The sequence below is a fragment of the Podarcis tiliguerta genome (assembly GCF_965153285.1).
Source record: "Podarcis tiliguerta genome assembly, chromosome: 11".
NCBI classification, from domain to species: domain Eukaryota; kingdom Metazoa; phylum Chordata; class Lepidosauria; order Squamata; family Lacertidae; genus Podarcis; species Podarcis tiliguerta.
This window is the reverse complement of record NC_139544.1, coordinates 42,801,603-42,873,378: the sequence shown is the minus strand read 5'-3', so window position 1 is coordinate 42,873,378 and position 71,776 is coordinate 42,801,603. Positions and strand designations below refer to the sequence as shown.

At 45.1% G+C, this 71,776-nt stretch overlaps 1 protein-coding gene across 2 annotated transcripts; it reads left to right on the top strand.

Annotated features, from left to right (window-relative positions):
- Window positions 1–17,987: 17,987 nt before the first annotated feature.
- On the top strand, window positions 17,988–41,969 carry ISL1 (ISL LIM homeobox 1). 2 transcript variants are annotated; one of them, XM_083404555.1, is made up of 6 exons: window positions 17,988–18,454; window positions 19,700–19,889; window positions 24,487–24,746; window positions 29,848–30,131; window positions 33,407–33,574; window positions 40,488–41,969. In XM_083404555.1, the coding sequence occupies exons 1-6, from the start codon at window positions 18,427–18,429 to the stop codon at window positions 40,602–40,604; spliced, it is 1,047 nt and encodes a 348-aa protein (XP_083260681.1). In that variant the 5' UTR covers window positions 17,988–18,426; the 3' UTR covers window positions 40,605–41,969. The 2 variants fall into 2 exon arrangements, with proteins under 2 accessions (XP_083260681.1, XP_083260680.1); XM_083404554.1 differs by having other exon boundaries at window positions 29,845–30,131.
- Window positions 41,970–71,776: the final 29,807 nt, after the last annotated feature.

The following is a 71,776-nucleotide window of genomic DNA, read 5'->3' as shown; positions in this document are numbered from 1 at the left end:
AGCAGAAGGGAACATCTGAATAATGTTCTTAACAAACCGAGCACATTCTATGGCCCTTCACAGGAGCCTGTGACCCAAGCTTGCTCATTATCACCTCATCTCTGCTATGCACTCCCAACCCATTCATTTGAAGTGACCATTATCTGCAATGTGCTAACTACTCATTGTGTGAACTCCAGTCCCTGGCACCTCTAGGCCTTGTCTCTAACAATCCTATTCATGTCAAGTAGCTACTCCCATCGGCTCTTATCGGCTTGCCCCTGCCTTTATCAAGCCTATCAGTTTGGCCTAGCATCTAAGCTGACTGGCCAGGATGAACAGGGTGATCCTGCTCCACACATCAGGCAGCTCAGCTGATGAAGCATCCCAATATTACAACTCCTTGCAGTCTGATGTCAGAAGAGAAGACCTCCTTGGATGTCTGGCCTTATAAACTATTTTCATCCATGTTGGGGGAAATTCACCTGAGAATTAGGCTGCAATCCTCTGTTCACTTACCTGACAGTAAGTGCTGTTGAAAACTTCCACTTTTGTTTTTTTGTTTTTAAAGCAAGTATTTCTGTAATTATGAGGGAAGGTGCATGCACAGAGCTACCCATTTTGAAAGGAAGGACAAAAGAACAACCTTGCTGGATCACACCAAAGACCCATCGAGTCCAGGATTCTGTTTCCACTGTGGCCAACCACATGACTATAGGGAGCCTGAAAACAAGATCTGAATGCAACGTCACTCTTCTCACTCGTGATTCCCAGTACCTGGCATTCGGAAGAAATAGTACAAAACTGAAATTTCTCACATTTGGCACAATGACTAAGGGATTAAGCTACAATTGAGAAAATCTCTGGTTCAAATCTTGTCTCTGTCATGGGCTTAGTTGTTGAATGGTTTCTTTAAATGTAAAGGTGCATCATTGTTCCACCCAATGTGTATGTCTTTAAGGGGCCAGAGCAAAACATTGAGACCCAGCTTTACAGCTGTGAAATATAGCAGGTGCTGCTGAGTTGTATTGATTAAGCTGTGTCAGCCATTGGGTGTAGTATATAAGGAGCAGCACCTAGCTATCCCATCACCCTGGGAGTGGGTTGGTAGTTGGGTCATGTTTTGTTATTGTTGATGTATTTAGTGTATAAGGAGTTTTTGTTTTTGTTATTAAAACCTTGTTTAAGTTATTTTTGAGTCCCTTTTTAATGCATGATCTCCCCAGCAAGCTCTCTGCCGCAGTGGCGTAGCGTGGGTTGTCAGCACCCGGGGCAAGGCAAGTAATTTGCGCCCCCCCCCCCCGCTGCACTGTCCCTCCTCCAGATAGTCCCTCGCGCTCTCTCCGCACCGCACCGCACACCTGGCACCCTCACCTCCACAGTGGTCGGCGACCCGGCGGCTCGGATCAGATTCGCACAGCCAGCACTGCAGTGAGAGAGAGTGAGTGAGCCAGGTAGGGGCAGAGAGCTGCGAGTGCGAGCATGCCCCCCCCCCAGATGTTGCGCCCGGTGTGGCCAGGCCCCCCTGCACCCCCCACGCTACGCCACTGCTCTGCCGCGCTACTGAACTGCAAATAGCCAACATTAGTAAGTGGCCTTAATCAAGGCTCTCTCAGCACACAATATAACCTACCTGCCATTGTTCCATAAACTTAAAAATACCTCTCTCTCTCTCTCCACCGTCTCGCTCTCCCTCAGCCCCTCCCCCATCCAGTATGGGGAGGATAACAGTGACCTACCTTACAAGGTTGTTGTATGGATCACAACCAAGTTTGTGTGTGTGGAGTGCTCTGAACACTCACCAATGCAACATTAATGTCAAGGATTATTATTGTTTGAAATATTGTCCTTGTGTTCCTTTTGTTCTATATAAAACTGAGCAGGTTAGAATGCGTGCAAGTGAACAGCGGCTCCTGAATGAGACAGGAGGGGCAGAAGAGTGAGAAAAGAGATATTGTCATCAGTCTGTTGTTGCCTTGCCAACAATGAATCTCCACAATTTTCCACCACCTTAAAGTTACTGTAGTCTACCTTTTGTCTGTGAACATAATGATGGGGTTTTTTCTTCTTCTTTTTGAAAAAGAAGTCTCTTTGTAAAAGCCTGTAATTAATCAGTTAAGGAACTGATTAACTACACTGGTGTAATTTGCTAACAGTTACATACAGTACTTTGAAACTGAAGCATTAATTACACTGTACAATGAAGCAGGCAGTGATACGCATATCAGCTGGATTGTATATTAAAACGAATCTGTCTTATTCTTCTACTCATTGTTCATTACAGTCAGTCAAATATATTTTCAGCCCGACAGGTGCAGGGCAATTCTAACCATGCTCCTTCAGAATTAAGAGACCCTAACAACAATGGGGCTTACTTTCAGGTAAGTGTTCATGGGCTACCTTCTGAAGTTGTTGAACTGCAGCCCCATCATCTCTGACCATCATCCAAGCTGCATGAGGCTGATGGAAGTCCACACCCACAAACTTCTGGTCACCACTTTCCCTAAATTACAGCCCTAAATACTATTATTATTATTACTACTACTGCTGCTGCTACTACTACTACTACTACTACTACTACTACTACTAATTTCTTATTTATACCCCGACCATCTGGCTGGGTTTCTCCAGCCACTCTGGGTGGCTCCCAGCAGAATATTAAACAGAATAAAACTTCAAACATTAAGAACTTCCCTAAACAGGGCTGCCTTCAGATGTCTTCTAAAGTCAGATAGTTGTTTATTTCCTTGACATCTGGTGGGAAGACGTTCCTCGGGGTGTGTGCTACCACCGAGAAGGCCCTCTGCCTTCATAACCCAGCTGAGCTGAAATACTTGGATTTTAAAATATTCCTGCAACTAAAGATTACTTCAATAAGTCACCTATTTTTTCCCCTAAGTGTCAAAACCAGCTGATGATGCTGTTAAGTTGAAGCTCCTGTATTTCACCCAATTAGACAAATCTTCTCATTGTTGGTTTGAGCCTTACTCAATCATTCTAGATGGCAACCTTTGGGCATTCCTGGACTGAAACTCCATATGAAAGTCTAGTTGTTGAGGACGGTCTCAAACACTTTTCACTCTGGGTGCTTCTAGAGGAGGGATTAATTTGCAAACCGGTTGTTGAGATACCACAGACAGCTCACTGGCAAAAGGTTTGTGTTGTTGTTTACTCATCAGTTTTCTCCCCAAAGGGTAATTCTGCATTTTTGTTGTTTAGTGATCTATAGACCATTTCTATTCTGCTTAATATATAAAATAATATATAAAATAAAACAAAATATTGGAAAGATATACATTAAAACCAGCAACTCAAACTACTAAGAGCAGCAATAAAAAGTACTGAAATGCAATAAAGCAGAAGACAGAGTCCCGCTTCAACAATCAGAGAAAGCCTGGAGAACAAGGTGTGTCTTCAAAAGATAACTGAAGCAGGTAACTGGCAGCAACAATAGAGGCAGCATCATGCTATGCGTTGTTTTGGGTTTTTTAAATAACAGTTTATTAGTATTTTCCATATCAAAGAAAGACAAGCAAAGACACAATAAAAACACACAGCACAGGCAGCTATAAATTTAATTACAGCACACTTAAGAGTAGTCAACAGAAAATCTCCCACAAATATGCAATCTGCAGTGTTTATTCATTTGTGTGCTAAGTATAAACCAGGAGCAGCTGCTTAGTAGATACAGAGGACAACGATTTGAACCTTTAGCAATGAAGAGAATGAAAACTGTTGCTGAAGAATGAGGGTTTCTTTTCATCTTGTTTCTTCCCAAAAATTGAAACATGAGGATTGACTAAAGCTGGTTAAGTAGAGTGGCAAGGCGAAAAAATGGAAACAATTAAATGGAAAAGTAATACATTTTGTTTCGCAGAAAGGCTAGATGATTAAGGGGTTAAGACCATAGGGCTCTGTTCCTAGACCATGCCCCCTCCTGTCCAGGAGGGAGAAGTGAAGCTGATTCTCTTCTCTCCCTTTCTGTCATTCTCTTTTCGCCATGTAATCGACCAAGACAGATCTGTCTGAATTTGCTTCAAGTTTAGATTGCATGTTTGAAGCTATATGCTGTATTTTGCACCCAAGAGGAATCTGTCTGTGTTCTCCTTGCTGCTGCATGGAATAACACATGAACCAGACCTTTGGATTTAGTAAGTAAATCACTTTAAACTTACTTAACAATGTGTGGTCTGTTCATTGCTAGAGGTGTAGGTGGGCAAGTATTTTTAGGTAGACTAAACAGGATATGCAAAATGATTTTTTAATTTTTTTTTTTTTTTTGCTGAGGACCCTTTTCCACTAGAGAGAGTGCAAAGTCCTGTGATTTGAAACTAGATGTCCAGCCAATTCTTTGGTTAATACCCCACACATGGGTCAGATCTATTTTCCAACTCCCACACTTATGTTCCTGTGACATCACAGCAACTCAACCAATAGATACAGACAACTTCCAGCATAAAAGGCAACAGCTAGTCATGTGTGTTCACCTTCACTTTTTCTCAAATTCCTTGTGGTTTTTTTAATAGACATGTAATTAGGAAAATTACTATTGTTCCCAAGAAGCACCATATTATGGATGCTATAGCCATAACTTGATAAACATTTAGATATTCCTGTATATTTCCATCACAGTTAAAATCCTTTCCTAGTTTATATATGCCTGCCCATTTTAGATGACAGCCACACATAGGAGTCTACTTACATGTTTCTAATTAGCCACATGCCAGCCCTTCTTAATCAAAGTAAATCTCTCCTATGCACAGCTTCATTGTCTTATTTTAAACTTCTTTCCATTCTGTATCTTCTAATTGTTGCTGCTCTTCTATCTCATTTTTAGGTGTAACAGAACGAATGGGGCTGGCATTACAAAGAACTGTAATTAACATTTATGAAATATTTTTAAATTTGTAGATTTTCATTTTATTAAAGATATTGACCTGGATTGCCTGACCCCCTCTCAAATGGAATTTATGTCCTTAACTTGATCAGTTTTGGCTTGCATTAAGCATGTCTTCCAAAACTGCACATTTTTCGTAAGATACGGTTTGAAGCTATCAAGAGCTAAAGTTGAAAGTATGTAGCAGTGACGGCATAATGCTTTGGAATGTGGAAAATTCATTTTAAAAATGTGTGAAATGTGTGATGCTTTACGTTTCCTAAGGAAAATTCACATATGCATGTTCATTACTAGATGTGATTTCAGTACATTAAGACATGGCTTGTGAAACACACATTGCAGATCAAGTGCTTCTCATAGTTTAACAGCCAATGCGTTGTCAGACTGGATAAACCGAGGTTCAAATACCTACTCAGCTATGAAGGATGCTGGTTGACCTTGAGCCATTCACTCTCTATCAACATACCTTTTTTATATTCATTGTTAACAAAGGTGCATTTTGCATAATGCCAAGGTTGACTAGAGCCAAAGAGTAAACAACTAAAAGCCTGCAATCCCTGTTTATATTTTTATGTGTATTAGATCCCATATCAGTTCAGGGATGGCTAGTGATATGCTGAAACCTGTCCTGCAATTTCTCAAAAGATTTCTTGCCTTGGGAGGAGGAAAGAGGTTTATATAAGGTTGCCAGATTTTTTTTCAATGAATCCAGGGACACGTTAATTAATTAATTAAATACTACACATTTGGGATGTTGATGCTGCAGCGATGGCGGTGGCCGAGGGGCGGCCACCGCCTTGACCTCAACCACCATGTTTCCCCTTCCTCTGCAGCTTCTACCTCCTTTCTCCATGAGCCTGGGCAGCCCCTGAGTTGTTGGTTCTTCAGTGGTGGTGGTGGGGAAGCGGTGCGCGGTCGGTCAGGCATTGAAGGTGGAGAAGGAGGACCGAGAGCGGCGGCGGCAGTGAGGCTCAGGCAGCGCGATGCCTCCCTTCCCATCAGAGCAGCCCCAATCCCATTCCTACTTGCGTGCAAGCAGGAGGGGCAGGAATCCCTCAGCTGGGAAGGGAGGCTTCACACTGCCTTTCGGAGCAGCCCATCCCAACTCTTACATGCATGCAAGCAGGAGAGGGCGGGGATCCCTCAGCTGGGAAGGGAGGCTTCCCGTTGCCTAACTGAGAGATCCCTGCCCCCTCCTGCTTGCACACAAGCTCCGATAGGCAGCGTGAAGCCTCCCTTCCCAGCTGAGAGATCCCTGCCCTCTCCTGCTTGCACGCAAGTAAGAGTTGGGATGGGGCTGCTCCAAAAGCCAGTGTGGTGTAGTGGTTAAGAGGGGTAGTCTCGTAATCTGGGGAACCGGGTTCGCGTCTCCGCTCCTCCACATGCAGCTGCTGGGTGACCTTGGGCCAGTCACACTTCTCTGAAGTCTCTCAGCCTCCCTCACCTCAAAGAGTGTTTGTTGTGGGGGAGGAAGGGAAAGGAGAATGTTAGCCGCTTTGAGACTCCTTAAAGGGAGTGAAAGGCGGGATATCAAATCCAAACTCTTCTCTTCTTCTTCTTCTTCTTCTTCTTCTTCTTCTTCTTCTTCTTCTTCTTCCTGCTTGCACGCAAGTAGGAGTTGGGAGGCTGCTCTGATAGGCAGCATGTAGCCTCCCTTCACAGCTTAGTTGCTGGGGTCAAGGAAGGTGGAGGCAGCCTGGAAGCTGCATCTTAGAGCCCCTGCACCACCATCATATGGGGACTTGCGAGCAGCTCCTGAAGCCAGCCAGAGCCAACTGCTCCGGGCTGCTGAAATTGCTGCTGCTGCATTTCCCGGAGACATTAGATGAAATCCGGGGACATTCCTGGGATGGAATTTGTCCGGGGACTTATTCACAAATCCGGGGACTGTCCCTGGGAAACGGGGACGTCTGGTAACCCTAGGCTTATATTTTTGTCCCTTAAGCTTAGAAGTTAAGAATAGCTTCAGAATTTTGGTTACAGCACCTGCTGTGGCTGTAGAGGAGAGATATGTTTTGTTGCAGCTGGGGCAGGTGAAGGTGTCTAGTTGGGCTGCACCTGGTGCACCAAGGCATTTCTTCTCTCTGTGCTCCTCCCAGAGGTCATTTCTCCTCTTGGAGAGCTCTGAAACACTCGGCTCCTGCTTGGGGGCTACCCATTTGCTTCTGGTTGGCCTTTGTGAGAACAAGATGCAGGCCTTTGGTTTGATACAGAGGGGCTTTTTTATGTAGGGCAACAATCAGTCAATCAATCAATCAATCAATCAATCAATGCTGTTGCCTTTGGCGCTTTTTTTCTATCTCTAAAACCAACAATGCAATCCTGTGCAAGTTGAATCAGAACTAAATCCCATTGTGTTCAATGGCTTTTGCTCTCTTGAAAGTGTGCTTTGGACTGCAGGCTACAACTGTGTACAGCTATGTTAGAATGGCACCCTCATGTATTTGACTGAATTTACATCGATTTATGTTTAAATTTAATAAATGCATAACTTGGGGGGGGGTTAATAAAAAAATCTGCATGCAGATCAAATCAATAAAATACAAGGCAAATGCAATTTAAAGTATCTTTTAAAACATGCCGTTCATAATACTTAGAAGAAAGCCCCCACAAAAACCAGAATAAACTAATTGTATTGTATGCAAGTCACTGTCAGTTGGAGCCAAGCCAGCCCTGTTTTTTTCTCTTGGTCATCTTAGAACATGACAAAATGCTGGTAACAGAAATAAAGTTTATTTCTATCACCCTTTGAGGTGGGGGGGAGATAAAAAATATTTCAAATAATTATATGAGGGAATGTATGCCTCATTTCCCGCCGTGACATTATTGTATTCCATGCTCAAGAACAAACTTGATTTCTCCGCACCTATCCCCAGACGTCCAGCTGAATTCTCATAGTAGACCAGTTGAAGTTAATGGACCTAAATCAGGTATATCCATTAAATTTAATGACTTTGCTCTGAGGAGAACTTAGTTGGATACAGTCATATGTCTTTACTTGCCTTCTGACTGTTATGGACTACAACTCCCATCAACCCCTGGGACTTGTAGTCACATCAACTGCAGGGCACCTGGTTGGGGAATACAGTGGTACCTCTGGTTATGAACTTAATTCATTCCGGAGGTCCTTTCTTCACCTGAAACCGTTCTTAACCTGAGGTACCACTTTAGCTAATGGGGCCTCCTGCTGCCGCCACGCCGCCAGCGCGTGATTTCTGTTCTCATCCTGGGGCAAAGTTCTTAACCCGAGGTACTACTTCCAGGTTAGCCGAGTCTGTAACCCGAAGTGTTTGTAACCCGAGGTACCACTCTACTGATCTAGTCAGCCATTTGTTTCCATGCAGCTTGTACAGTCATCTTCATTAGTGGTCAATAGCAGTCGCCAGGCTAGGTGGTGCTGGCAATCGTGTCACTTTTCATGCATCCACCACAGTCACATATAAACGAAGCGGAAGCTTACTTCAAGAGTACCAGAAACAGATCAGCAAGGCTCATCATCACTGACTATTTTTCTACCTCCCCATACTCTACTTTCCCACAGTTTATTCCTCCAAATATTTATCTCTGTTCCTGAGAATTGTAATGGAGAAGAAGGAGATGAAGCAGAGAACTTGAGGGAGGTACCACAAGTTTAGGGGTTGGGAAGCATTTGGTGTTATTATGGCTGCAAACACACTTTACATTTAAAGCACATGGTTTATTCTAAAAGATCCCTGGTAACTGCAGTTTGCCCCTTGCAGAACTACAATTCCCAGCACCATTATCAAACTACAGTTCCCGGGGTTCCATTGGGGGGGTGCTATAAATGTATAGTGTGTATAGTGTGTACACAGTCTATAAAAATAAGCCCACCCCCTACACACAAACACACACACACACTTTACTTGTTCTTCGAGGAAGCATAACAGTTAATAGCTACTGCTTCTGCTTCTTTTGTTAAATGTGTCCTGTTCTATTTGAAATGGTTTTATTACTTGTTTTATTGTTGTAACAGTTTTATCTCTTTTTATAAGTGCATATTACAGCTTTGCAACTATGGTGAAGGGCAAGTAAGAAATTTTATAAATAAATAAACTTTGTCCTCCATGAAATTCTCTAATTGTTCTTTGAAACCATCAAGGCTGGTAGCAATCAGTACATCATGTATCAGCAACTTCTGTAAACCAAAACAACTTATTTTTTTCTGCCCATCTCCCACCAGTGGGTTTCACTGAATGGTCCTGGGTTCTAGCATTATGATAAAGGGGGTGGAATAAGTCTCTCTTTTCTTTCTCTGCTCCACCTGTCTCCAACTGGTGGGTTGGGATCCGCTAGTGAGTCACAGCTTGATCAAAAGTGGGTCACAACAGTGGCACTACATCCATGCAAATATATGGCAAAAGATTAAGAAAGGAGTCTTAATACAGGTTTGGATTAAATGTAGGTTCTGGGTCTGAAAAAGCTGAGCACTACTAGTCCAAACCATGCCTACTTTTATAATTCATATCTAAGGTATTAGGCACCATCAAATCCTGTTTGGCCCTCTGCTACCTGCCTTGCCGAAGGAAGAAGTTCATTGTTTTGATAGTACAGTGGTACCTTGGGTTAAGTACTTAATTCGTTCCAGAGGTCTGTTCTTAACCTGAAACTGTTCTTAACCTGAAGCACCACTTTAGCTAATGGGGCCTCCTGCTGCTGCTGCACCACCAGATCAAGATTTCTGTTCTCATCCTCAAGCAAAGTTCTTAACCCGAGGTACTATTTCTGGGTTAGCAGAGACTGTGACCTGAAGCGTATGTAACCTGAAGCGTATGTAACCCGAGGTACCACTGTAGTTTGACTGTTGTTTACCTACCCAGATATGGATAAAGGGGTGAGTTAGCACGCAGCAAGCAGCAATGTGAATTCAGGGTGTGTCTAAGCATACACAATTTTAGTAGTGACCCAGCTCCAAAAGTGCTTTCATCACATTTTTAGTTGATGCACAAGCTTCTCCTCTGAATTCTCTTCCGATTCTTCTCATTTGCAGCCAAAGGGACTGCAAATCCCTTTACACCTGGCATCTTACACCAGCTAATTCTCACATTAACACTCTCCTATCAAGTGCAAGCTTCCTGCCATTTAAATTACCCACAAGACCCACGAGTTAGTGCTGCTCCAAGCATTGTGGGAAATTTAAATGGCTCCCAGAGCAGCATTCCAGTGCAGATCACAAGTGCACCAGGGATGTACCTAGGGATTGCTGATGTTGGTCCCTGCCAAGGTGCAGGCTCAGGGGAGCACTAAAATTGCACCTCTCCACTCTAACTCAAAGGTCGTGGGTGGCGCTGTGGGTTAAACCACAGAGCCTAGGACTTGCCGATCAGAAGGTCGGCGGTGTGAATCCCCGCGATGGAGTAAGCTCCCGTTGCTCGGTCCCTGCTCCTGCCAACCTAGCAGTTCAAAAGCACATCAAAGTGCAAGTAGATAAATAGGTACCACTCCGGCAGGAAGGTAAATGGCGTTTCCGTGCGCTGCTCTGGTTCACCAGAAGCAGCTTAGTCATGCTGACCACGTGACCCGGAAGGTGTATGCCAGCTCCCTCGGCCAATAAAGCGAGATGAGCACCACAACCCCAGAGTCGGCCACGAGTGGACCTAATGGTCAGGGGTCCCTTTACCTTACTCTAACTCAGAGTGGCTAGGAGCCCATTTCCCACCAGCTCCCTAGGCCACTCTTTCACTGCTCCAGGTGACTGGGCAAGATGCACAGGCTTTTCTGTGCATGAGTGGGGCTCCAAGAGTACAAAGATAGGGGCTGCCAATACAGCTCCTTGCCAAGGGCACCTAAGTACACCTCTGGCCACCACTGCTAGTCAGTCAAGGGGAGTGCAGCAATTTAGATAGGGTACCACCAGAAGGCTGTTTACTAGGGACCCATCTCAGCCCTTAGAGCCATCACTGCTTGGAGCTCTTCAGTGTAAGCAGAGTGGGGCCAGACCTAGCCATAAGGAAATGCATGCACAGGAGATATTAATGGAGAGTGAAGCTCTACACACATTTTGTGGGCTGGATAGTCGTCTCGTAGATTAGGTGCATTACTAAGCAATGGAGGCTGGTCCTTTGGGCAAGTTGAACAACTGGCCCTCCTGCCTGCATTATTATTCATTCATTCATTACAAGGAGCTCAAGGTGGCATAAGTGGTTTTCCCCTCCCCATTTTAATCACCACAACAACCCTGTGAGGTAGGCTAAGTTGAAAGACAGTGACTGTGTCCAAGGTCACCTAGTGTGTTTCATGCCTGAACAGGGATTTGAACCCTGGGCACTGTGGGTTAAACCACAGAGCCTAGGGCTTGCTGATCAGAAGGTCGGCGGTTCGAATCCCTGCGATGGGGTGAGCTCCCGTTGCTTGGTCCCTGCTCCTGCCAACCTAGCAGTTCAAAAGCACGTCAAAGTGCAAGTAGATGAATAGGTACCACTCCGGCAGGAAGGTAAACAGCATTTCCGTGCACTGCTCTGGTTCTCCAGAAGTGGCTTAGTCATGCTGGCCACATGACCCGGAAACTGTACGCCGGCTCCCTCAGCCAATAAAGTGAGATGAGCGCCGCTACCACAGAGTCGGCTACGACTGGACCCAACTGGTCAGGGGTCCCTTTACCTCCCAGGCCCTCCTCCAGCACTCTAACCACTACACTACCCTGGTTCTTACTTCTGGCCAGTCCGGAGCAGGTGCACTACCTATCGACTTCTGCCTGCTTAGTCTCAGAGTTGCCTTTGTAGAGCTCCTCAGCAGGGAGAAAGATGGGGAGGGGGGGATTAGACTCTGCTTGCCATGGGTTCTGACTTGCCCAGTGTTGGTTTCCCTGCTTTACGCCCTGCCAGTCCCGATGGGCACCAGCTACTGTTGGCGATCGGGAAGAAGAAGAAGAAGAAGAAGAAGAAGAAGAAGAAGAAGAAGAAGAAGAGTTTGGATTTGATATCCCGCCTTTCACTCCCTTTAAGGAGTCTCAAAGCGGCTAACATTCTCCTTTCCCTTCCTCCCCCACAACAAACACTCTGTGAGGTGAGTGGGGCTGAGAGACTTCAAGGAAGTGTGACTGGCCCAAGGTCACCCAGCAGCTGAAAGGGGAGGAGCGGGGACACGAACCCGGTTCCCCAGATTACAAGACTACTGCTCTCAACCACTACACCACACTGGCACACTGGCACATCAGGAGTTGGGTGTGCAAAAGCTGGTCTTCCGTCCTTTCTCCCCCTGGGTTCTCCCTCAACCCAAAGAAATCAAGGTTCCTCCTAGCAAGGGCACGTGCCGGCTGCGTTTGCGCTTTGCACAAGTTTCTGCCGCCCTGAAGCAGCAAAGCAACTCACGCCAGCGATATTGTCGCATACCGCACGCGTAGAGCACCTCGGCAGCGGTCCAGAGATCTGGCGCCGATCCTGCGCGCTTCTGAACATTCAAACATCCCCCCAGTGCGCGGAGATTAGAGGGGACGCGCATCTCCAGAGCGTCAGAGCGCGACCTAAGGTATTTCCTAATTGATTTCTACCTCGAAATTATAGGAAATTTCAAGCAGGCAAAGTCAGCCGCTTTCCTCCTTCCTTTCCCTTTCTGCACTTTTGTTCTCGTGGTCGGAGCATCATCAGCAGGCAGAGAGATCCGCGACGCGACGCTGCAGAAGAGATCTGAGGAGGATCTTTTCGAACCTTGGAGGGAGAAGTTCGGGTGCGTTGGCCAGAAGGGTTCTGCGGCAGATCGCCACTCCAAAGGCATTAAAAATGTCAGACTCGATCCGATATTCATAATGTATACTGACTGTTGCCTAAATTGGGACTCTGAAGAGGGTAGGGTGGATCTCTGCGTCAAGTTGCGAATTTGTTCTATAAAGAATGACAAGTAAAGAAAGCACGTATTATGCCCACAAGTTGTATAGAGATAAATCTAACAAAAATAAAAGCATAATAATCTCTCTCTCTCTCTCTCTCTCTCTCTCTCTCTCTCTCTATATATATATATAAAACACACACACACCTTTCCCTACCATTTTTTTCACCCCGAGCCGAAACACAATTACCAGAAAAGAAGTCCAAATGAGGCTGCATTCCTCCCTTACCTGGGAGGAAGTCCTACTGAATTCAATGGGACCTACTGTTACGTAGTCGTGCACAGGATCGCAGTGTAAATTGTTTAGGATGCCAGCTTCGATTTAAACGCAGTCCCGCGTCAGATTCAACACCGTTTGGTCCGCGACGAATATCAATCTAATCATCTGAAATAAACATATTTTAAAGGAGGAGGAGGAGGAGGAGGAGGAGGAGGAGGAGGACCCAGGAGGCAAAACAAATCTGTGGACAATTGTTGCCTGCAAAGCCCCTCTCAGAATTGTTTCCCTTTCTTGGTTTGGTTCCTGTCCCAGACGCGCTGTTTACTCTTCCTTGAGTTCAGAATGAAATAAGTTCGCTTTTCAAAAGAAATGAAATCTGTTTTCAAGCGCAACGTTCCTTCCCTCGTCGTCAGAGACTCTCGCCTACAAGTTGCAGACCTCTCGACGCGGAGAGAAAGAGAGGGTCTGGGGAAGAGAGAGGGTTAACCTGGCTTCTCTCCCCCCCCCCCAGTGCGGAGACTCACACCAGACACGCGCGCGCACACACTCGCACACACATACTCCCACCCGCACACATACACAGAGCACGATTTAAAGAGAGAGTCGGAGAATCTATATTAGTCGGTTGTTCCCCCCCCCCGCCCATATAGGTGTAAAAGCTGCACTCTTCCCTTTACTCCGGAGAAGCCTATCGGGTTTCGGTGGGACTACTTTTAAGTAAAGGACTTCTGGCTGTTCCTTCCCTCCGAGTCTCCCCTCCGCCATCCAGAAAGAAAGGCAGATGGGTTTCCAGCCGAGTCTCCGCGTTGCGCGTCGCTCAATTTTCTCCAGAGTCTTCTCTGTCATAAAGAAGAAATTTTTTCATTTGCTCTAAATGTAATTCTCTCTCTTTTTTCCCCACCTCTTTTACCTTAACATTGACAGCGGCTGTGTTTTCCGTTCCGTTCCCTTTTAAAATAAATAAATAAATAGAAACCTCCTTTCCGCTGCGCCTTTTGGCAAACAGACAGTTCGGTAGCAGAGGAAAAGGGGAGGTTTGAGGGAAAATCCCTGCCTTAAGATGCCAAAAAAATAAAGACCTCCTTTTTTCCTTCCTCGCCCCAGTTTGGTGGGGCGGAGACAGGTCCTTGCACATCACTGAAGAAGCAGCCACCCACCCACCCTCTCCAGTATTTAAACATACAGAAATATATAAAAAAAAAAAAGGAGGGAGGGGGGCAGAGAGGAAAATTAAAGCAGACAGGGTAATTTTCTAACAACGGGGATAGGCTGGAAAAGTCAGCAATAGTCTCCTGGCTGTATAATTCCCATCGAGGTTGGTTAAGCCAGAAAGAATGCAGACATTTCGGGGCAAGAAAAGGGGGAGATCACAAGGGAGTTGCAGAGAAATAGCCCATCTATTCAAATCTTTTAACCCCCGTCGATTTTTATATTATGATCGGGCGTCTTATAAAAGTTATACGAGTTTCCCCCTTTCTTTGCTGCACATAAAAGCCTTCCATTCATGTGGCCCACGAGGGAACCTCATTAGTCTAGAGCGCTTAATTATGTTTGGAGAAACGGGAAGTAAAAGGCCACCAGGATTAGGCTGGGGTGCTCTGACATGACACCGGGCGGGGCGTTCCGCATTCGGGCACGAGGGGTCGCTGTTGCGATCGCGTCGGAGCGACCAGCAACCCCGCCGTCTCTCCGCTCGCTTCATCAGCATCGAATGCGCTCCGAGTGGATGCAGATTGCTGGTGTGCCTACACACACTGCAAATGTCTAGAATGGGGATAAGAAAGGAGCAATCCAGAGCCATTTAAACCAGGGGGTGTTCTGCAACTGATTAAAGGGCATGCGGACTGGAACCTTAAAAAAATCCATGTAGAACCAATATGTGAGGTGTATGTAGATATAGATACTGGTTGTTTTTTTGGGGGGGATTGAATTATTATTATTATTATTATTATTATTATTATTACAAAGAATGGGATGAAATAAAGAGTCGTCACATGTCTGAAAACCAGTATTTAATGCAGTTTTATTAAAGGAGGAAAATTTGTTAGTCACCACACGGAAATTCGTGTCCAGATTAAGATTTCTTTTAGGAAACCATGCCCAATTTATACCTTACGCCTTGCCCCAATTATATATTGTAAATGGGGTGGGTGCATTTATTCCATTTTCCTGCAAGTCTGGGAATCTCTAGCCAGCTTCCACCGACCCGGAGGAGTTTCCCGGATCTGTGCTTACGGAATTTCGCCTTTTGCATTCTGCTGGTCAGGGGCGACGAGAAACCGAGGCTCTCTTCCCCTCCGCGTGCTCTGACCGAGACAGGTCTTTGGGTGGGATCTCTTCTTCTAGTCAAATTATCTACTGGGAGAGAGAAGCCCTCCTTTCCCGGTGGCATGCCAGCCTGCTCGATTTGGCATCTCTCTCCAGAGCAATTATTCCTGGTAATTGCTTATTGGTGTACAGAGCTAAACACTGTAGATGGAGAGGAGGGTTGCCTCTCTCTCTCTCGGATTCCAACAAATTTCAAATGCTTCCCTCCATCCATCTGCTCCAGTGAAACGTGAAGTATATCAGTCCTGTCTGTTTACAAACCAAAGACTGCCTTCTGATCTTATCAGGAGATCTTTTTTCGAGACATCCAACTGAGTTATCTCCCCGGGAACGTTAAAAAATAATAATGCGATGTATTTATTTACTTGCTGTAAACTGCAAAGTGTATATTTGCCCCTGCTCCTTGCACATCCCAAATACTACTTCTTCATAACAACAATAACTTTCTGTTTCGTCCCTCGACGCCCCCGGTTTGTTTTTGTTTGTTTTCTAGTGTGTTTAGAAATCTGTGTGTATTTCCCCCTTAATTCAGGGGCGTCGGTAAGCAACCGTTGAATTCCAAAGTCATTAAGGCTTATTATTTACCGTGCTCATGGTGACTCCGCTGAAGGGCTTTGAATGGGCGGTGGGGGGGGTGTCTTCTAAATACACTTCGGATCTTTTTATTTCCAAATGTTAGGAGTGAAATAGAAGCGTCCCGCCTCCCGTCAATCAGGCTGGGATCCTGGCACATCGTTTGGGGAAGGAAATGCTGCTTCCTATCTAAAGGCACAGCCCTCCTCTCCACCCCCCCCCCACCCCCACAGCAGCAATCTCTGCTGAAGTGAATGGGCGAGGGGAGGGGGGCAGAGTGAGCTGGTGTAGCAGCCCACAACCCTTGTGCCTGGGAGCTGAAGGAAGCTTGAAACTGCAAGCACGGACTAGGTGATTCTGCCGTGCCATAATACCACCAGTGAACTGCTAAACTGCTAAACTGCACACCAGTGAACTGCTAAACAGGAGGATGTTGCCCCGTTGAGGTCAATAGATGCGTGGTCCTTTTATATTTTGGAAGAGGGACCGTTTTTACATGGGGGTTTCAAACAGGCTTTGCTTTGACTGTGAGGAAGCCAAGCTAACTTTGGCGCAATCAAGAATCAGACGAGTGCTCTATTTCTCTTCCTTACTATCTGCCTATCGCCTGATCCGCAACTCGAGTTAGCTTCGCTTTCCTGCTTCCTGCTGCTTGAACTCCGAAGAAATCACGACAGACGTCTTTTCCATCAATGGGGTTTACTCGCAAGTGAATGTCCTGAGGAAGAGGTGACAGCCATGTTAGCGTAAAAACTGAGAGTAAAGTCAAGGATTCCGGGCTCCCACTAGATTTGTAGGCACCCAGAGGCCTTGCAATGCCTTTCCATCTGTCCAAAATCAAAAAGGAAAAAAAACTAGCAGAAACTTTCACGGGACCTGGCAGCTTGAAAGTGCTTTTCAGTTTCTAGTGGTAGCAGTTAGAGGAAATGTTATTACTACTGCGAGTGCTGCGGTGGTAGTGATTACATTTTCGTTACTCTTTCTCTAGCGATTTCACAGCAGAGTGATAGTGGTGATTAGATTCCACACACCCCAACTCTTTCTCCAAGAAAGTTATGGCAGCATCATAAAGAAGCAGCTATCAGTTTTATTTTCCATATACCACAGAGGAGCACTAGCAATTTCAAAACTCCTTTGCTACTACGGCTTACATAGAAACTCCACTGAGCCGTAACTTCGGAGTAAAGCGCTTGCAGCGTTCTCCTACCTGTCTGGTGAGAACTACATCCCCTTGAATTCAGTGTGGCTTACTCCCAGGTAACTGAGCGTAGCACCGAAGCTCTAAGATGGCAGTGGCCCTCTATTGCTAAACTCCTGCAAGCGCTTTGCAGTCAATAGTTCTCCGAGAATATATGTCACGAATTTGTGGAGCGGGAGAAGAGGGGACACAAATAATTCTTTTCGAGTGGGGGGAGGGAATGTAGAAGCCTTTATAGACAGCTCCTACCCGAGGTCAACGCCTCCATCAACAGAAGCCTCGCTGGCGCTTCGATTCCCCGTCTGAAAGAATAATTAAAAAAAAAAAGTACAGCTTGCGAAATCTATCAGCAGCTAAGCCTTTATTGCCCCCCTTTTGGCGGCATAACACAGATTTGCATGGCTTTTAATCCATCCCTCCTCCCCCCCTCCCAATATTTGACCGCACGCCTGATCAATTTCCTTTTTCCGTGAGGGCTGGGGGGATAGTTAAGAGAAATCAACGTTTCGCTTCTTCCTCTTTCTTTCTTTTAAAAAAGGGAGGTTAAGAATCACTAAAACCAGAGAGCGCTGAAAGACAGCTGCCTGCCTTAGGGTACCAAAAGAAAGGGAGGAGTGTGGAACCGAAAATGCAAAGGGAGAGTTATAAGGGGGGGGGGAGGAAATCAAATGAGGAGTGTAAAAGTTGCCTCCGATTCTCTCTCCAAGTCCAGCTTTTTAAAAATAAAATAAAATAAAAAAAATTCTGGCTCTGCCCGGGTTTTCTCCAAGCACCCCCCTCCCTCTCCTCCCAGCAAAGGCTACAGCAGCCACTGAAATATGATAATCAGAACAGCTGCTTCTGTGTTCCCTGCGTCCAATCAGAGGCGAGCTGGTTTGACGTCCCCGAGGCCTACGTCGACCAATGGCGATGGAGCTGAGTTGGAGCAGAGAAGTTTGAGTAAGAGATAAGGAAGAGGCTGGCGGCCGCTGCGCGCTGAGTCCCGCACACTGCAGCGCCTCTGCCACTCGCTTCCCGATCCGGAGTTGGCCTGTGCGGGTGCGCGGAGCGTTTTCTGCTCTCTCGCTCTCTCTCTTTTCCCTTCTCTCTCTGTCTCTCGCTCCCCGACCCCGACTTTTTTCCTTTTAAAAGGCTCCTCATCAACATCACCCTAGTAATAAAGGAACCAATTTGATCCCAGCTCCTTGGACTGATCCTCAGAGCGACTGATCAAGCAGCCTCTCTCTTCCTATCCATTTGACAGCATCTCCCGCTTTCCAGGAAGGCGCAGCTTGTTCTCCTTTTTGTTTTGTTTTTTTTCCTGTGTGTTTGTGTTTTGTTTTTTACCTCTGGGAAGCTCCATCGCAACCGTGCACCATTTCACTGTGGACATTATACCCTCTTACAGATATGGGAGATATGGGAGACCCACCGAAAAGTAAGGAAGACGTTATTCGTTATTCTTGAGCAGTGGTCATATGGCAAGCGGGAGAACGAGCTCTTTCTTCCCACGGTGGCAGGCGGGAGCGGTGGAGGACGCAGCCTCTGGCGGGCTGCCGCTTCGCCTGGTGGGGTGTCGGAGCCTCCGGAGCGATCTCGGTGGCTTGGGAGAAGAGCCTCTGGCTTAAAAAGTCGTGAAGGAAGAGGCGAGAGTGTGGAAAAGGAGGATGGGGGGGGGGTAGCTGCCATGGACGGGGGTTGGGCGTCAGAGGCAGCGGTAGATGACTCCAGTTCAGGGCGACCGCTCCGGTGCTAAAATCCTGGAGACATTTGCTGGAAGTCGGTTTCCCTTAAAATAAAAAAACAATCCCCCAAACAATAGGATTGGATTTCCTTTAAATGTATTGAGGAATCGCAGTGTTGGGGGGGGGGGGTGCGGCGGCGGCGGCGGGGCTGGGGGCCAGGAGTGCAACTGGATCCATTCATACTCCCGTAGCAGATGATTTAAAGCGTGGGAAGTGTGGGTTGCTACCCTTTAAATAAGCGCGCTGCTTTGGAAAGGAATGGGTTTCTTAGCTCGGTGGAGGTAAGCATCCAGCGCTCCAGGTCGGCCTTTAGGACCCCCGCCCTACAGAAGTGAACAAACCTTTTAGCGAAAGAGGGATTGAAATTGGCAAAAGGAATGGAATTGACAAACCAAAGCCTGCCGGTTGCATCAAACTCCTAAGAGCAGAGAGAGAAAGCGTCACCGGCGTGTTCTGTTTCCCAGTCCACCAGCTCCCCTCTTTTTCCCCCTGTTCAGAATCTGGAGGTACAAAATTAATAACACCACACACATGCCTTCATTCCACCACCACCACCACCCTCCAAAAGAACAAATTGTCAAAAGGGGATGTTTTGATTGCGTTGGAAGGTGCGTAAAATGTGCGCGTTCTAGAATTCTGCCAGCCTTCATTTGAATGTGCGTTCCGCCTCCTCTCTAAATGAGGGAAGCCTTTGATGGCACACACTCCAATTACCATCCTAAAATGCTACACATTCTCTATCTTTCGCACACTCTCTGCGATCATTCTCTTCCTCCCCCCCCCCACCCCATATAACGCCACAACAACAGCAGCAGCAGCAGCAACGCGCTCCCAAAGAGTAGCAGCCCTACGCGGGTGATCGACACTAATAAAGTGTGTTTATCGCCGTAGGAGAGCAAACGGTCAGTCAATCATGTCTTTTATTATTTGCCTTTCAGAAAAACGGCTGATTTCCCTATGCGTCGGTTGCGGCAATCAAATCCACGATCAGTATATTCTGCGAGTTTCCCCGGATTTGGAATGGCACGCGGCCTGCTTGAAGTGCGCAGAATGCAACCAATATTTGGACGAGACTTGTACGTGCTTTGTTAGGGATGGGAAAACCTACTGTAAGAGAGACTATATCAGGTACGGAGCTTGCCTTTCCTCTCCTCCGCTCCTTCGGTCGCGTCGCAGTTAGAGACGGTTCCAGTTGAGCCTTGTTTATTTTCTATCTGTATAAGGTTTGGGAGAGTAAAAACATAAACAAAAACCCCAATTTTTTAAATTCCTCTTCCCCGTTTAAAAGAAATGAAACTGCGATCTCCTAAACACCCTTACCTGGAGGTAAGTGTGTGTTTTTTTCCTATTAGTGCCAAGAAAATGTGTTCAGGGGTTAGATTATTTAGGCGTGTGTACAAGCGCCTTCCGTTCCTATCCAGTGTCAAGCCCTACTGAGTTCAGTGGGAAATTAACTAGGATTGCAGTGCAAGCTCACTGGAGGAAAAAAAGAGAGAGAATTGCGTCTTATCACTGAGTACATACAGTTGAGGGGTAAATTCTTCTCCCCCTCCAGAAAAAAAAAATCCAATTTCAACTCTCTCTTTTTTTCCTAAGTAAGTTTGGGCTGACACTTGTGAGCAAATGTGTAAAATAAATAGTCTGCGAGGGAGCAAGTCTAAAGTAATTTGAAAAACGGGTTTCCGCGTCAGATAGATTTGCTTTTAAGGAAAGGTATACAGATCCATACTGGCAAATTACTTGCAAGATTTCTCAGTAATCCGCCGATCTGACCTCCAGGTAAAGATCTTAGAAGCTGGGTGCCCCTCGGCGGTAAGGGCTATTGAAATTAGTGGTAGTTACTTCTGAGAAGATGCGTGTGAGATCTAGGTGTGAGTACCTTCTTCGATTGTTGCAAATGTGGTAATGTGTGTAATTTTTTTTTCTTTTTGCGGGGGAGGGGAGCAGCAGCGACAATATGTTGCCATTTAAGATGGCTCAAACTGCCTTTCTCTAAACTAAGCGCCCCCAACTCTTCCTCCATTCAACTCTAACTAATATCAGTATAATTGAAATTAAGTGGTGGCGTTCAGGCCTGCTTGCTTCCCAGCTGCATGACTGCGTGTACGATTTACATATAGATTTAAATTTACATTTATATATATATTAAAAAAAAACTATGTTACAACAGGAAAATAGCAACACGGGCTCAGTTAAAACAGGCCATTCCTACTCTTCCTCTCACGCCAGCCCATGGCTCCTTAAAGCATGGTAAACAAATGTGATGATGATTATTAGTGGTAATAATAATTAATAGTCCCCTTCTGTTTCCTGAATGCAGGGCGGTTTATTCGACTGGGGGGCTTTACAAAAACAAAAACAAACCCTAAACATGACATTTAATCTTTTTAAAATATTAACCCTTTGGGCGCGCTCGGACTGACTCTCTTTCCTTATCTTATCTGCCTTGATGAATTGGACAGAGGAGATCAAATTGCCCCTCATCTGTGGGCGAACAATCGGTACATTTAGATAATGGAACGGCTTCCTACCTAGCAGGAAAATCTGAGAGCTGATTACACAGACACACACACACACGTGTGTGCGTGGGGGGTACAATTGGCCACTGCTGACATTATAAGGAAACCTTTATTTCTTTTTAAAGAGGGGGGAGCAAAGGGGAGGGGCTCCTTTTTTGCACAGCTTTTTTTTTTTAGGGAGTCTGACTTAGACGGCGCTATGCTACTGTGTCCTTTTTGCTGCATTTGATCTTTGCAGAGGGGGCAAAGGTTGGGCAACCCTAAGCCAGGGTGAAGGGGTAAGGGGAGAGAGGATCCACCTGGAAATTCTCCTGCGTAAGGTCCCTTGGCAAGGAAATGGCAAGAGAAGGTTCCGCGCGGCTTTAGGCGAACGCAGCAGCAGCAGCAGCAATTTCTTGGGCAGTCTCTTTTCACTCAGCCGGAAGGATCCTCGTAAAGCCCTCCGCGGTTCTCAAAGTGCAGCTTCCTAACCGGAGGCCAGTCCTCTTGAAAGCCGTGGGGCTTCCTTGCTGAGGAGACAGAGTTGCCCGGCTGCAATCCTGAGAGCCCTTCCCCGCCCCACTCCCGGGAAAGTCGGGCAACGAGGCGAGCCCGAGTTTCTTGCTGCTTCGAGTTCGCCTTTGTCCAAGCAGACCCGGCTGTTCAGCTGGCTTCGGTCTAGAGGAGGGATCCTTTGGCAAACCTGATTCCCAGCTCCCCGAGAATCAGGTGCTTAGAAGTGAAAGCATGGTGAAAGATCCCTCTGATCCCATGCTCCCCCCCCCCTCTCTCAATATATATATATTGAAGAAAACGCTAGGACCGCCATAATACTAATACTTATAAGAAGAATTTATATTATATATTCACGAGGTGATCCCTGCACCGCGACTGTAAACCACTGCGTTACTCAGAAGTCACCGCCATTGTCTCGACACTGGGGCTTTAGTTCCCCAGAACATGTGTTTAGGATGGCAACTTTAGATAGAGTGACTTGGAAAGCGAATCCCATTGATGGGCATCAGGGCTTCCTTTCATGCAAGTCCGTGTGCGAAGGGATCTCAGCCTTTTGCTGCCCGCCGTCTTTCAAACGGGATTTACTTGCCTTGGCTCAGAAGGAACGCTTTCCCGACTGGCGCCTGAGTTGGCCCTTCGTGTCCTTGTCTAGCTGGGGCAGAAGCGAGTTGGGGGGGGGGCGGGCTTTGATTCTTTAGCCTGAGATTGAGATACTAATAGAGAAGCGGGTAGAATTATGGAATCATAGACTCAGGGTAGAGTTGAGCTTTTAAAAGTAAGCATTTTCCTCCTATTTCCGCGCCACCACCTCTGTGTTCTTCTTTTAAGAGAAGGGACCTACACATCAACAACATATGTAGATTATCTGTATGTGTACATATGGGTCCAATGTGAAGCCATATCAAAGCCTAGCCGAAGACTCTGTCTTTATAAACTCTGAATTCTACAGAAAAGCGACCTTCTATGTCTTCATTCGTGGTCTGCGGGAGCTTTTCAGCGCTACTGAGAGTTCTCTGTTGATTTGTTGTTGGTGTTTCTGGAACAGAAGGCGGACGTCGCCCTTAGGCTGCAGCCCTGCACACATTTCCCCGGAAGTAAGTCCTACTGAACTCGATTGGACTTGCTTCTGGGTAGACGTGCATAGATAGGCTCGCTCTGCCCCAGTCTTACTTCGGGAAACTTACTGTTCTGAAGCAATTTCTCACTGATTTCAAGAGGGCTCTTTCAGAGACCACCAGGAGTTGCTGGCAGTTAAGATTATTGGGGGGGGGCGGTTATATGGGGGGAAATGGGGAAGGGGCGGGTAAAACAGCTGCTCAAGCGGTCCAAATAAAACCATTTAGTGCAGCGGGTTTATTCGCGGCCACACGCCTGTTCCTTCCCGGAGAAATTTCGTCTCTGGGAAAAGCCTTTGCAGTGCCTAGTAGCGATCTGGGAGAGCGTCCCCTTGAACTTGACTTACACCCAAGTAAACAGGCAGAGCCGGGAGCGTAAAGGTGCGGAAGCAAAGGCAGGCCGAAGGTTTTGCCTCTGAGTATTGCAAGTGGGCTTTAGGGTATTGGTGGCCGCGATTCACTGACTCCAGATCCACTGTTTTACTCCTGAGTTTTGTATTTGATTGTTTATATTTTAAGAGTCGAGTTTAGCCTTTTCCTTCCTTTTTGATGAGCGGTTTTTGGAGGGCAGGGTTGGTTCCAGCATTGCATTTTGGCCCCCAATAAACTCCCAATAAAAGTGGACGCCTCCGGAATAAGTTTCCCTAAGCGTCACGATTCCTCCTCTTTTCATTGTATAAAAGGGTAAGCTGCCATTTTCTCTTTGGGAATATTTGGTTCTGTTTTTTGGTGTGACGAGACACAGAAGCGGCTTTTTAAAAACTGCAATCTTTTAAAGACTCTTTTAAAAGGAAGGGAGTCAGTGGGATTTTCTCCAAAGTCCAGGACCGGGATGGGTTGCATTATTATTTATCTCAGAAGTATATATAAAAAAGTGACTCCAATGCTGGAGGCGTTTACTCGGAAGTAAGCACCGTTGCACTCCACGGGGCGAACTCGCGGGATTGCAGCCCCCGTTGCTCATTGACCCCCCCCCCCACATCTTGCTGTTCTAATTAGACTTTCCCCTTTTCTAACCTGGTTTTTAAAGGTGGCTGTGAAGTTTCAGCCACTCTCGTTTCTTCCATTCTGTGCATAGGGCAGATTTTCTCCCCTCCCCCTCCAAAAGAGACCGCGAAAGAGAACAAACAGAAAAAGCCCCACCCTTCCAATAATAATAATAATAATAATAATAATAATAATAAACCAATCAACACCCAAATGCATGTACGGTTATTTATTTTTTAAAACACTTCCCCTTCGCTGCTGCAAGGTCCGAGCGCGTACACGGTACAATTTCAGAAGCCACTAGGGTTGGGAAGTCGGTAGGAACCGAATTCGCTCCGATTTCTATTTTCGCGAGCTTCTGGTTTGCCAGAGGTAGACCGGGCGACCTGGAAGGCGTGCTGGGCTTGCTGTCTAACGTGGGAGGCTGGAACGTGAATGAAAGAATGACTGGCTTGATTCGACGGGGCGGCCGGAGTGAAATCTTTCTCTCTCTCTTTCTCTTCCTTCCTCACCCCACCTCCGTATTCTTTTCTTTTCTCTCCCCCCCCCCCCCCTTTATCCCCAATCCCACCCCGCACCACCCCTTTCCTCGACGGGGCCTGGGCTCAGGCTATACGGCATCAAGTGCGCCAAGTGCAACATCGGCTTCAGCAAGAACGACTTCGTGATGCGCGCCCGCTCCAAAGTGTACCACATCGAGTGCTTCCGCTGCGTGGCCTGCAGCCGGCAGCTCATCCCCGGGGACGAGTTCGCGCTGCGGGAGGACGGCCTCTTCTGCCGGGCGGACCACGACGTAGTGGAAAGGGCCAGCCTCGGAGCTGGGGACCCCCTCAGCCCCTTGCACCCCGCCAGGCCGCTGCAGATGGCAGGTACTTCCTGGTCCCCCCTCCCAGAGACTTCGGGGAGGGCAGGGGAGGGCACGGGAGGGAGGGTCCCTCCGGGCCTTTGTTCCATATATGTGTTTTCTCTCCCACTCCAAGCTCTTCTGCCGTTGCCTCCCCACCCGCGGTTCCCGGCCATCAGTGGCTAATAATACCTCCTAGATGTGCCCAGCCCCGTATTCATTTTGATACCAGCTTCGCAGAGGTTAGTTTTGTTTTTTTGCAGAGGTGAGAGAGTTTTGGAGAAAAGGCTCACGAGATCCCCGTGCTTCCGATGGCAAAATGACACTAAGAAGCAGAACCACACACACACACACACACATGCTCCAAATCTGCAGACCTCTGAACACTTTACTCCCGAGTAAACATATAAGAGGATGCCGCTTGCGGGGTATCTTACACCCACTTACCTAGGGGTAAGCCCCATTGAACTCGGGGGAGAACTTACTTGTGAGCAGACGTGTAAAGGATTGCACTCTTCCTGACTATCTCCACCAAGCGCAGCGCTGCAACAGAGATGAGCCCTTCGTTGAAATAAAAGGAAAGGAGTTTGCTTAAATTTGCTGGGAGATGATGCCCAAACCGGTAGCGAGCTTGTCGGAAGTAAACTCCCTGTAGCGCAATGAGACTTCCTGCCAGGATCCTAAGAATGCTTGCTCAGGGTTTGCTTACTTTTTTCTCTAGTAGGCACGTTTAGGATTGCAGCTTCCCACCTCTTTAACTTCCCCTTGATTGCAGCCATTAACTCGCATGGTCCAAAGGGTTTGAGTGAAACTCACTTGCTTAGAATCTCCTTTAAAATACCCCCAAAACTCTACTTTTGCAAGCATCCATTGGTAAAACAACTTTGCACCCTGATCCCTAAACCTTGGATGCAGCTCAGATTTATCCATGTTCATTCAAAAGGGTTCCATAATTTTAATGGAACAGATTTCCAAGTAAATATGCATAGGAATGCAGTCTTAGTAGGAACTTCCATTGATATCAGTGGAGCTTGTGTATTTAGGTCCAAGACATGAGTGTTGTCAAGAGCAAAAGCAGATGAGTGAATCCAATCAAGGCTCTTGCCCTAAACCCCTTCCTTGAAATGCATAGAGCAATCCTCTGCATTTCTATCCTGAACTAAGTCCCACTGAATTCCATAGGATTGACTTCTGAGCAGACATGTTTGGCACCGTTAGGCTGCAATACTACACACTTGAAGTGTGCATAGGGTTGCATCTTTAGGGAACAATCCTATAATGGGACCCTCTGGGATGGGTGGGGTTAGGATCCAGGGGTTCCCTAGCTGTGCCAGTGTAAGGCCTGAAAAGGGGGCATTCCAGAGGGGGGTGGGACCAGAAAAAGGGGATTTAGAATGGATCCTATACCCATCAAGCTCAGTCACATGACCTGGCAGCCTGGTGTAAATTAAACCAGCAGAAAGGGTGGTTTAACCCATACTTTATTGTTTTCCCTCTGCCTGCTTTAGGCCATCTCAGTCAGCATTAGCCCCACTCCTGAATGAAGTTTGGATCTGGTGTATTTTATCCTAGCTTAATTCACACTGGCTGGCTTTGTGCCAGTTTCTTGTGTATAGGATTGCTCCTTTAGTACCATTAAACTGTGTGGGGTATTTGTTTGTTTTTTACTTCTAAGTAAACATGCTTGGGATTATATTGTTAGGCCATCCTCCTATGCCCACTTATTGGAGAGCAAACTTTGTTATAATCAGCAGAAGTAAGCTGGTGTATGGGACCATGTTGTTTTATGGGATATAATTCCTCCTTTCCTTTGATCTGAAAAAGATATGAAGTCTGCCACAGTACAGAGGGCAGGCAGAGTAGTGTGCTCTACTACGACTGAATTGCCAAAGTAGTAATATACTTTCAGTCTCCTGGTGGCTTAATATAAATAAGAAATATTTATGTATATGTTGTGTACGTAGCTTTCACTGTCAGGTATGTGCGCTGGGTAATCACAGCAATCTATCTTTCCAAAGCAAGAGGAAGGAGCAGACAGAGAAGTACACAAAGATCACAACAGTAGAGGTGGGGGGAAAGAGAAGATAACAGCAGTGTACCTTGCATTGCAAGGAACTTTTACAGAGGCCACAATTGATTCAGATGTTGTGTCCTTTTGTTGCACTTAGGTCTTTATTCTAAGTAAAGATGCTTATGATCCTGCTGCCCCGTTAGAAATGTCCTGAGAAAATATGGAAAGCAAGGGGGGAGCAGGATAATTAATGTGGGAAACAGGAAATAAAAAAAAGGGCAGGGGAGAGCAGAGAGGCAGCAATGAGTCCCCCTATCCAGATGAGGCAAAGCTATTCAATGAGTTTAGGCTCTTCCCAGCAAGGCGTATTCTGAATGAAACATGGGATGGGGGGGGTGGTGGTTATGCAGTGTGGAGGGGGAGCCGGCTTCCAAAAAGAGAGACTAATAACTACAGGCACCACTTCAAGCTGTAATTTAAAACTGTCAACAAGCTAATCTTCAGTAATTGGCCTTCTAAGGGATTCGGCCTTCTCCTCCTGAAGCTTTCTGTGGTTTGGGTGAGAATTTCAAGCCGAAAACTTTAGCGTCGACCCATGAGCTGGCTTCACTTTTTCATTAGGATTACTTTTGACTTGAAACATTGCAGGACCACTTCTTTGCTGCCTGCCCTGTCTAGGCTTCTGGGAATGGGCCTTATTTGTTTTTCCACCCTATCAGGGCAAACAAAACAAGACAGGCTTGGAGAATTCCCAGTCAAGAGCTTGTAACTTTTAAGTCTTTCTGCTGTTCTCTCCCTCCTGCCCTATCATGGGAGTGGGGACAGCAAGAACACTATTTACAGTGCCAGTCTTTAGCAACTTAATCCAGGGTAGTCTTTCCTTGGTTTTTAATAAGAGGTTTAAGCATCATTGTTGGACTCCTAATTCAGAGTCCATTGTCGCACTTTACTTGGAAGCAAGTCCCATAGTCTTAACGAGATTTCAAAAACATTTCCTTCCAAGTAATAGATGAGAATGAGCAGTAAGGTTTTTAAAAGTTGATGTCTTGTGTGTCTCCAAATCTGAAATCCTACTTCTTGTTGAGTCTTCCTTGCTATACCAAATACAAAACAGTGACTAATTTGAAAGGGGAGCAAGTGTTATGAAAAAAGCAAGTCAAAAATGTGGAGCACAATGAAACCATCATATTATCTCTGCCCTCCCAGTAACTCTGCATTTCTAGATACAAACCCATAGAACTCCTTCTAAAAATATTAGCTCAAGTATTTTGTTTGACATGTGGTTGCCTTTTTGTATTTTGAATTGTGTCTTTTTATATCTGTTGTCTGAAATTGAGGCAAAAAGAGAGAGATGGGGGTGTAGAAATTATTTCAACATATAAATGTTCAGAAGGATGTTCTACTAATTTCAGTGGCACCTGCTTCCAAGAAAGCAAACTTCAGAATGCTGCATTAGAGTACATTTTTCTCAACAGATTTACTTGGACTTTTCTGCTCAGGTTGCAATCTACTGTGTATTTACCTGAGAGTAAGCTCCATTCAGCAATGGAGGACTTTGGCACTGCAACCTTCCGTCCAATGAGAGAGTGTTTTATAGAGCAATCTCTTTGGCTGTTTACTTGGAAGCAAGTTTGACTGTCTTCAATGATGTTCAATCTCTGTTCATAGCATTGCAGCCTTAAGAGTGTCAGTTGCATTTTTTAAAAGGAGAAACTGTTGGAACATTTATTTTGCTCTGGGTTTTCTAGCAGTGTGTTCTTTTGACAGCGTTCACAGACTCCCCCACTTTAAAACTATATCATTTAGCTAACTCACTTTCCCCGTCACTGCTTATTAGTACACACAAGTTTATTAGTTCTCATTTTAAAATTCGATATCAAACCCCACCGTTTCACATTTTAGGCTGCAGTTTTGTGTCCATTTAGATCTGGATAAGCAAGCCCTATTGGCTATAGTGAGGTTTCCTTCCTTCCACCTAAACATGCCTAGAATCGGGCTATTAAAAGCAGGCTTTTATGCAGCTAAATTGGGGGGGGGGGGGAGGGAGGCGTTGAAAGTCCGGAGCTGTAGAAAGAAAGCCTGTGTAATGGTGCATGGGACAGGAGGAGAATCCAGGAGGTGCTAATAGCAATAGATAAACAGGACCTGGGGGAGAGTTTTCGACGGAGGCAATTGGGTTGTTTGCTGTGGCTTGCATTGTTGTATCCATTAACCCGGAAGTGGCAGATGGTTCAGGGTAGGTGAGGGACTAGGTGGCCAATTGATCCGTTTCAGCTTTAAGATTCTAGTGAGTGGCGCCAGGGAGGGAGGGAGGGAGGTCTTGGTAGTAGCCGTCTCCGCGCTCCTTCCAAAGCCCTGGTGATTTTTCCTCGAGAATTGTGAAATGGCGCCCCCAGATTATATGACTATCTGCTTCCTTCCACAATCCAAAAATATATTGAAGTGGGAAAATCGACGCCACTGATTCCCCCCCCCCCAGCTGAATTTCCTTCCCCCGTGCACGTTTGAGAGCTCAGCCATCCTTTGCGCGCTGAGGAAAGACCCTTGGAAGCAGTATGGGGAACGCGGGGGGGACGGGGAGAGAAACTACCGGGTTGCGCAGGTGTTCCCGGTGAGGTGGGCCGGCAAGACGTCCCACCGAAATTGGACGACTGGCGATTTCCTCCGGTCAGCAAAATAGAATGAATGTTGCTCCCTCACCTCCGAGATCCGAAGGCTTGAGGGTCCCAATCGTCGTCGCTCATTAGAGAGCGCCATATAGGGTACCTTGGACAGCAGCTCGTCCGCTGACAGTCCCTGTCCGCGAGGAGCTTCCAATCGAGACAATGGGGGAAACAAGAGAGGCGTTTGTGAGAATGTGGAGGATTAAGGGGAGCCACAAAAAGTGGAGGGGCTTGACAGCGAGGAGTCTCCGACAGGGTTGCATGGAATTCCCATTATTTGCAATAGCGTTGGTTCCTAAGAAAGGTGGATGGATGGGAGTCCAGGTAGTGATGATCCCTGCGGGGTTGGCCCCCCAGGAAGTTGCCTGTCAGCATCTTCTCGCCCTCCCCCGCCACTTACGGGATTCCTGTTCCTTCCTCCTTTTCCTCCCCCCGCCCACCCCCCACAGCAGAACCTATCTCTGCCAGGCAACCGGCTCTGAGGCCACACGTCCATAAGCAGCCAGAGAAGACCACCCGCGTCCGGACCGTCCTCAACGAGAAGCAGCTCCACACCTTACGGACCTGCTACGCCGCCAACCCCAGGCCCGACGCCCTCATGAAGGAGCAGCTGGTGGAAATGACGGGCCTCAGCCCCAGGGTCATCCGGGTCTGGTTTCAAAACAAGCGCTGCAAGGACAAAAAGAGGAGCATTATGATGAAGCAGCTCCAGCAGCAGCAGCCCAACGACAAGACGGTGAGTGGCTGCCGCGGTCTTTCCTCCTGGCCTCTAGGGGGCGCCAGTTCCCGAAGGAAAAACTTTCTTGGTTAGTGGGCGTGGCTTGGCTGTCCTCTTGCCTTGGTGCTTTTGATTTGCTTTGGGTGGGATAGGTTCGTGCGCATGTGTGTATTACTGTCCAATGAGTGTGTCTGTCAAGAACGCCAATTAGCGGGGCTCCCTGTAGCCAGCAGAAAAAGAGAAGGTCCCCATCCTTCTATGCCTTTCACAGCAATCGAACAGAGAGATAAGGGGACGCTTCACCTGTTGAATGCTGGCCTGTGGAAGTAGCACGCTTCTAAAAAGGGGTCTGGGTTTTATTGGGGCGGGGCTTCAATAGCTTGCTGGGTTTAGGGAACTGGTCCGTGAACTCTTGCTTGTGTGCATTTATTTATTGTTGCCAAATAAATGGTCCAGTTGTAGGGGGAAATCCCACAACATCCCACAGCACCCCCGGTTTTAATTTTTTTAAGTACATGTTACAGTGACTTTACAAACTGCCTTACTCTAGAGTAGTTCTACTGAAGACGCTGGGGCTGTTCCAGAGACAGATATCAGTCTGTGGGTAATTCCTACTTTCTTGTGGTCTAAGATACATAACAGCAACGTGGGGGTGGTGGGTAAAGGTCGCAGGAGGGACGGGATAGATCCCTTTTTAAAAAGGCTCTCAACTGACTTGCCGGATGTAAGATGATTCGAATAGGTGTACTGAAATCAATAGAGTGGGCTTCTATAGTCCTACTTAGTTATTGTCGAGTTCTGGCAAGCAGATTTCAAAGAAAAATGTGATGAAGACCAATTGAATTCAATAGAACTTCGCAGTGGACTCCTATGTATATTTACTCGAAAGTAAATCCCTCCTACGTTCAATTATTACCTAGTAAGTGTGTGCATGTCAAAACGCCATAGTGGTGCACTCGATGGAATTAAAGCTTGCTCGGGAGTAGGTCCAACTGGAACCCCCTGAGGCTTACAGCGTAATCCTAACTATGATTACTTAGAAGGAACCCCTGTTGAATTCAGTGTGGCTTACTCTTAATATTAACATTAAAGTTAATATTACAGCCATACTCCGGGTAACTGTGTGTAGGATTGACCTATTTTGTTGCCACACTTTTTGGTTCTAGACCTGAAAGTCGGGCGGACCAATCCTATACATGGTTTACTTGTAAGAAAGAAAATTCTGCTGCTAGTTGCCTAGGCAGTTATGTGTCCTTCCCAACTACCGGATTTCAGCCAGATACTCACGTAAGGCTCCAATCCTATCCATGCTCACAACACTGCTCAATTACATGTCTACACGGAAGCAAGTCTTACGGCATTCAGTAGGGCTTACTCCTAGGTAAGTGGATCAAGGATGAAGTCTAGCTGGGCTGAACGAGAATTACTTGCGAGTAAAAAGACAAGGTCTAGTTTTTAAAATCCAATGAGGTCGAATTTTAGCACTAGCGACACAACAGAGTTTCGGCAGATGAGAATGACGAGCGAGCAGATACTCCAAAACAACCGCTTTCACCCCATCCGTTGCCTTTTAGGCCTTGATGATGCCGAGGCCATTGTTGTGTTGCTTAAAGGAACAGCTATTAATGTTTGTTAAGACTGCTTATCTGGTTAAGTGGAAGTTTAAAGCGTTGCGTATTACTGCGGTGGAATGTAATAAACCCCAGTTTGAAGTGTTTTAAGTTGCTCCGACTTAGGAAGTTATTTTGGACACAAAGCCTTTAAAATACCTGCAGAGTTTATTTCTCCCCACCCGATTCTTTGCCACAAAGTATAGTGGTGGTTAGCCAGGAAAGGGTGAGCTCAGTCAAACCTAAATAAGCGGGGAACCTTGGAAATGATCCTTGTTCCGGATCACGTTTTCCTGGAAAGTTCATTCTCACTCGAAGACCATTTCAATGTCTTGTCGATGCCGGGGCGAAAAGTGAGGCGAATCTCCCGAACTTTCTCTAGAGGCTACAGTTGTGTGAAATGGCTGGACTGGGACCTAAACCGGTTGCGTCCTTAGGAAGGGAGTGGAACGGAATCGGGTTCAGTCCCAATTCTTCTGGTCAACTGGCCTAGGGATTCCGATGTACGATTGCAGTCGCACCTAAACTTAGAGTATCAATGGTGCCTAGGCATGATGTTTACTTGAAAGAAAATGCCAACTCCGGATCATGGGGCTTACTCCGAAATGAGGTCCGGTTGAAATCTGCGGCGTTGTAGAGCAACTCGGCTTGATTTTTGTCAACCTCCAGGAGTTACTTCCCTTAACCACGAGGAAAATACCCGGAGTGTATATCACCACTACTAACTATTCACAGGAAAGGGTTCAGTCCTAACCCCACTTACCTGGGAGTAAGCTCCATAGCGCTCAAAGGGACCTGAGTAACCCTCGGTGGCATTTTCTCACGCGTTAAGGCAGGCTTCGACGCAGGCGTGTGTGTAAGTAACTCCCCTTTCAGTCAGCGAGACTTACCCCTGGGTAAATATGAGTGGTGTGTATGTATTCCCACCCACACTGTGATCCTGAAGGCCGTCAAGCTGCTGGCTTTAGAGTTGCCCCATGCTCTAGTCTAGGGCTCCTATCTCGTGCTCGGATCTCCAGCTTTTGAGCTCCGGACGTGAATTCCAGCGCTTAAGCAATCGGGGGAAGAAGTGTGTTATTCAGTGTGGCGGCATTAGGAGGGATCAATAAATAGACGTGGAAGAAGTCATTGGAGGTGGGGTACCAGTAATGTAATTAGTAGTTGGGGGAGCGTGCTATTTGTTCGGCGTTGTTCGCCTCCTGTCCTCCTCTGTGGCGTTCCCATGGAGTTACCCGCCTCTTCCTCATTGGAAACCTTCAAGATAACCAGGACAATCCAAAACGTCTGGACTCAAAAACCCCACTAAGATCACTGGGCTTTACTGCCTGAGAGAGAAGCAACCTAACATGGAGTCCTAGTATGTGTGTGTGTGTGTATATATATATATATATATATATATATATATATATATATATATATTAAAAACCCTTGATCAGGACTGGAAACGGATCCTAATCTACTTTGCCTAATCGACTCGGCAAAGAGAGGTGTGGGTGGTGTGTTTTTTGTTGTTTTGTTTTTAAGAATAATAACACACGAAATTCCGCGAAGGGCAGATTAACAAAGTCAATAGAGTCGAGCGTTTGATAAGCCCGAGAAGGAGTTTATTGACTCTCTGCGCCGCGAGACAATCGCGGTTTGTGCGGCGCGGCCCCTCACCGCCTCTGCCTGCCTTGTTTACAGAACATCCAAGGGATGACGGGCACTCCCATGGTGGCGGCCAGCCCGGAGAGACACGACGGGGGCTTGCAGGCGAACCCGGTGGAGGTGCAGAGTTACCAGCCGCCCTGGAAAGTCCTCAGCGACTTCGCCTTGCAGAGTGACATAGATCAACCGGCTTTTCAGCAACTCGTAAGTGTCAGTTCCCGGCTGCGATGAATGGGCCACTGTGCGCGCAAAGGCAAGCGCGACGCTCCTCTAGGTTATTTCTGCAAAGTTTTTGTACGTCTGCTTAAGACCGCTGCGCCCCCCCCCCTTTCCCTCCCAGCCCCAGAGTTTAAAACACCTGGAGGTCAACTCGCGTCCCCACCAGAGATCCTTCCACTTCGATGCTTTTAGGCTGCAAACCCTAAAACCACGTATACTCGGGAGTTAAATCCTGCTGGATTCAGTCGGGGTTTACTCCCGGGTAAGTGGGGTTCGGGTTGCAGCTTGAGGGTTTGTATGAGATAGCAGTGCCCATAGATTACCCCTATCTGAAGCCCCTAGACGTGTGCCCATGTGCTGGAAGGAGTCAGGAGGGAGCCACACATGGAGATTGTGTAGGGTTACCTCAACTGCCCATCTGCGTGCCAGCCTCACAGTTATCTTTAAGCGCAGAGCGGCTTGCTCTGTGGACATTTGCTAAGCAGCATACATACTGGCGATCTGTCTGCTATTATCAGTAGCAGTGGTATTAGCAGCAGTAGCTATATTGGACAAAAAAAAATAATAATCAAGGTAAAAGCAGTTTTTGATACTGCAAGTGAGGTATACCCAATTATTTGGGAGTGAAAATGTCCCCTTAGCATCAACTCATTTCAGAGCAGGTTGCAGGCATGTCTGCAAAGAGGCTTCCTCCCTTCTGTCACACATGAACAATGGATGAAATGCCTATTTTAAGATGGCCTATCCTGTGACAAACATACATTATCTAAAAAATAAAAATGGAAGTATGCTTTCCGCCCCTTCAAAAAAGCAGTACTTTATTCACAGCCACATTTGCAGGACTTATGTTGTTGTTTAGTAAGAAATCATAGGATGAATTTGTCCTAAAGGCTCCTAGTAATTTTAATAGGTTTTCCAGAGGGCTTTATAAACCTTAGCTGCCATCCTACTCACAGTTAAGAGACTTGTATTCCACTGATGCCAGTGGCATTTAAGCAGTCTAGCTGTGTGGCGGTTTACAACCTCTTTCCCACAATACACAAAGTGCTTTCCAATATTCATCTAATTTTTAGTCTGCGTTAGAGTGAGAAGGCACAGGGAAGCCTCCCTCTATCCCGCTTTTGACCTTTATGACCAGCTAGGCTTCCTTTATGGCCTGGGTTTCCCATAACCAAATTCAGTCATTTAACCACAATGTCAAACGCCAAGCTTATGCCCAAGATCCTTAAAATGCTTACGTTTATTGGCATTTAAACCAGCATCTGCAAGTTGTCACCAAATTATTATTATTATTATCATCATCCTAACAATTAGACTAAACTGAGTGAATAGGATCCTGGTAGTGGGTGTGTTGCTTCTACTGGGTTGTACAGTGGGGCTGAAATATGGTGGTGAGAGTCTAATAAATCTAAAAAGTTATTTGAAGTATTGTCTGGAGGGTAGCAGTGTTTAAAATGAACACACCTTTCTAAATATGTACACTTCTATAAAATATTACAAAGGTTAGCCCCTGTTTTTTCCTGTGAAATGCACATTTCCTATTTACATAAATTACTTTTGCATATTGTAATATTAGCCTTTAGCACAGTTTGTGCAAATGTATATTTTAGCCCAATTGTCTGCATTTTCTTTTTCTTTTTACATGCCATGGCTAGCATATATTTCTGAACTTCCATGGATCGATAGATGCTTTTGTCTTGTTTTCATGATTTAAAAAAATGTGGTTATATAATAACGTGCAACAGTTGCATAGTATTAATGGGCTGGCTTTCACCAAAAAGCCAACAGGAATTTACCAATCAATTCTGTTCTTAACTCACTTCCTTATGCCTACATCATTTGGCAGCTCATATGGGACCATATCATCTGCAATACTTAAGCCCAACCAGGTGATTTAAGGACAGAAGTTCAACCTTAACTCAATTTCCTGGCCTAAGTGTGTTAAAACCAGATCTTAAAAATAATAAGGTATGTTATGAATGGTTTTTCAGTGATTAAACTTCGTAGTACCGATGATAGAACATCTAATGATTGGGTGCACAAAGTGTCTCCCAAAAATATAACAGTTTAAATATTTGTTTTGGAAAATATATGTTGCAAAGTCCTTCTATTCTTTTCTTTTTAAAAAAGACAGTTTTAAGCTTTCTAGAACAATGCCCAAAACAATTCCACTAAGAATCCTTGTGTCACAATTTATGCCATAACTCATTTGGTAAGATTGCAGCCTGAGTATCACTGAAATTGGGGAAGTTTACTTCTGAGTAAATGGCTTTAGAGATCTCCAGACTTTCTTGCTCTTGAAAGAGAAAATACAAATGATGGTAAAAATAGAATAAATCCAATAGTGATCAATGTGCTGTGACCATGCCCCCTTGGATGGGCTACTTAATTCTGATTTAGGGTAGAGGCTGATTTCTTTTCCTGCTTTGTTCTGGGTGTTGCCTGGTACTCAGGCAGAATTATCCTGCTTTAAACCATTCAGTGCAGCTTTTAACAATAGAGGAGATGGGTAGACTTTGTGGGAGGAAATGAGTCTAGGGAGATACAATGGAAGATTCTAGGACATGATACGGTGTGAAAAAAAATTACGTCAGTATGACAAAGATGGGTAAAAGCGTAGGGTGGGGAGAAAATTGCATTTGGAATGATTTTTATCAGGCATCTGCTAAAGGAACTGAAATGAAGTCTGGAGGCATTTTATGTCCCCATGCAGGGCCTCAATACAGAGTCTAAAATCTTATTATTACCAATATTGAGCTTTACAGGCAGACACACCTAACAGGGCTACACAAGCAATTGCTTGGAGTAGCAACATTATTAGGGTGCTAAGCAAGCAGTTTCCTATCAGAGAGGTGACCCCCCTCTCACACACCCAGAATCCCTTGCAGTGCTGCAGAGGATTCTGGGACATGACTCTCAGAATGCGAGCAGCTGCGGTGTTGCAAGGGATTGTGGGACATTCCTTTTGGATTGCATGGTGCAGCTGCTTGGAAGATGAAAATGTATTAGGCTGGCCCTGATCCTCACACCCGATAGAAACCATCAATTCTTCTTAATTCCCACTGCGGGGTGTTGGCTTGCTGAAGTTTGATAGGAGGTAGATTGCAGTCTGTTTTTAAGAGAATAGAAAGCAATTTGAAACTGTAATTCTCATAAGCAGGCTTTTGTAGTGTTTAAACCAGAGGTGAAAATGGGAGAAAAGAAATACTTGTACATAGTACCCCATTGAAAGCCATGCTTCTTGTTCATTCTTTTTCTCAGATTCAGTGATTACTCACAGGCAAAGGATTAGTTCCATCCATAATAATATTCCAGTTTCACTGAGCAGAGAGGACGTCTATCCATGTGCAAAGAGCCTCCTCATTCACCTCAGTGTATAGGGAAGCCCATTCTCACAGGAGTCCTGTGTGATTAGTGGAGCACACACAAACAGAGGACTCTGAGTCTGAACACTGTGCAGAAATAAATTCCGTTGAGTTCAATAGGATTTACTTCTAAACCATGTGTTTACCACTGGGGTGCAAAGTAGAAATCCACTGAAACACACCTTAAATAATCAGTAACACATTGGGAAGAATTAGCCAGCATCTAGGGTGGAAATCTATGGAAGAACTCATATTGAATTTAACGGGTTTGGACTCCAGCCAATGTGGAAAATCGTAACCAAAAGAAGATAGCAGTTTTATCATTAGGAACCTAACTAGGCCCCAATCCACAGCTGAGTTTAAACCAAAGGGTTACTTGGATTTAAACTTGTATGCACATTTTCTTGGAAGTTAACCCTATAGAATCTAATGGGGCTTATTCCTTGGAAAATAGGGATTGCAATCCCTACAATTATCTGTAGTGCTCAAGCATTTAAGGCGGTGGAACATCTGCTTTGCAGAAGGTTTCCTGGCACCTCCAGATAGGGCTAGGAATGTCCTGTGTCTGGTTGACAGCAGTTCTTCAGAGGTTCAATGTGGACAGCACTGAACTTGATGGACCAATGGTTTGACTCATTATAAGGCACTTTCCTTTTGTTCCTGTATTTCTTAGCACTAAATTCTGCGGGCATCAAGGAGATTCAATTTCAGTTTGAATCAGGGCATTGAACTGGAAGAATTTACCTTGACTGGGATCCTTACTTTTTGCTTTATGAAGGGAAGGGGCTTCTTCTTCATGGAAAGCCACTTCTGGGTATAACAGACCATGGGGCAAAAAGTAGGACTCCAGTCCATTGATTGCATGCAGTCCATCTGCATGCCTCTTTGAAATCATAGAACAAAGTGTCCAGACTTTTCCTAGTTGTATCTGAGCATTTTTACTATATTTTGTGGCTGCAGCAACCCAGTCAGATGGGTAGCATTTATTTATTTATTTATTTATTTATTTATTTATTTATTAATAAATAAATAATCTGAGTCCTCCAGAAGTGGTGTTTTGCAGCTGGGAACTTGTACCCAACTGCAGAACATTTCATCACTAGCTGCTTGGAGGGTGGCTTCATGTGCTACAATTTTCATTCACAAAGTAACTTTTCTTGGGGGGGGGGGGAATCATGTGGTGCTTGTAATAGCATTTATATAAGTGTGACCAAAACATTTATCTGAAATCCTTATAACAACTCTCTGAGGTAGGTCAGTATGTCACCATATTATTTTTGAGGGACTCAGGCAGAGAAATATTGGCTTATCCACCCCCCCCGCTGCCATTAAAGAATTTTGTGACCAAGGCCTTATTTGAATTGGGATTTTCTTGTTTAAAACTCAAGCCTCTTGCACCACAATGTTAGGTATGTTTACTCAGAAGTAAATTCTGCTATGTCCAGTGATGCTTACCAGCAAGGTAGGATTGCAGCCTTATCCGTTACTTGACACTAACTCTCCTTTGTGTAATTATTAATTTTGAACTAACCTGTTTGCTTTGAATTTATATGCTGCAGCTTCCCTTCCCAAAGGTTGTAATACTGGGTGTACATAGGAAAACACACACACTACACTTATATATGTAGGTCCACAATTGCTTTATGTATATGTTATTTTTGTATTCTGCCTCTCCTTCACTGGGCTCAGGAAAAGCTATTTAGAAAAGGTACACATTGATTTCACTAGAATTATTTAAAGCTACCTTCTAGTTTACCATATTTTCTTGTGAAAATACCCAAGCAGTGCTAACCTAGTTGTGTTTACTCAGCCCTATTCATGTCAAAAGGGACTTACTCATAGGTAAGTATGTATAGGATTGCAGCCTTAGAATAGTCTTCATTGACCCTGATCCAGAGAACTGTGAATGAATTGCAGAAGACCTGTTGCTTAATGGTTCCAAGATCTAATCAGCGCTAGAGAGTAAAAAACTCCCAGAGCTCTGATCAGCTCTTACCTAGAGAAAGAGCAGATAAGAACATGTATTTGGGCCTAATGTGTGGACTACCTTCTGAGCTGAGCCATCATAATACTCACCTGTTGGCTCATTGTTAAGGGATGACTGAGATGACCTAAGTCAACAGGTCTTCTGCAGCAGGACCTGTTGACGCTTTCTCTGTTCTGAACTGAAATATAATATTTTAGATACGACTTTGCTTAGCAGCTTTCCCCTCTAAAATTTAGTCTCAATTTGCACTTATCCGTATATACTAGCATATGGAAATTTTATGCAGAATTGTTTATTGGGTTTGTGCCCCAGAAAACATCTATTTAAATTGAGCAGCAAACATTTCAGACAGAACTGATACAACTGTACACTGCAAATTTTGGGGGGTGGGGAAAACAGAGGCCCTCCATTAAAGTACCCACATACCAAAATACAAATTTTGCCACTGCAAACAATGATGATAATTCCGTGATCTTTTCACCCCAAATTGGATTGCTTGCTCAGTGCTCCAAACATATGAGTATTATGAGCTCTAATATAATATAAAATACCGTTTTCTGTAGTATAGTGATAAAAAGGGGTAGCTAGAATCAAAAAGATAAACAAGTAAAGCTGACTTCCAATTCAACCTCAGATCTGAACTCTGCTAGAGCTGTGACCATTAAGTGTACACTTAGCTGGGAGAAAAAGTGAGTGAAGTCAATGGGGTTACTTCTCGGTAAGCATGTATAGGATGGTGCTGCATGCATCCTAACCTGGTACTCCGCAGCTCTTGTTGGGCATCATCTCTGACTGTTCACTTTGCTGTCTGGGGCTGATGGGAGTTGGAGTCCAACAACATCTGGAAGGCACCAGAAGGTTGGTGAAGACTCTTCTATTCAGTTCTTTGTTCTTCCTCAGTCTCTGTTGGAGGGTGAGCTTAATACTGACCTTACATGATTGCTGAAGGCAAAGTACACTGAACACTAAAACTCTCTCTTGCTGATATAAAATGCTGATGTTTATTATAAATAGCTCCAGTAGCCCAACGTTTTACAAAACCCAAAGCTGTTCCAAGATCTTACTGGTAAATTCCTTGCTTTTCATTTGTGTGGGATTTGTTCAACTTTAAATTTTCCATCCATTTTTTAAATTTCAGAACTAATTGTCTAAGTGTCCCAAATGATAAATATTCCATTTGGAATGTTTGCAAATCTACTCCGAGGCAATGATGAACTATCAGGGTGACACCAGAGTCGATCCTCACGTGAATTCTTGCAAATATGTCTTATTTCACTGTTCCCGCACTGTGGTTGCAAAAAGTAGAAATGGCAGGCTGCTATAAAAATCGGTAGAACATAAAATAATGTTACTATTTGAGTTACTGTTGTTAGTGATAGTATTTATATATATAATGCTGTCACAATGTACACCATAAGGTCTCTGCCCTGAGCAGTTTACAAGAAATGCAATGATATTTTGAAAGCCAGAGAAATGGGCATTTTTCTTTTCTTTTTGTAAACCGTTTATTCTCTCTCTTTCTCTCTCTTAAAAAAATGTTTTGCAGGTTAATTTTTCAGAAGGAGGCCCAGGTTCCAATTCCACCGGAAGTGAGGTAGCATCCATGTCCTCTCAACTCCCGGATACACCTAACAGCATGGTAGCCAGTCCTATTGAGGCATGAGGAACATTCCTTGCGGTGCTGAGGTCCTCAAATGTTTTCGCCCCCTGCTGGAGAGAGTGGGAAAGCTATCACGTTTGGGGACTCGGAGAGAAGGAGAAAGAGAAATTAGAAAATTAAAAGAAGAAAAGTATTTAAACACAACCGTGTTCATGAACCTAAAGAAAAGAAAAACTCCATGAACTGTCTGGGGAGTCTTTGTTCGTTCGTTTTTGTTTCGTTTTGCAATGATAAGGTAGCAACACTGTGAAGACAATCATTGGGATCTTACTAGAATAATACTCTTACAAAGCAAATGAAAATGCTTTCGTTCTTTTTTTAAAATAATAATAATAATAACAATCCACCCCCACAGAAGGATCGTAGGGAGATCAAGAAGGATTTTGGTTTTTTTGTTTTAAAGACGTTTGTGAAACGCAAGAGGATACGGACCCAGGACCGCCAACTTTTCCCAAATGGCATCGTTGAGTGACTGCACACAAACATCGCCCAGAAAACGCCTCGTGTGACCGTCCAAACTCGAATGGTGTTCTTCCTAGACCTGCCTCGCCCCTTGCCAAAAAAACAAACAAAACCAACATTTAAAATTATATATATATATACATACACATATATATCTTTGAAAGGAGCTCTGATAGATTGCTTTTCCAAGATCAAGGAAGGACACCCTCCCAACCATCCCACGACAGAAGGAGCTCTTCAGATGGTTGGAGCTGCGAGCGGTTTGGAATTTCTCTGTTTCCTTTCCCCCCAAGAAAGGTCTTGGAGCGCCTGGGCCGTCCCTCCAATAGCATGTACTGTAGCTTTGGCCTCCTCCTTCTCCTCCTCCTCCTCCTCTTCCTCTTTCTTTCTCCCTTTTCCCGGGTGGGTCGGTGGGTTTCTTGTCGAGATCCATCCTTTTCCTCCCGAAGTCTCCACTCTCCAGTGACTCTCTTTGTTTCGTTTTGTTTTTGTTTTTAATTTAAAGGAGGGAGTCGGTTTTTAAAAATATATAAATATAAATATAAATATATATCTATCTATCCCAATTTAAACCTTCATTCGCAACAAGGTATACCTCTTTTTGGCCACACATGAAAAATGAAAAGGAAAAAAAAAGAATCTTCTTTCGGGGTTCTGTTTTTGACTGGCGTCCGTTCAGTAACATTCCCCTTTCCCCAAAGATGTGTATAGTTCTTGGGTTTTTTATGTTTTTTTTTAAAAAAAGGTGTGCTTTTTTTTTAATGGACTGGGGTTTTTTTGCCCCCACCCCTTTCTCTCTCACTCTTTCTCTTTCTCTGGAAATAAAGAGGGGGGAGGAGGAAATACTTTTGTTTGTTTGTTTGCTCTCGCATTGCAAAAATTATAAAAGTAATTTATTATTTATTATCCAAAGACTTGCCACTTTTTCTATGTCCTGATTTGTTTTGCTGTTGCTGTCGGTTTTTTGGGGTGTGTGGGTGTATGGGTGTGTGTTGCTTTTATTTTGCTTAAAGTTTTTGGGGTTTTTTTTTGCGGGGGGGGGGTGATCCACGCTGTGGGCAGTTCTTCTTTACAAGTCATCTATGAATGGATGGATGGATGAATAAGTAGAGGAAGACATTTCTTGCGCAGGAGAATGTACATTGGATAGATCCCCCAAAAAGAACGAAGTGGGGGAAAGGTTTCCCCCCCCGGGGGGGGGGTTATGTCTCTTTTTCTTTAGCGTGGTCTTTGAAATTTCATGTCCACATCTATGTGGGGCTTCCCCTCCCCCCTTCACATTTTGGCATTTTTATTTCCACCCCTTTTCCTTAAGTATGTGAAATAAAAGTGCAGTATGTAGAATGATTCTCTCTTCAGGACTATTTCGCTAAATAAAAAGTTTGGTATAGAGAAACAATAAAATAAGGAAGGTAACTGATCAACGTGCCCCTTTTAAGATATATACGTATATATAAGAAATATATAAAAAACAGAGAGAAATATTATTATATATTAAAAATACCGGACGCATTTACAAGCTAGCCGCTAAATACTTGACGGAAAGTATTACACGACGAGCAGGTGCAAGGAGGTGGTGTGATATTGTGTCACACGTATTATAAATGTCATTTTCAGAGGCTTCGCGGCGACAATAATCCAATAAATACACCTTTCTCCTCCTCTTCAACCTCCCGTAGGAATCCCAGGGCTCTGGGGCAAGCGGGAAACATTTTCTTAGGGGTGAAAACCACCCCGAACTACTTTCTTTCGAGTAAATCTCCTGAAGCTTCAATCGGTTTCAAAACTCTGGGTTGCTCTGGAAAGCGTAGTTCTAGCGAGTCAAGCGCAACATTAGGAATGTCTACTCAAGCAGAAAGTCCCAGCGAATTCAGTAGGACTTACTCCCGGATAATGGGGGTTTAGAACTGCAGTTAATTCCCTCCCTTCCTTCCATCCATCCAATATCTGTACGGCGCATTTCAGGGCGAAGCTGTCCCAAACGTGGCGAAAACGTGTTTGCGTACACAGGATACCAAGCCTGGGATTCCTGCCTCTCTAATATGTGAATGTCTCCTTTCCCACCAAGGGGTGGGTGGGAACATGGAGGACCCGTGTCGACTTGCTCCGCCCCAAATTAACAGCAACATACAGTGCTCCCTCTCTCTCACAAACGCACATTCACACGTGCAGAATTTCCCTTAAGTAATGCTGTATACCAACGTCTCCTCTTTATGATTGATTGAGCGATCTCTGTTTTGTTTTTACTTGTGGGAGAAGGAGGAAGATAAGGAGGGCTGCATTTTGCTTAGCAAGTGAAGGATGACTGTTATTCATCAGGGCTTGCTGTCAAGAGCATTTGAGAAATGCTGCAGGGGAATTCTGGCTCGAGGGGGCTTTGGGGCGATCCGTGTTTGTTGTTTTTCTTTCGACTTCCGTTTTCGGCTTTGGAAAGGAGGGCGGATGCTAAGCGCTGGTGAAAGGGGGAAGTGTGGGGGAGAGACTAATAGCCGTATTATCAGAACAAAGGTGCGATCCACAGGCCTTTTAAAACAGAGAAACCTCCTGAACTTGGAGAGTTTCCGAAGCTACGTCCATTTGCTTGGAAGCCTGCTCCGATCCAAGCGGAACGTCTCTTTTTTCAGCGATCCTCGTGGCTACAGAATCGGGCTGCGCCAGAGACGCTTGTGAGTTTCACTTCCCAACCCTGGAAGTGAACCCGATTCACGCTGGTGTTTAAAAAACGCAGTTCTGGCCTCCGCCCCGATGTAGAACTGTATTAATGGGAAGTGGTTAAAATAACCCCCCCCCCCAATTAAAGGATCAGCGATCTTTTGGAAGATTGATATGGGGGAGGACCCTCTATTGATGGGCTTGGCCCGGCATTGGCGTCCTGCAGGCTGTTAAGCCGCAACTTCTCCATCCTCCTGCTGGCATGGTAGGGAATAATTGAGGTGGTTAGGATCTCTTCGTTACTCAAAGCATAGTTAAAAAACAGGCGCACACACAGTCGTGCATTCAGATTCCGGTAATCGGTTTCTTAAGGAGTTTGAAAAACAACAGCACGCAACTTCTTTATTGCTAATGATTGTATTTATATGGTGAGTTTTATATGGCGACGTCCAATATAGAGGTTGTTGTTGTTTTTCTAGTGCGCAAAGGCTGCAATGCTGTATACCCGCTTACTTGGGAGTAAGTCAAGGGAGGTGTGAGTTTTGAGTAGGCAGTGCTTAGGATTGCGATGAACGCAAGCAGCCAAGTCCTCTGGCTCCGAGAGGTTCGCAGTCTGGAGAAGGGAACCAGAACAGAGAAATTTCACGGAAAGGGAATCGGTTGTTTAAGCTCATTCATGGCAATTTCTCTCTGTGTGGATATATTTTCATTTTTAAGTAACAACAGGGTATAGGAGCCATTATATCACACAGGAGGAAAGCGAAGATGACAGGATATCTCCTTCTCCTTTCCACTTCCTGAAAGGAATAGGGATCGGGGCCGTCGGTGGTTGCCAGCTTTCTTTTTCGGGGAGGCTTGTAAGCCCCCTCCTTTTCCGGGAGGGGCAAGTGGTGTGAAAAACAATTTTGTTAGTAGTGTTTGCTGCTGCTCCTCCTTTTCTGGGGAGTGAAGTTTCTGAAGGAGGTGGACTTTTCAGATTGTCATAAGGCTTTGTTTGTTTCTCAGAGGGGCATTTGAAAACATCGGCGTTATTTGCTAACTCGCTAGTAGCCTGCCGGATATGGAAGGGGCAATAGGAATTCATAATACACCCCCGCTTGAAGTGCAGATGACCCGTCCTAAGTGGCTTGGATCCCTTGTAAAGGCTCACTTCTGGGGGAAGGGGCTAGTTTTAAAAATGGTGTCTTTTAAACATTACAACTGTTGCCTTAACATCCCCTCTTTTTGCTTCCCTCCGGAGCAAATTAGACGTTGAAAACCCGGTTGGGATTTTCGGACTGGACTCTTTAGGCGCAACTTGGGGGATGTAAGTCTCATTGAGGGCTACGTTCTTGTTTCAAGTTCAGATGCAGGCAACTGGGTTGTTGGCCCCACACGAAAAAACAAACAAACCCCAATATGATTTCCCATATCCAGGAATAAGCCCCCATGATGAACGGAATTCGTATTTACTTCTAAGTAACCAGGAACAGGATTATGCTGCAAGCAAGGTTGCAAGTCCCACTGCCTATAAACGCGTTTATTAGCTTCCGCCCCACGACCTTCCCCGTCATTTAAAAAAGAAACACAGAACTCTTTTTTATTATTTAAATATAAATAATAATAATAATAATAATAATAATAATAATAATAATAATAATAATATAAATGAAAATCTGCATTCGAAAGAAATAAGTCTCTCAAATCTCACACTTATATTTCTATATAATGAGGCCGATTAAGACATGTTAAGGGGTGTCTTTTATGAAGATTGTTTTCCCAAGCAGGTTAATTCCTTTCATCGCACCAATCAGAGATGTATGTTTCGTTTGCGGCTTCTGTTTCCTGCTAAAACCTCTTCGCACTGTCGCTTCCGAGAGCAAACTAGCCATGGGCAAGATCCGGCCAAAGTCAAGCCCGTTCTAAGGCTGCAGAGCTATCCCCACTCATTTGGGGGTAAATTCTGGGTGAACTAATGGTACTTACTTCCGAGTAAGCATGGCAAGGCGTTTCAATAGGAGAGAGAAGCACTCGGGGAAACCCTTCTCGGATCCTGTGCGTGCTTCCGTGGGGGTAAATGTGACTAAGTTCAGTAGGGACTTGTTCCTGAGAAACCATGCATGCGGATTGCGGCGCCAAAACGTTTCCTTTTGACTGGATCGCCGCCCCCAGTTGTGGAGCATGGCTGCGATCCTGCGCGCGGTGTCTTGGAAACGCGTTCTATAGGGATCCGTTTGGGCTCGAGGCTGCAGTCCTAACCCCGCTTCCTTGGGAGTTAAACTCACTCAATTCAACAGGACTTACTTCTAGGTAGACATGCTTAGGCTGCCGCTCTCATTAGTCCCAGAAAAACGTAACTGCCAGTTGAGCTTGTCTGAACACACTTGTCTGAACATAGTATCTCAGGGTAAAAGCCTCTATGATCGTGACTGCAACCGTGTCTTAAGGAGAGGATCTTGTTGAGCAAGATCTGAAGGCGTCACACTGAATTGTGAGATTAGTTGCGACAACTTTTTACTTCGGGAGGAAATTTGGAAATTACAAATGAATGGTCCGGCGCTAACGCACCATTCGACAGCAGACAATTAAAAACCTCAACTTTCTTCTACTCTTTAGGCGCAACTAGACCACCAGAAAGGGGAAACTTTGAGCTGTCCCCCTCTTTGCATTATCTTTCCTCCTTTTACGCTGGAGTAGCCTGACGAGGTTCCTTATAAAGCCAAGGGAGTAAAAGTTAATGTAATTCGGCGTAATCCTCATTGAGGTCAGGATTTACCTCTGCAGTGAGCCGCTGTTCCAGTGGCTCGGGATTTGGACACTGCACCACGCGATCCTCGAACTATTTAGGCTGGAACATGCGGACTGAAGCGAGTTCCGGGATCCCAGCCTTATATGGACTCGCTTCGAAATCATGGGACTCGCATTCAGTCTTATTGTTTTCCAGGGAGGGAAGGTCGTTCTGTGCCACAGCCCCAGGGAGCACAGCGGCACCGAAACGTGGGTGGGATGAGGCTGCAAGGTTGTAAACCTAGGTAATCACAGCACGAGCTAACCACGTTTACTCGGAAGTAAGCTCTATTGACTCCAACGGGGCTTACTCTTAGCTGAAAGGGGCTCAGACTGTAGTTTGGTGAGAAAACATGCTTAGGATCGCGCTGTTAAGGGATGTCTCTAAAAAGGGACTTCTCAACAACCTGTTCCGATACTGAAGCCCTCGAGGTCCCTAAATGGTTTGCTGCCACTCCTGTTTGAAAATAACTAGTTTGCATCGTTGCCCTGTCTCTATGTACATTGTTGCCGGCGCAACTGCAATAGTGTTCGGAGACCATTTGAGTTCCATCCCGCTGCCTAAAACGTAGACTTTTTTTAATAATAAAAATAAAAAATAAACAAACTTTTGTATTTGTTTGCTAAGGGTTTCCTTTGTTAACAGGTTTTGTCTTGAGAAGCTGAAATAATCTCGGCGGGTGCTGAAATCAACTGGAGAGACAATGCCGAACACACCCAGATTACGCAATGGCCCTTTGGGGTGCGTGGGAGCCCCATGTAGAGACGAGGGCAGCTTGGCTTGGCTGCGCGGCAGGGCCTAGGAAACTGGTCACCTTTCCTTTTCCGTCTGGAGACCCTTTGCTGACCTCCTGGACTGGGGCTCTTTCATTTCCGCTTCCTCCTCCTCCTTTTCTTTTCTTTTTTAAGGTAGCTGATAAAAGGCCTAGTTTAAAAAACAAAAACGAGGATCACTCAGCCCGTTTGAGGGATGGTAGTGAGAGTAGTCTTCATATTAATTTTTAAAATGAGATAATTATGCTGGGTTGGAGCGCTCAGCCTGAAGATGAGCAGTTGCTAATTCTGTGGGACTCAGCAAACAGATGTCAGGAGACTATTTGTTTAGCCTAGAAACTGAGAATGAAATCAACTTATTAAAGAAGAAGAAAAGCAAAGGGAAAAGGGTAAAGGAAAACTCTCTAGCCTACTTCACTCTTCCTAATTCGCTTAGGGGTCCATTACTCCTCCTTCTTGCTAGATCAGCTAAAAATGATTGAGTTTGGAGAAACCAGACTATCTAACAGGGCTCCTGGTCGCTTGCAGCCTGATTCTGTTTACTTAGAAGTAACCCCCCCCCCCGCGACTTCAGTGGGCTCTTACATTCAAGGCAGTGCACATAGAATCGCTGGCTAAGGTTTCAGCCGGGAATGTACTCAGTGGGGAGAAAGTTCTTTTTAATGTAGTAAGTAACACTTATAGGTCTGTGGTGTTATTATGAATTAGTTACTCCTTAACTCATTTTAAGCACTCGTTTATATACAAAATCAGCATTGTTCAGGAGTGGCTCAGCTTCTCCCCCACCTATATTCTTCGGGGATTCGTGTGTGTGTGTGTGTGTGTGTGTGTGTGTGAGAGAGAGAGAGAGAGAGAGAACCTCCTCTATTCATTTTAGCATCAGAAGAGCTTACAATAGTACACCACCATTAAAAATAACAATCAGTCATATGCAGGCTTATCATACACAGGACTGCAACACAATACATGAAAACAACTTTTTTAAAAAACAAAAAACCTGACCTATAAAAATAGCCCGAGTAAAGCATATCAAGTTTTTACTAGGGAAGTCTATCTCTTCAGAAATTTCCAAAACTGGGCCCACCACCAAAAAGACCCTCGCTTCAGAATTTTGGTTGAGGCCAAATGTAATTATTCTACATTACTTCACCAGAATTAAGTTGTGCTACTGTTTCCTTCCAATTGTCCATGCATTTCTCCACTCCACCCCCTGCCTTATTACCTGTTTTATTTCAAGGAATCTCTCTTCAATTATTCAAGGCTACTGTTAACTATAATAAGTATGGTTCATCATGGGCTACATTAATTTCCAGAAAGACACATGAAACTCAAGGGGTATCAGTCTTGCCCTGTGCACGTGTATTCAGCTGAATTTACTTCCAAGTAAGTGGGCCCAGAACTACAGCTTGACTTGGGAGTAAACACAATTGAACTTGAGGGGTTTTGCTTCCAAACTCGTGGTTTCAAGATCTGGATAAAATTAACCGGATCTCTGAAAAGCAACAAGTCCTGTAGTGGTGTAAATTCAGTAACATCTTTTTCGTTGTAGCAGGGCAAGCGTGGCCAAATAAATAGTAATCCAATTGTGTTGACGTTTGGTCTCTCAGCTCTGCAATTGTTTGACTTGGTTGTTTAAGATTATCTCCCCCACCCCCCACCCCCGGAAGCAGCAGGATTAGAATTCGGGACTCTTCTCTGCAAATAAGGGGGAAAGGTGAAGTTTGTATTTGCAAATCACATTCCAATTCCAAGCTAGTTTGAGAGCGACAGAGCCGGCAAGTCAGTGACAGAGTTCCAGTTTTGCATGCACAAGGTCTTTCCAGTTCAATGAAATATTTGCTTTATGCAGTTAAAGGGTCTTAGGCGCAGAATTGGGAAATGCTTCTTCTTTCTGTAATTTGGGTAAAACTGTCTGTTTCCTATCGTGGAGCTAGCACATGAGGCAGTCCAGTTTCCAAACTAGCTGTCATCCTGCTAAACCCAGTGTTTGGGATTTAATTAAAAGGGGTTTAGATTTCACACTTTATGTTTCCATTCGACTTCAGTGGGTCGGTCCCACACCCAATTCTCAACCGATTAACTTTTGAGTGAATCCCAATGATATGCGTTTGTGTTATTTTTTTAGGCGTGTATGTTTCGGATCTCAGGCACCTAGGATTAAAAACCAAAGTACCTTTGCTTAACAAGGATCCTGCTGAGAAATGGCTTCGTTTTAGGTTCAAGCTCCTCCTACCTAATTGTATTTCGGGCTAGTTTGAATTCCTCGACCATTTTTTTTTTTTTTTTTAGTTATTTGAAAAACTTAGCGAACAATCGAGTCAAAGTGAAGTCTTTTTTCATTTTCATTGGTTTCAGTAGGTGATAATAAAGTAAATATTGGGGACTCCCATTGAAATTAATGGGACTTTGGTTCGATTGCTTTTTCTTGGTTGTAACGTGTGACATTGTCAATACATACTGTCCCTTACTTGGGTAAATTACACCCAGTCTTCTTTCTCATTTAAAGATAGCAAACCATATGTAACAACCTCAACTGCTTTTGGGGCGCTGGTTATAACGTTAAGACCAGTGCCTCAAAAGAAGTACAGTATTCGATCGGATACCTTTTTGTGATTTTTGGTTTGGGGAATATAAATAATTCAGTTGGATGTAGTTTAAAAGAATGCTACTTTCAATCTTAACTAGACTCTCCACACGCGGAAAACATGATGTGGGAACGCCACCCGTGGCTAGATGCTATATAAACGTGTGATAAACATCGCTTTACCCAGTCGAACTGCCAACTGCCCTGAAGCCGCAATCTGATAGCTACCGACATGGGAGTAAAATGAGCGGAACTCGGTGAGGTTTACTGCAGAGTAATTGTGCACAGGATTGCGCTAGAAATAGATCATTGCGGAGAAATCCCCTAATGGCAACATAATCTTGTGCAAGTCCCGTTGAATTCAGTAAGCTTACTCCAAGGAAAGTGTGTAGGGGATTGCTGTATAAGCCTGGTAAGCATTCTCGGGTGCAAACGTGTATGGTGTTGGGCAGTGGACAAGGGGTGCTCTGGAACAGATCCGGTCCGGTCGATTTGTGTTTTCTGTCTTGTTGTTTTCTTGATAACAAAGCGAGCCACTGAATGGGTGTTTGAGTTCAGGCGCCACAAACATCAGCCTAACCCTGAACAATGTCCCAGCCGCTGATGGAGGAGAATCTCTCTTCACCTCCCGGGGCCCTGGAGAGGAGGGGGGCGGGCGTGGAGACAGAAGGTGGCTTACAGGAGGCAGCGGGGGTGGGAGAGAGGAAGAAGGCGATCCAAAGGCGAGAGGGGAGCGAGATCAGGGTGAGACCCGCTTTGTGAGGCGGATCTCGCACTCCCGGGCCATCTGCACCTAGGCAGGGTTTTGAGCTTGGTGGATTTTACCGCCGGTGACCTTCGCGTTAAACGCAACCAGACAAGCAGAGCGCTGTATTTGCACAACGCTTGGTCAAGGAGATTTCTAAAGGAGCCCTTCCGAAAGGTGGACACACACACACACACACACAAACACACACACACACACACACACACACACACACACAGACGGTGCTTATTGCTGTGCTTCCCACTATCTTAGTTTATTAGGGGCCGGGGCAGTGGTGCGCGCGTGTGTGTATGTCACCTTAAATTTAATGCTAAATGAGGATTTAAAATCCAAGAGGTCTGGAGCAGGTGACATTTATCTCCAGTTAGGTGGCATTAGACCCTGGACTTCATAGCTTTGCGCCGGGCGGTGGGGCGGAGTCCTCCCCCCTCAGAAAGCAAATGTGTAGCATTTAACTTGTCAAGGAGATGAGTAACTATATAACCTCTGAAGGCAGCCCTGTATAGGGAAGCTTTTTAATGTGCAATGTTTTATTATGTTTTTATATGTGTTGGAAGCCGCCCAGAGTAGCTGGGGCAACCCAGTCAGATGGGCGGCGTACTGCTACTAATACACTTCAAAATGTGGCAAGGCAGCCCTGCTGAGCTTGGGACCCCGCTGTGCTTTATGGATCCCCACCCAGGTAGCCTTTTTGACTGGAAACCAGCGACGGAAAACACATCACAAACTTTGGTATGACAGTATAGCTGCCTTTGAATGGGGGAGCCTCCCGTTCATTCTGCTAAAGGGACACCAGGACATGTGTCCCCAGAATCCCGCTTGACGGTCCCTCTGCTCTCTTTGGAAGGACCTCCGGGTTCCTACCTACGAGGCGAAAAAGGAGCGGCTGCGTTCGCCTGGCTATATATCTCTGTTTTTAGCACGTCGTCAGTTTCGTGGCAGAGGAGCCTCGCTGCTGGCCCAGGGCGAAGAAGCAGCAGGAAGGAAACGGGGGAGGGCGAGAGACCCGACCGGTGGGGAGAGCTCAGCTCTGCCAGACCCTGCGCGATGCTCGTCTCCCTGCAAGGGCCCACACAGCCCCGGGAGGCAATAGGAAGCGAGCAATCCTAGGGGCTTGCTCAGGTTGGTCGAGGCCGGCGAGGCTAATCCAAACAGCCCCGGTTGGGCTCGTTGTGAGGTCCGCAGTCTAGACAGAGCCGGTGACTCCGGCGGCTTCTTATCTCTCCTCGGGATCGGCGCTCGGGGAGACTTTCTTCCCAAGTCCCGGGCAGATCTGGCAAGGCCGGGGGGTGGGGTGGGGGGAGCCGCCACACCTCACAGACAGCAGGACAACAAACGCACCACCTGGAGGCTTTAAGGGCCGCCTTTATGGCTTTCCAGGGGGATGCGCGGGGGGGGGGGCATGTTTCCAAACAGGTCCTACCGCCTGGCTTGGCTGCTTTGCTTTCCTCCCCTTGGATTGGTCTCGTCTCCAGGCGAAAGGGGTGGGGGGTGGGATCGGGAATGGAGAGATTAATTAAAGAGGTTTGTCCTTAAGAGGATTCTAAAAGCGGCGCTGTTAATTTGGTGCAAAGTCACACCCGAAAGGACAGAGCCGTAGCAGGCCTCCCCAATCTAAGGGGGCTGCTCCCCCCCAAGTTGATGGGAATTGCTATTCAAATAGTGTGCGTGCACCACGTCTTGTGATCAATTATGCAGGGCGGGACTTACCGGTCCCCCAATATTTTATTCAAGTTGGCACCCTTGCCCCCCAACAGTGCGATCCGCGGGCTGCTTAGGCAAGCGGCTTTAACCCCTCTTCTAAGGGGTCGGGGAAGTGTCACCATAGCTCAGTGGTGGGGCAATTGCTCTGCACGCAGAAGGTCCCCATTTTCAATCCCTGGCATCTCCAGGTAGGACTGGGAATATCGCCAGCCCGAAACCCCGGAGAGCCGCTGCCAGTCAGTGTGAACAATACTGAGCCCGATGGAGCAATGCTTCCCACGGTCCTGTGTTAAGCTGCGCTTCCTGGAGCTGCGCGCATTTGATCCTACACACCCGGGGCGGCGACTCTCCATTGGAGAGCCTTTAAGGCCCTCCAGATGTCATCTCCGACTACTGGCCATGCTGGCTGTTGCTAATGGGAGTTGGGAGCCCAATCACACCTGGAAGGCCCCAGGGTCCCCATCCCCGCCAGTGCACAATTTACAGGGGAGTAGGAATAACTGCACTCAATGCAGCTGAGTTGATATATGTAGGTTTGCAGCTGGAGTCTTAAAACACAGGTAGATTTCCTCCTAAATTCATGGATCGGGCCACGAGGCCGATTTGTCGCTTAGGGGGCAGCGCCGATTTAAGGTCTAATAAATAGATGGGAGGGAAAAGATCTGGGGGGAAAGAAGACCGACCATAGCGCCTACCCCCCGCCACTTCCTTCAAGAACACAATCAGGTTCTCCTCCCTCCCTCCACCTCTTTATTTTCCTTTCTTGGTTTCCTTATTTGCTTTCAAGTTTTGCTGAGGGAAAGAAACGTCAGCTCCTCCTTTTACATCATTTAAGTGGCGATCGAAACAATTCAATTAAGGGAGAGAGGACGTCCGGTTAGAGAGAGAGCTCTTCTCTGGTAACTGGAAATTGCGTTTCTCTGGATGAGCCTCTTTTATCCCGAGGCTGAGGATATTGCAAGCTGCTGAGTGCGTTGGAAGCAGATGAGATCAATAATAACATATTTGGTTTGTCTTGTCTTGCTTTTTTTCTTTTCTTTCTGACTTCAGTAGCAGCGTTGCCTTTGACCAAAATAATAAAAAAGAGTTTTTTTTTTAAAAAAAATAAAAGGACTGTTTGGGTGATTTGATAGAGGAGTAGCACAATGTGCAAAGATTTGCCTCTCTGCCTTCATAGAATCGTAGCGTTGGAAGGGACCATGAACCCACAACCCTTGGGCTTGAACCCACAACCCTTAGATCAAGAGTTGTATGCTCTACTGATTGAACCATTGTAGTCAGCTTATGTCTCGGTAGCATCTGGCAATGCCACTGTGCCAGATTTTGGGTGTCACCGAAGGGTGGCTTCTGAACATTGGTAATGAGTTCTATCCAGACTAACAGTGTGATCCTAACAACATCTCCTCAGAAGTAAGTCTTATTAGATTCCCAGGTAAGGACCATGGCATGCATTGGTGATGTCACAGTGAAACCAATGGGACAAGTTAGGAATGGCTAATTTTCAGTCCCATTCTTTTCAAGGGGATTGAACTGTAACTGACATGGTGTACACCAAACTCTCATGGAGAGTCAGTTTGATCTTCTGTTTTAGACACCAGTGTATATGGTGGACACCAAATAGGCACCCCCTTGTGGGGAAGAGAATGGTAGTGTTTGTTGAAAAAACCAGAGAGATTGTAGAGGGGGGGGGAGAGAGAAGGTCAGTACCAAAGCAGAGCGTAGCCCAAGGTGGTTTTACATGCACCTAACACAAGGCTGGGCAACCTTTGATTCTCTTGAAGGCTGCATTTGCTTGGGGTCAGTTAAATGGAGGCTCTTTGCTGGTAATAGAAAAGCTGAGGATGGATAAAGTCTGAGACAAAAAAAAATGTTCCAAATTAATTAATTCAGAACAAAGATTTTCACCTTGAATTCCCAACCCTATGCAAGTCATCTCAGAATTATTATTATTGGGTTGTTTTCAAGTACCTTCTACTCAGAGTAGACCCACTGAAATTAATAAATATAAGTTAATAATGCTGATTAATTTCAGTGAGTCTACACGGAGTAAAAAGTGGCTGAAAACAAGACACTGAAAAATAGTAGTAATAGCAATAATGATCATTCCATTTATTAGTTGCTTGCTACAAAAGCAATCTCCAAGTGACATACAAATTTTTAAGAACATAACATAACATAACATAACATACAAAAGAGGAATACAGCATAATAAAAGCCAAACAATAACCCATAAAACAAACCCCACTAAACAGCAGCAAAAACTTCAGCAACAAAAACATATTAACTGTTGACAGCAAAGTCAGGTTTGATGGCGTTAGCTTCAAATAAGCATTCAGACTGTTGTTATGACAACAGTATTGGTACAACAGGCCCATACTAAGACTGTTCTGGAAAGGTAGTAGAAATAATTCCTTTCAGATTTTTGTGTGCTATGCATGCACACATGAACACAGACAAGCACACACACACACACACACACACACACACACACAGTTTGTTTGATGTCTGCCAATTTGTTCTCAAACAACTGGGACACAGAGTCATACAACCAAGTTGTACAATCAGAGAAGAAGTAAAGCAAACAATCATTTACCAACATGACACTAACCTAGTTTCATTCACTAAAGGCAATAAAATAACAGAAAATTAAATTGATGGCAGAGTTATCAAAAAATGAACCATACAAAGAAGAATGTGGTTTGAGGGCACATGATCCAGCCATCTTGCTAGAGTTAGCAGGCCTAAATTCAGTCAGTGCCTGGATGGGAAATGGCTTTTGGCTATCATGCATGCTGCCATACGTTTGAGAAAATTAGGGTCCACCATCGATTATATTCAAATCATTGGGCTGCACCTCTTCAGACTTACCTGGGAGTAAGCCCTATTAAACACAGTGAGACTGACTTCTGAGAAGACAAGAATAGGACTGTGCTGTTTCTTTATCTTGTACTTTTAAATCCCACTGTGAGTTCCATGGTGGAATAAAATTAGTTGGCATGGTAAAATCCTGCCTCAGACTGCAATCTTATACCCATTTACCTGGAAGGATTGAGCTCAATGGTTCAGCTGAATATCACTCATCAAAGGACAACAGTAGAGGATGGTTATTGCCTTCATGTCTTTTAAAACATATTTATATTTTATTGAAAATGTTCAGTGGACAAATAAAGTGAAAGATATGAAAAAGCAGAAACGAAAAGGTGCTCGAAACTGTAATGCAATATGATATATAATGTTATTATTCCATTGAGTATACCATCATTAACAAGTCACTATATTGTTTATAAATGCATTCCAAATATCATTATATTTATCCATACACAATCTGCATCCAAAAGCCATCCATTCTTATTTGGCATACCTTCTATCCCTGATCAAAGGGGGGCAAAGTATTATCCTTCTAATGAATCAATTCCAGTCTTTTGGCAGAAGTAAGAGCATGAAGAGTCTGTCTATGCTGACCAGTTGTCAAACCTCATATAATTGGTGTCTGGTTTAGGATAATATCATCTGACAATTTTACCCCCCCCCCCCATATTATTTATACATCCTAATACTTTTCTCCAAAAATTCATAAGCTTTTATGTCTTGATGGTGGGCTTCCCAGAAACATTTGACTGGGCATTGTGAGAAACAGGATGCTGTTTGTTCTGTCCCAACAGTGTTCTTTTAACAGTCTCAAGCATTCTTCAGGAGTACATATACTTTTGGCCAGTTTTACATATTACATGACCAGGAGTTTGAGATGGGTTGAAGAACCAGGGATATTTCCTATCAACTGCATAAAACCTGATTCTTCTTCCGTGCATCCTGTGAAAGATAGCCCAAATTCTTCAGCACTAGAACAGGAGTGAGGGACCATTTTGCCTCCACAGGCTACATCCTTATCCGGATCTACCTTGCAAGTCAAATTGCATAGGTTGGTGGGGTTATGCACCTGTCAGTCAACTGATGTCACATATGATGGCAGGTGATTTGGAGCTCTGAAGTCTGGAAGCTGGGATGTCAAAGCACCTTGCAGACAGCAAGGTGCCACTAAATGGAAGTTGTCCCCGCTTGGTTCAGGAGAAATGAAGTTTGTTTGCTTCTATCTTCCCTTCCTAAGAACCTAATGTAGGTTGGTTGGACTTTGCTTGCTCAAAATGGCCCTCGTGGACCAAATGGGGGAGCCTTGTGAGGCAAGTTTGGCCTTTGGGTTGGTGGGGTTTTTTTGGGTCCTCACCCTTATACTAGAGGATACTGGGTTTTGCTTCTGTCTCAATGGGTGTATGAATGAGCCCTGGACCTGTGTGCTAGGTTTGCACACTAAAGGTGCTTATCATAATCATTGAAGGGGGGAAGGAAGTTTTGCAATGTTACTCCAGTTATTATGAGATGCAAAAAGCAAGCAAATGTAATATTACAAAATTATTATTATTATTTTGCAATTTGAATATATCCAGAGCAGACCCCTGAAACTTGCTGTGCACCTTTGCCCACCTGAAAAGTTAGCCTCTCCCCTGAAATCTGAACTGGTGTCTCTGCTCTCAGTTTAATGAGGTTGTGAATATAGCTGTCAGGTTTTGATAGCATTCTAGTCACAGAAAGCAGAGCTAGTACATTACAGCAGAGCTGAGTAAGGGCAGCTTGGCAGAGACCAATTGCATTTGCCTTCAGAATTTTATGTACTCCTTAACTGCCTTGTTAAACACACACAAAGTCACAGAGCCAACTCTTTGAAGAGAGAAGCATTAATTTTTCCTAAGGAGAGCGCATATAGCAGAATCTCAGGCATATTTGCTCAGAAGAAAGTTTCCCTATGTTCAAGGGACAAGTGTGCCTGGGATCACACAGTTACAAAACCATTTTTTGCGATGCCACAGCTCATTCCTGGAAGATATTGCCTTTGATAAGAATATCTCTGAGAGCATGTGAAGTGTCTTTTATTTCTCGAGTATTAAATGACCACAGCCAAGCCTTCTCCTCACATAATTGATAAAAAGTGTGGGATTCCATGGCAAATGGGCATGTGATAGCAATTTGTTGCAGCTGCTAAACAAGTGAATTTTATCTTAAGGTGCATTAACAGAAGCATGGTTTTCAATAGAGCTCTGCACAGGTCCCCCGCCTCCCCAATACAGTTTGGAGACTGGTCTGGACTTCAGTTTAGTCTCAGCCCTGGCTGATCCGGTAGTCAACCTAACCCAGATCTGGGCCCTAAATCAATTTGGAGGGTGAGCTGGTGAGCAGAGAGTGCAAGCCTGCTGGGTGCTGCTTTGCTAGAACCTTCCCATGTCACTTGTAGAGGCTTCCTGTCTCCTCCTCCTCCTCCTGCTACCTGACTGCCCCACTTTCTGAAAGCCCCAGATTGCTCTGGGTAGCATGACCTGGTGTGATCTGTAATGCCTCATTTGGACTCAGCCAAAGCCCAGTTCTGTCTGAATTAGCCTGATTCGGTTTAGGCTTGAACAGTGCTCCCTCCCCCCAATGTTTAGGGGTGCTCTCATTTTGACTCAAGAAAACCACCATTTTTGAGTTCAAATATGGGAAAATAAATACAGTAAATGGACAAAAGTACAAAGAAGATGCATTACACCAGGAAAGGAAATGAAGCCGCCATCGGAGGTGGTAATAACGAAACTGACCCACCACCATGCTAGATTCCAACTCCTGCTTAACACATTAAACACTCAGGAAACACAATGATAGGAAAGGAGGCTGCCATCAGGGTAGCAATGGAACTGACGATTCACTGTGCTAGAGAAGAAACTATTTTTTTTTTAAAAAAAAATTCGTTTCTTCTCCCTTTAGATTCACAAAATGTTTAGGGGTGCATGTACCCCTGCATCCCCCCAGAAAAAAAGCACTGGGCTTGAGCTAAATTTGGTGCACAGATTTAGCTCTGCTGGTGCAGTGCTGTTCAGTTCATGAGAAGTAATTGTTGTTCCACTCTGTTGGGTTGGGTGAGATGACTTCTATGGCTGAAATCCTAACCCCTTATTTCTGAGCAGACATGGTTAGAATTGCACAGTAAGGTCCATTCCTTCTAACTGAAGCAACGTTCTATCATTTCCAACCTGGAACATCTAGGCAGATAAGAGGCATAGTCCAGTGAGAAATGAAAGATGGTTGTGCAAAAACAGAGGGGTGGTTGTGTTCTTGCTTCCAGTACTTCTTTTTTAAAAAGAAATTTTAAGAATTAAGCTCATTTCGAAATGAAGGAAAATGACTCTCTATATGATCTGAACTCAACAACTATTTATTATTTGGATATATCCTCTAAAGAGATTGAAATATCTACTCCTCTTTGAGAGGAATATACTGGAGTGCAGGGGACGGGGATGGAGAGAGCAAATGATATGAAACCTTTTGAACACACAAGAATCCAGACCACAATTCAACCAAAGTTATGCACTTTTAGGCTGAAATTCTACATGCACTTACCTGGTAGTAAGTCCCTTTGAACCCAATGGGATTGATCACCAAGCAGAATCATAACATTGTAGAATTGGAAGGGAACCCCAGGGTCATCTGGCCCAACCCCTGCAATGCAAGAATCTCAACCAGATCATATACGACCTATGGCTAGTCAATCTTTGCTGAAAAACCTCCAAGGAAGGAGACACGTAGAGAGCTGCACTTTGAAAATCCCAGTTTCAATGGGAGTTAACCACATCTTTATATATCATTCCCTTTGGGACCAAAAGGACTGAGAAGTCTTTAGTTTTGCCTGAGAGGGGGCTCAGTTTGTGTGTGATCTCCTCCCTTCCATAACATTTAGCTGTATGACAAAATCAGGGCTTGAACCTTCAAGAGTTCAGTCCTAGTGTGTCTGTTCCAAGATCCCCAACCAATCTCAAGCATTTATTCTCACCAATATGAAATCATGAACCCAGCGTAGTGTGAGGTCCTGGTTGTCCTATACTGTTTGGTGAATTCCTGGTGTTTCCATTTTCTTTTCTTTTAAGATATACAGTATTTTATATCCACTCAAGTTCCATTTCAGAGCTTTCCTGAATAGCCACTGTAAAATGAAATACTTCTAAAATTGACCTTTACCTTTGAAGTTGTGAGGATATTTAAGGAGATGGTGTAAATACAGCCTTGTTTCTTTTTCCCAAAGAAAGTTTCTTTCACGGTCCCTCTAGCCCCAGTTTCCCCCTCCTTTTTCTCATGGGTAGAACTTGCTGTTTATTTTGATTTGTCACAAATACTAGGTGTTGTTTGAAAAGTGTTAAACGTAGCAGGCCTGTACAGATAATGTGAGACAGGTCACTGGGCATGATAAACAGTAAGATATGGTGGGAATTAACCTGAAACGTTTAGGGAGCTTCCTCCCCCCGCCCCACCCCCACCCTTGTCTGCAGCCCATCAGTTAAGGACACTGTAAATATAGGGCACAGTTTATAATTAAGACGATGCTTTAAAAATAAACCACAGTTTGTAAGCCAAACATGCATTTGAAATGTTTCGTACCGAAAGCCCAAATAGGACTACCCATTCTTACAAGGAGCTGAGGTTACTGCACACATAATTTCATGGCATTCGCTGACCTACATGTGTGAATTGGAGACTGACCTGACAATAGAGGGTCAGCACTGATTTGGGGTCAGCGCCATTCCAGGAGTGACCTACAAGTCCATTCTCCCACACTGCTTTCAGTATGGCTGGCTTTCTTTGGTGAACTTTCTGAGCAATTCCACTGCCTCAAAAGTTGAAATCCATCATGTGACAAGAGGATGTAATTTGTCATTAAATATACATATGCTGCATATGGATGTAAATTTGAAAAAATAATAATACTATAATTCAAATAGAAATGGAATGCATCTTATTATCATGTAGTAGGCTATGACCTCTGTGCCTGTTCAGCCTGTTGCCTAGGTGCTGACGGCTGATAGACAATGTGAGGGCCCCTGCTCTCTCTTCTTATGTATGTTTCTTTATCTTTAAACCAGCCCAGTTCAGACTAAGTCTGCATACACACTAATCAGTTTGTAGCACAAAAATGTAGTTTCACTCAATCTAGAGTTGCTGGTGCTTCTCCTCAACACATTAGGTAAAGGTAAAGGGACCCCTGACCATTAGGTCCAGTCGTGACCGACTCTGGGGTTGCGGCGCTCATCTCACTTTATTGGCTGAGGGAGCCGGCGTACAGCTTCTGGGTTATGTGGCCAGCATGACTAAGCTGCTTCTGGCGAACCAGAGCAGCGCACAGAAATGCCGTTTACCTTCCCGCTGGAGCGGTTCCTTTTTATCTACTTGCACTTTGAGGTGTTTTCAAACTGCTAGGTTGGCAGGACCTCGACACATTACTTTCAACCTAAATCTAGTCCAGAGCCTGAAGTCTACAAGGGTAGGTATGGTTACCAGATACACATTTGAAAACCCTTCCCTTGACAAGCTTATCCATATGTGTTCCTCCTTGCACATACCCCAGCTGAATCAAGAAGGAAGCAGTGGTTGTGATCTTGGTATATGCCCACCCACACTGCAATTGGGCAGGTGTGGATGCCATTGCTGAGACCACCTACATATGTTTCCATCTGTTTCCAAGTGGATGCACCGCAGGTTAATGCAGAATCCATCTGCAAAGAGCTTTTATTTTTTGGAATGAAACCAGTTTCTGAAGAAGCAATTTTCAGGGGCTGGCTTTAAAAATTATTATTATTATTATTATTATTATTATTATTATTATTATTACAGCAGATCTAGATTGTGGAAGGACTGCAAAGCAAAAAAAAAGGAGTGCTCAGTGTATGTGTGTTTTTTAGTCTCAGGGTATATTGAGATGCAGGGAATATTGTGTTAGTTTTCCCGATCACAGTGCTAGTGCTTCTGTTCCAATTTTAAATACTCCTTTCACACTGCAGTACCTGTTACCAGTGCCAGATTTATGTATAAGCTAAACAAGCTATAGCTTAGGGTCCCACTCTCTTGGGGGCCCCCCCAAAAAATAAAGGAAAAAAACCTGGATGAACATTCCCAAAATATAAGATAAAAAACAAATAATATAAAGCTTACATACAGCAACAGTGTTTTGTGTTGTGTAGGCTCCTATGATGTAAGTAATGGGCCCTGCCTGCTAGCCTGCTCCCTAAAATATCACTGGTTTGCTCATTTCTATATATAGGGTGCCTACATTCTGCATAGACTGGTTGCATTGCAACGTATAAATGGATTTAGATACCTATTAGGTCCGTAAATTACCATATAGCATATATTCAACACAAAAAAACAACAATTTGTTGTTGACAAAGCACAGCCGGACATATAAAGGGCCCCATTACCTTCATTAGCTTAGGACCTCATCAAACCTACCGTATTTTTCGCCCCATAAGGCGCACCGGCTCATAGGACGCACCTAGTTTTTTTGGGGGGAAATAAAGAAAAAAAATTTATTTCCCCCCCAGGTGCGGGGCTGGGGCGGGAAGCTGTCCCCCGAGCTTGTGGGGCTGGAGGCGGGGAGAAGCAGGCTTCTCCCCCCCCCCGCCAGCATTTTAACCAAGTCGGGGGACAGCGGGAAAGGTGCGCTGCACCTCCCGCTGTCCCCCGAGTTTGCGGGGCTGGCGACGGGGAGGAGCAGGCTTCTCCCCCCGCCAGCCTTCTAACCAAGTTGGGCGACAGCAGGAAAGGCGCGCCGCGCCTCTCCCGCTGTCCCCCGAGTTTGCGGGGCTGGCGATGGGGAGGAGCAGGCTTCTCCCCCCGCCAGCCTTCTAACCAAGTCGGGGGACAGCGGGAAAGGTGCGCTGCATCTCTCCCGCTGTCCCCCGAGTTTGCGGGGCTGGCGATGGGGAGGAGCAGGCTTCTTCCCCGCCAGCCTTTTAACCAATTCGGAGGACAGTGGGAAAGGCGCGCTGCGTCTCTCCCACTCTCCCCCGAGTTTGCGGGGCTGGCGACGGGGAGGAGCAGGCTTCTTCCCCCGCCAGCCTTCTAACCAAGTCGGGGGACAGCGGGAAAGGTGCGCTGCGTCTCTCCCGCTGTCCCCCGAGTTTGCGGGGCTGGCGATGGGGAGGAGCAGGCTTCTTCCCCGCCAGCCTTTTAACCAATTCGGAGGACAGTGGGAAAGGCGCGCTGCGTCTCTCCCACTCTCCCCCGAGTTTGCGGGGCTGGCGACGGGGAGGAGCAGGCTTCTTCCCCCGCCAGCCTTCTAACCAAGTCGGGGGACAGCAGGAAAGGCGCGCCGCGCCTCTCCCGCTGTCCCCCGAGTTTGCGGGGCTGGCGATGGGGAGGAGCAGGCTTCTCCCCCCGCCAGCCTTTTAACCAATTCGGAGGACAGTGGGAAAGGCGCGCTGCGTCTCTCCCACTCTCCCCCGAGTTTGCGGGGCTGGCTACGGGGAGGAGCAGGCTTCTCCCCCCGCCAGCCTTCTAACCAAGTCGGGGGACAGTGGGAAAGGCGCGCCGCGTCTCTCCCGCTGTCCCCCGAGTTTGCGGGGCTGGCGATGGGGAGGAGCAGGCTTCTCCCCCCGCCAGCCTTCTAACCAAGTCGGGGGACAGCAGGAAAGGTGCGCCGTGCCTCTCCCGCTATCCCCCGAGTTTGCGGGGCTGGCGATGGGGAGGAGCAGGCTTCTCCCCGCCGCCAGCCTCCAAACCAGGTCTGGGGACAATGGGATGGCGGCGTTCCGCCTCCCTGCTCTCCCCCGAGCTTGTGGGGCTGGGGGTGGGGCTGTCCTGAAGCCTGGAGAGCGAGAGGGGTCGGTGCGCACCGACCCCTCTTGCTCTCCAGGCTTCAGCGAAAGCCTGCATTCGCCCCATAGGACGCACACACATTTCCCCTTCATTTTTGGAGGGGAAAAAGTGCGTCCTATAGGGCGAAAAATACGGTAAATCTGGCCTTGCCTGTTGCATTATGAAACTGTGGCTTTTTGACCAATATACCAGCATGTCGTGCTAAATTTCATTCACACCATTGGGTGTGGTGTGGCACAAGAATAAACATCATTGGACATTGACACCATTCTATGCTTTCTGCATATGTATTCTTTCCTTGATTCACCTATGAGAATGGCAGGAAAGGACTGTGTGACAGTATATGGCCTCAAATTTTGTCACTTCACTCATACCATTATTTTCAGAGTTGATAGTGTTGCAAATGGATTCTATCTGGGACCATTTAGCTTGGAAATGAGCACTAAACCTCCATTGTATTCTGCTAGATTTTCAAAAGCATTGTATGAAAGCTCCAATATAATGCAGAAATTAACAGTTAGGGACACATTGGGAAAACAGAATACATTGCTGTGTGATTCCCCTCACCTTTTACTGTGAGTACATCACACTCCCACTGCTGGCATTTGAAGCCAAGTTCACATGGCGTGAGCCACAATCCATTTGTATCCTGTTGCTGCTGCTGCTGCTGCAAAAATAAAATAAAATAAAATACTCTTCTTTGATGCACTTTACACAAAACCAACTTCCAATTGGTTAGAAAACAAAAGCCATGGTTATGCTCTGGAGTGAACAGTTCACGTGGATGAATACATGTGCACACGTGACAGCTTCGCAGAATTGGATTTCAGCACATGCAAACAATTTATCAGGTAAGACATGCCTGGCCCTACTCTAGTGTGAACAAGGATGGAAGAAAGGAACTCGAAAAGGGAGCAAGGGGGAATGACCTCACCATGTTTGAAGCTGTTAATGTGAAATACTTTTCATCAGTTTTTTTCAGCCCCAGACCCTTGTCTGCTATCCCAGTTTATATTAGAGACTTGGCATAAGTAAAGGTCGTTCAGGTTGGTGCTTCCAGCTAGCAGCCCATGGGCACAGGTTAGGATCCCAATGAGCAACATAGTGGTCTCCAAGAACAGAGAAGGCATTAAGTCCCTATCACACTTAACTTGGGACTCAGGGTTCATTCACATTTAACTTTTCCACTTCCCAGGCACTGATCCATGCCTTAAAGCACTGTGTCCAAGTCATTTTCTTTTTCTTTTCTTTTCTTGCTCCGTTGCTTTCCCCAGGAAAACCTACTCTTTAATGCTGAGTTTGAACAAATGGGTTTCCCTCGGATTGCTGTTTGCTCTGACTCAGCGGTAAAGAGTGTGGTTGTTAGAGGAAAGGAAAAAGGGAAAAGCGGAAAAGAGAAAGCATGCAGTCATGGTGCTTTAAAGAATGGACCTGTTCCTAGAAACACAGTGTGAAAGGAAGTATGGATGAGCCCCAAGTCCTTTTGGGACATACTGGGACTTCCTTCTGAGCAAATATTCTTAGGGTTGCATTGCATACCAGTGTGTGTGAAGTGCCAAGAACATTTAAAGGGAAGCCCTGTACATGCCAAATGAAACCATCTACCTTTTATTTCAAACCCATCATGAGTCACTCTGAGCTTTTAGAACAGGTTGGACTAGACCTTTGAGTAAACAATTGAAACAAATAACAAAGTCTGGCTTTCCTTATGCCCCTATTAGAGTTGCAAAGCAGGCTTTTTGATCCTCTTAGACAAATTTGTTCCCTTAAATTTGCATAAAAATGTATGTCAAGTTTACATCTCAAACAGATAAACATGCCATGTCATCTAACCTTGTTGGCCAATCGGTACATTACTAAAGAGCAATTTGTTTGTGGGGAAGTAATTAGAAACATGAGCCAATCTGCCAAAGGATTGAAATGCTGTGGAACAAAACAGGTCCTGGGCTTCTGGTTTGTAACTCTCCCAAAGAGGCAATTGGATAAATTGGTGTACCACAAGCAACATATAAATCAGTGCATTTCATGCTACTTGCCTGCATACTGATTTAGAGGGAAGCTGAAAATCATTCTTAAGTTAAATAAGCAAAGGAAATCTGATCAAACACCAGGGATGACCGTGCTCTTTAATTTACATTGCAGGGTCAGTTCAGTCCAGGGGAGAAAATATCCCCACCAAACAGCTTGGATAAAGTCAGTTTATAGGCCTGCAGCATACATACTTCCATGACTGATGCTACAAACTCTTCTATGATTTGAATGCATGCTTTTTAAGTGGAAGAATACAATGAACTAGCAAAATGCCTGCTTTGTTATAGAAAGTGGGCTGTGTGTACTGAGGCAGCAGTGCCAGCAAGAAGGAGTTGGAGCATCACTCAGCAGAGGGACCAGCAGAGTCCACAAACGCAACAGCACCAGCCTACAACATGTTAATGTAACTGAAGTAATCCATACATTTCCATGTAAAGAGCTCCCTGCTGCTCATAAGGTAAGTCCAGACTTGAAAAATTTATCTACACTGGCATATAGAAGGGGAAATGGGAAAGAGTATGGCTGTTTGTGTCCTGCTAACAAGGGCAGGACGCGGGACGCGGGTGGTGCTGTGGGTAAAAGCCTCAGCGCCTAGGGCTTGCCAATCGTCAGGTCGGCGGTTCGAATCCCCGCGGCGGGGTGCGCTCCCGCTGTTCGGTCCCAGCGCCTGCCAACCTAGCAGTTCGAAAGCACTCCCAAGTGCAAGTAGATAAATAGGGACCGCTTACTAGCGGGAAGGTAAACGGCGTTTCCGTGTGCGGCTCTGGCTCGCCAGAGCAGCGATGTCACACTGGCCACGTGACCCGGAAGTGTCTCTGGACAGCGCTGGCCCCCAGCCTATAGAGTGAGATGGGCGCACAACCCTAGAGTCTGTCAAGACTGGCCCGTACGGGCAGGGGTACCTTTACCTTTTTTAACAAGGGCTCCACGGCGTGGGTGTAGGGGAGGGAGGTTTTGGCTTTGTCACTTTCATGACCCTGGCACCAGATTCCCCTTCTGCAGGGAATGATGCTGGGGATTTGGACTGAGGGAACGAATTGTCCTCATGGCCAGTCCCAGACGTGAAGAACCAATCAAAAGCACCTGTACAAGGGATTGCAGACTATTTTACATGCATTTTCTTGAATGCAGTCAAACTATAAACTTTTGGAGCCACATCTTAGATAATATCAAACAAATAACTAGGTAGGAAATCCCAAAGAACCCATAAAATGTACTTTTAGATTACTCAGAAGGCTATATTCAAAATATAGTCACTGAAATGATGACTGTTTTGCTAAGAGCAACTAAAATGTAAATTTCAGCTTATTGGAATCTCCCCCCCCCCCCCGCCCTGCTGAGTGGTTTTGGGGACATAGCAACACTGTATAAACTTACTTACTTATAATATTATGCATTACTAATAATGTAATGAGAACTGTATTATATTAAAATAAATTTATTGAAAGATGGGTGACTTATTTTATTTTTGGAATGAGAAAGTTTGTGAGGATGTAAAACCACACTCTTTATTTGCTTTAGTTTAAAGGGAGGAGAATGTGTGTGTTTTACATATTATTTGTATCTTTTTTATTTTACTGTATTCCCTCCCTCCCTCCCTCCCTCCCTCCCTCCCTCCCTCCCTCTATAGATTCCTAAAGCAAGATCACCTCCTTTAAATGAAGAGGCTTCTGTCATTCAAAACAGAGCCAGCAACTGAGGTGGAACTACAGCTCCTATTTAAGGCTTACTCTGAGGATGACTGCTGCTGAAACAACATGAGAGCTGCTCGCATGGAATATCCAGTTTAAGTCCTTCAAGGAGCTGTCCAGGGTACTACTGAAGTCTCACCTCTTCTGAGCTCACTAATCAAAACAGAACAAGCACAACAGTGTCCAAATGTAGTGCATTATTCTTTTCCAATAGAAATAAATGGAAACTCAGAGGCATGGCTCTATCAGGCATGTGCACTGGCCCCAAGTTTTGATTATTGGCCAGTAAAGCAGGGAGAAAGTACTGCAAACAAACGTGAGCAAGAGAGGTTCTGCTGGATAAATGAGAGGGGAAAAAAATGTGTTTCTAGGGAACCTGCAAACTTTCACCGGGCATATAGCCCCCAAATGCTCAATCCTGTCTAAGAACAACAGAAATTAAGAGACATCTTGCAGACCTGCCTGTACTGAAGCAGTCCACATGTCAATGTAGCTCAGTATTGTCTGCAGCGACTGGAAGTGGCACTCCATGCTTTCAGACAGGGACATTCCTAGCAGCTCTACCTGGAGATGCCAGGGGCTGAAGCCAGTACCTTCAGCATGCAAAACAGATGCTCTACCACTCAACCACGGCCATACCCAGCAGTGGCAACTGGTAGGCCAATCCCTACTCTCTACCTTATTTATGTTCTGGGAAATTCTGAGCAGTCAATCACAAAAGGAGAAAGAATTGTAGCAAAGTCAGCTGAGATCAGAGAAGTGAGCCTAGGACTGGCAATTGGCCACCCAGTCAGCTGTCTTTATGGGCAGCTTTCCATACCTATTTCTGCCATTTTGTGGGCATCTTTTTACAGATGGACAAGTTATGAAAAATGAATGGAAGCCAACTGGTTGTGCCCAGCAAGATGACTCAGTGTTGCAATATAATTGCTTGTGAGTGAGACACATCTCTGAATTGTCAGCATCACTTGGGAGAAGTAAGGCACATTTTTGTATTTACCTCAGCTCATTGACTTCAGTTCTTCAGTTCTTTGTTTTTTTTAAATGCCCCAAACAAAGACCTTTCTTAGAGCTATTAAGTTATACCATGGACTAACTACATTTCTGATTTCTTTTCCATTTTTAAAAAATGTAGAGCATTAAAAGCATTTTGGGATATTAGGGGCTGAGGAATTTGTGCTTTAAAATTCCACTTGATGCAACCATGTAATGCAAGGTCTTAGGATCAGCAGCTTTTTAAAAGATGGGTTACGTCATTTTGAAATGGATTTGCTCTTTTCTGCTTTTCTTAAACATTTACTCAACAACATTTCTAAATCCCATGCAAGGAAGGACACAGCAGTGAGAGACTGCTGCCATTTTTCTTAAACCAGTCCTTGCTTGGTAACTGTCAAATGCTAATAAGCGTTCTTTTTCTCTTTTTTAAAAAAATACAAACTGCACCGTAGAGAAGAATTTTCTGCCTACAGTGATTCAGAGAATGATTTTCCTTTAAATCACCAGCCCATGTACAGAATACCAATCATATTCACTGCATTGATTTCCATTCTGCACATGGGAACCAGCTGCACTAACCCTCTTGTAGTTGCTTCTTGGACCCTTGAACATTACCCTCTCTGGGAGAACAGGCCTGTCATTGACCTTTAACCATCCTGCTGCCTTCAAGTCCAGTGCTGTTGTAAGAGTCAAATGCCAATCCAGTTGGCTTCTATATGACTACCAGGATGGTGGGTTCCATCTTGGCTTCACATAGCAAAATGTGGGACAGCCCTGGAATTTAGAGGTATACTACCTCTGTACAGAGGGACTCGGGTGGTGCTGTGGGTTAAACCACAGAGCCTAGGACTTGCCAATCAGAAGGTTGGCGTTTCGAATCCCCACAACAGAGTGAGCTCCTGTTGCTTGGTCCCTGCTCCTGCCAACCTAGCAGTTCAAAAGCATGTCAAAGTGCAAGTAGATAAATAGGTACTGCTCTGGTGGGAAGGTAAACGGCGTTTACCCACGTTTACCAGAAGCGGCTTAGTCATGCTGGCCACATGACCCAGAAGCTGTATGCCGGCTTCCTTGGCCAATAAAGCGAGATGAGCGCCGCAACGACTGGACCTAATGGTCAGGGGTCCCTTTACCTTTTACCTTTGTAACAAGGCATTTGCAAGCATTGCTAGTAAAACAGCCATCTCCCACTATTGTGCACAACTTCAGCACCTCCTTTTCAGAGCCTCTTCGCTGTTGTGAATCGTGTCTCTTGCAAATTAAGAATTAAAACACATCCACACAGCTTATTTGTGACAAGTGTTAAGCAATCTTTAATCTTTCATATAAACATGCCAGGATTAATTGCTAGTTTCACTCAGGAGCTGTCAAATGTTTTGTAAGATTTTTTTTTCCCAATTTATCAAATTCAAGAATTAGTTCAGATACACTTTTGTGGGGCAAAACATCTGCTTCGATGCACACATCACAATCACTAATGTGTGTAATGATGGGGTTGTGCTGCATTTATCTCACTAAGAAAATTAAACTCCAAAGCAACGAAGTTGGTGGCTGACTAAATGACAGTTCTTTTCCCCTCCTCCCTGCTTTTTATTTTTTATTTTTTTAAAAAAACCTTACCATTTCTCCATCAGAAAACAAACCTAAGCTTGTTGCACCAGCAGCGAAATATCATACCAATGGTTCATGGATAGTATGTTTCAGCCTGTTAGCTCAGTCAACATGTTTGAAGTCAAAATAAAAATAGAGGCAATGAGTGTAGAATTCTTCTCCATCAGTTTTACTTACTTTGAGTAGCCTAGAGGATTTATGGCTGCAACAACTCATGGCGGCAATTTGTTACCTCCACGTACAGCGGCAATATTTATTGATTGATTTAAAATGTTATATGCCGCTTGATTGCAAACAAACAAACAAACAAACAAACAAAAAACAGACCCTCAACGCAGTTTACAAAAAGAACAAAATAATGGAATGATCAGTAAAAACAATTATTTAAAACATTCTGAAATAATTAAAATGACCTGGAGCCCACATACCTGAAAGTGTACCCCTCTGTACTCTATATCAGACTACTTGTGCTTCAAGAACAGTGGAAGGTTTCTTCATTTCCCACCATCATTCAGTGGTGATATGGCATAGATTATTTTTTGTATGTGGCAGTTTCCCTCCCACTACAGGTGCATTGGGTTATTGATATCATGTTGGTGCCCAGAGAAAATGTATTTGATTATTCAGGCTTTCTTTAAGTGACCATTTTAGTCTTCTTCTCTGGTTAGATGTTTCTACTCAGCTTTTGTCTATTTAAAAACATGTCTCTGTGTGTAATATGTTTGTTTGTCTACATATATATAATCCCAATCTCTTCATGCTTTTGTCTGTTTTCTCTGGACTTGGTGACACCTTCTGCATCCGAAGAAGGAAATAAAAGGTAAAGGTAAAGGACCCCTGACAGTTAAGTCCAGTCATGAACGACTCTGGGGTTGCAGCCCTCATCTCGCTTTACTGGCCAAGGGAGCCAACGTTTGTCCACAGACAGTTTTTCTGGGTCATGTGACCAGCATGACTAAGCTGCTTCTGGTGAAACCAGAGCAGCGCATGGAAACACCATTTACCTTCCCACCGAAGCGGTACCTATCTATCTACTTGCATTTTGACGTGCTTTCAAACTGCTAGGTTGGCAGGAGCAGGGACTGAGCAACGGGAGCTCACCCCGTTGCGGAGATTCGAACCGCCGACCTTCTGATCGGCAAGCCCAAGGCTCAGTGGTTTATACCACAGCACCACCTGTGTCCCAAAGAAAGGAAATAGTCTGATCCTAAACCTCTGCTGCCTTGTGGGATATCTTTGGAAGAAAAGGCTAAGGAGTAAGCCCTACACAAAACTGTCGTAGAGTACTTAAAATGGTTGTATGCCTTGTATGCCTCCTTCTGGCACTCCTGCAGCTAAGCTGATGCCAAACGTATTGCTCTGCTTTCCTTTGGACCCCATCAGTGAGGCCAAGAGGGGGGTATTGTTGTCTGGCCATGCACACGGCCCAGGCTTCTGCCCTGGGAAGGTCACTTCAGTGATGCTAGCACATCGGTTTGACTTCACCCCCAGAGGTGACCTCCATTGCCTCTCAAGACAGACGGATGCCATCAACAACCATATTGGACCCTGTCCTGGTATCAGTACTGATGAAGTGCAGGCTATAAATGGTTCAAGCAAAGAAATAAGTGGAATGATCAGAAAAACAAAGATGTACTAAATATTTCAGTTTTTTAACTGTAATACCTGAAACCAGAGCTTTGTGCCAGACTCACAAGAAGAATTCTGCCACAAATGCTAATTTCCAGCTCCAGGCAAGAGAGATACAAGTAAATGCCACTGGCATTATGTATTTACTTAAATGCAGAATTTATATCTTGTGTTTGTTAAAAGAAACCCAAAGCATGACATTTTGGATTGCAGTTTCAATGTATTATGTTGGTCTTTGTTGAAAAGCCACATGAAAGATAGACATTCTAGAATATTTATGTTCCCCTTGACTTCAGAGTGCATCACAGAATGTAAGCTGCTCAACATTTAATTCATTCTCACATGTGGACAATTTTTTACCCTCATGTGAAAGGCCAGCAACATGGAACTTGGGAAGGTTGAAGGGATTATTGAATCAAAGAATTGGAGTTGGAAAGGACCCCCTGCAATGCAACTAGAACGTGCATGACAGCTGGTCATCCAACTTCTGCTTAAAAACCTCCAAGGAAGAAGACTTCACCACCACCCTAGGGAGCCTGTTCCACTGTTGAACAGCTCTTACTGTCAGAAGGTTTTTCCTAATGCTTAGCTGGAATCTCCTTTCTTGTAACTTGAATCCATTGGTTCAGGTCCTAGCCTCCAGAGCAATAGTTTTGGGCAATAGATTATAAAAGTACAAAATGCTTGTTGGTGGAAGGGTGTTGAGAATGAAAACATTCTAGCTCAGCATGCACATGTAACACATTTGCTGAATGCATGATTAATTATGTCAGAATTTTCATAACAGAATCTAGATATATTGGAACCACAACCTGAATTCCACTTTTTTTGGAGGGAAGTCTAG

Bases quoted from the DNA above. Each gene is read 5' to 3' on its own strand.
- ISL1 (XM_083404554.1), top strand. From the start codon at position 18,427: ATGGGAGATATGGGAGACCCACCGAAAA. The intron at 19,890-24,486 runs GTACGGAGCTTG...GCCTGGGCTCAG, and splicing joins TGTAAGAGAGACTATATCAG to GCTATACGGCATCAAGTGCG. The intron at 24,747-29,844 runs GTACTTCCTGGT...CACCCCCCACAG, and splicing joins CAGGCCGCTGCAGATGGCAG to CAGAACCTATCTCTGCCAGG.